The sequence below is a fragment of the Phaeoacremonium minimum genome, assembly GCF_000392275.1.
Source record: "Phaeoacremonium minimum UCRPA7 unplaced genomic scaffold PA7_03_scaffold_183, whole genome shotgun sequence".
NCBI classification, from domain to species: Eukaryota; Fungi; Ascomycota; class Sordariomycetes; order Togniniales; family Togniniaceae; genus Phaeoacremonium; species Phaeoacremonium minimum.
In genome coordinates, this window is record NW_006921090.1 from 178,756 (window position 1) to 233,865 (window position 55,110).

Below are 55,110 nucleotides of genomic sequence, written 5' to 3' on the forward strand. Positions count from 1 at the left end.
TGGACCTGGACCTGGACCTAGACCAGAACGGCTCGGAAGATTTCACCAGCCACTGCGCTACCTTTGCCCGGTCGGGGAAAGGGGTGGGGGCGGGTGGGGCAGCTCTCCAAATATCTTCCCTTCATTCGCTCTAGTTCCGCGCTTGTTTAGGCGGCAGCAGCAAGTACACGTGTACCTAGGTACGGTCTCGAGATGCCAACCCTGCAGCCTGATTGGATGGGTCCCCCCAGACCCCACCTAGCTCCGCCCCTAAAAATAAAATCACGGGCCCGATGTCGCCTACCCCAGACTTTCCCTGCACATCCTTGGCTGCAAGAGGTTTTTTGCCTGACAGCATGGGGTTTTTTGCCCGACAGCATAACGTTATGCTTAGTGGGCATATGCTTAGCATTAGCGCTCTACCCCTCGCCACTACACGTGTCAAATCTCGCTTCAGGGGAGAAGTCGGGTGGCTGATTGGCTGGCTTTTGTTGACGTGCGACAGGTGAAGGCCGCCCCTGTCACATGGACCCTGTCACGTGGAACTGTCACGTGGATCCTTCGGTTCGTTAGCATGTCTAACCATCCTCTTGAGGACATATTGAATGCTCACGATTTTGTGTGTCTGTCCGTGTCAACTGTGCTCTCTTTGTAGGCAGTGAGTCGCTCAGAAACACTGCGTCAGATTGTCGTTTCCTCAATAAGGGAAGCTCTACACCGTGAGTCAGCCTATGTCTCAACTCCCCACAAGCGCAGTACTCATACCCGGGATCAGATTTGCAACAGACTTCAACGGTCGGTCTCTCTGGAGGTACAGCCAACGCCTCGGACAAAGCCGGGAGTTGGGGGTGTTGTGCCGGCTAGGAAATGTGCCATGGGCAGCAATTGAAAGAGACAGATCCTCGGCATGTGTGTTTCTCTATTCTATGCCCGTTCCCTCGCCTCCTTTCCATATATGCCCATGAATGAGCTTCCTGCATGCCCTTCTGGTCGCAGCTTTTGTTATACTCCATTACTTCCTTTAAATACGATAAGATGTGACATCCTGAACTCGAATCGACGGATACTAATGTCTTATCCCTTTCTCTGCAGAGGATCTCATTGCCCTCTTACGGATACCGAACCCTGAGTTACATATAGCAACTGTCAACGCTGGAGAAGGAGGACAGGGTTCCGATTCAGGCTTAGGTGCAATACTGCTGTGCGCTGTTCGCATGGGTCTCCATATCGACGACGACGATGAATAGGTGGGCATACTTCTTCCTCTATGGATGGGGCCTGTGAACTGGCTGATGCAAAGTCAGGGACCGGTGGCTACACTCAATCCACATGCGCTTGGCTTCTCCCCGACCGACACACTCCTTGCTCCTCTTACCCCTGTCTGGAGGGTTCGGGTGCTGTACCCGGATGATTAATCGATCGTTGTGTTGGGTCACATGACCTCCACTACCTGCACCCACCTACCTTAGCCACCTACCACCTTCTGTACTACTACTACTACTTAGACAGATACATACACACTTTTGCTACACCCAGGACAGACAGGCTCTACAGCTTCACCCTTGGTTCAGGAGCCTTGTGTCTCTTGTGTTCTCCTTGCAGTGCCCTGATACGTTGTGTCAGTGCGCAGGCTCGAACAGATTTCCTCCAAGTTGCGGCATAAAAAGAATCGTCCTATTCCTCTTCGGCCTGCAGACTTTTTTGCGCCCAGCTTGGCTTGTCGTTACTGGGGCAGCTTTGGTGTCGCGATTCGCGCAGCGCACAAAACAGGTGGAGATCATCGAAATGAAGGCCGACACCTGCGACGTGGCTGACGGCGACGGTGACCGTGCGCCAGCGACGAAAGAACAAAGAACATGCCATAGGGGGTCAATCTGGGCTGCCACCTTTTCCCTTCTTCTGAGGTCGCTGAGAGCTCTTCTCATTCCTTCCTCACAACCACAACCATCCTAGAGGACTGCGGTGCAGCATGGCGACGTCCTCCTCACCTTCTGACCGTCATCATCGCCGTCGGGCGAAGCACGCTCAATGTCCATCGGACCCGGGTCCTTTGCAGGCGCTGACCGTCGCCGCCATGACTCCAGCACTACCGGTAGTTGCCGGATACCTCCGCGACATCGACATCGGCATCGGGCGGGCCGATGACGGTTGCGCCCCAGGCACAGGATGGCCACCACCTAGTGACGAGGCCGAGAAGAATGCCCTGTGGGACGAGGCATATGACGCGATGAGATCAAATAATAAAAGTCTCGTGAAGAAATTTGAGGCAGTCGTCATGGGAAAGTTCTCCAAGATGGCAAAGGACCAATCACCCCGAGGTGCGTACACGTATATCATCTGCGACCCTGACTGGTGGCCTACAGCCAATCCGACTGACGGACGGATTCGACTGATGGACTGATTCGGCTGACAAGTTACAAGACGCCTTGCTTCGTGGCTTGGTGGCCTTTCCTAAGGATACCGAGACGAGACGCCGACTGATGCGAGAGATAACTCGGATGCAATTGACCCTTGATGCCCCGGCCCAGACAGCCCACCATGCTGTCAAAGCTGCCACGAATCTTCTTGAAATGTTGCAAAAGCAGCTATTGCCCGTCCTCCAGTTGTACCCGCCGGCTGGCTTGGCATTTGGTGGTTTATGTCTGGTGCTTAGAGTAAGTTTTCTCCATGTTTTCTTCCGGCTGATGGAGAACGCCGCTGACAACAGTGGTATCTCAGATGGTTGAGTCTACCATGACTTTGAAGGAGGAAATGATGGAAGGCCTCAGCCACATTGCCTATGCCGTCGACTGGTATCTTCAACTGTGCGTTTCCTCCGTGCTTCACTGTAAAGCTAGCAAGAAGGGAGACGATCGCACCCCCCTCCACAGCTTGCTCGTAAACCTCTTCTCGATCATGTTAGAATATCAAGTGAGGTCAGTCATGTCGATTCAATCATTCTGGACGACAATCTGGGGCTTCCCCCTAAACGAGTTTTCCGATCTCTTGTCGCGGATTAAAGAGAAAGAGAGCTATTTCGATAGAAAGATAGGGTTGTCAGCACAAACGCAGGTATATCAGGAACAGGAGCAAGCTGTGATTACCTCTGTCATCCGACAATTCTCCAGCCCCGAGGAGAAGCGAGTGACCAGCGAAGAAGACAAAGGCATTGCCGAGGCTTTTTCTGAGTGGCTTCACGACCAGCCGGACTTCAAGAACTGGGAAAAGGGTAGCAGAGGCATTCTTGTCGTCAACTCTACCCGTCGGACCAATCCTGCTCTCGCCGGAGCCCTGGCCTTGACCTTGCGCCACGGTAGAGACGAGATTCTGACCGCGCATTTCGCGTCCACGGACACAAGGAGCAAGAGCCAGTTCTCGAAAATGGCGATGGCGCTCACTCACCAACTACTCCTCCAAAGACAGGACATTGCGCTTGGTCCTGTTGCTGAAGTCAGAAACCACAAAAGTGTTGAGGGCAAAGAAGAACTTCTCATCCAGTCGGTCGCGCACGTTCTAAAAGGCTTGGGACGTAATGCCCGTGTCATCTTTGTCCTTGACCTCTCCCGTACTCTACTAGCTAAGGACAGAGAGGGCTTCCAGCAGTTGATTAGTAAGATATTTTGCACAGATGAGACAAACCCGCAGCCGATCAAACTGCTCATTACTTCCCACATGGACGTATGCCTCAACAAGTTTCTGTCGACATTCGGCGATATGACGACTTACCTCCGTGTACCCCCAGACGACAGTGTCACGAAGGCAACTTCATCCACGGACGCAACTTCATCCGCGGGCGTAACTTCAAGCAAACCTGAACCGTTGTTCGGATGCTCCACAGAACGCAGTACAACGGACGCAAACGTTCTGCGGACAGCTCGTGGAATCGATTTTCAGTTAGTCCCGTCCGTCTTGCTCATGATGGCTGGCGCTTGTCGACCACTCACTCTGGCAGAGCTCGCATCCAGCGTAGCCGCATACTGCGCCGTCACTGAAGGCTCAAATGTCATGGAAGTCATAGGCGGTGAAGAGCTCCGATCGCTACTGGTTAGGGCAGACTGTCTAAAGTATGTTAAAGTGTCCCTACGGGTGGACTTTATAAGCAAGACGGCTGAGAACGAGGCGGCCAAGGTTTACGGGTTGGGAGGAGTCATGCCCAAACGCCATGCAAAGTTGGCTCTAGCGGAGGCATCAATCTTTTTCCTCTCACAGCAAGTAGCCGGCCTGTCGTTGGATGAGGTTGACGAGCTCGCCAAGGGTGTGGCATTCGATCTCGATAACGTAGCGAGAACATCAGGGTCTACAAAACACTGTGCTGCTGTTGAAAATTCTATCATCAATGCCTCGTTCACGTGCTACGCCGCAGAGCACTCAGCGCCGCAGCTTGTCGAATTTCCCATCCACGATGCCCAGAATGGCTCGTTGCGTTTACGGCCTTCTCTACAAAAGTCTCAACAACAGTTATGGCAGCCACACCATTTCTGCATGCGGTTTTGGTATCACCGGGTCAACGCGTTGGATGTCCCCATCCACGACTCTCATATAGCTTACCTATCCTACTCCCGAGCTTCTGGCCCAATATCGAGAGATTTTGGTAAGAACCTCTTTATTGCCGCTGTGGAGCTTGGTCATCTGGATTTCGTCACTGAGGGGCTTAGACGTGGCCAAAACGCCAATGAGACAAACCAGTTTGGCCACAACGCGTTGCATATTGCCGCTATGCATGAGGACGTTGCTATGTCACGAATCCTTCTGGACAAGGTCGGCGTGGATATGCTCGCTGAAGATACGATTGGCTTCACTCCGATCCACCTTGCGGCAGATCTCGGAAACCCCGAACTTCTCGAGGTTTTCTTTAAAGCGGCACAACGTCGACTCAATCCAAGCCAGATCCTGAAGTTCCGGTCCATGTTCGACAATGGGCCCGAGTCTCGGAGACACGCGTCGCAATGCAAATGTGGATATGATCAACTGATCGAACGGTTCGTGTTATCGAGGGGGCAGACATCCTTGAACAGTTGGGAAAGTCGTTCCTTGGCTACCTGCAGCCTGACCCCGTCTGGCCGCGAGATAGGAAAGGCCATGGTATATATTGCCTGCCGGAGGCATCCGGGGCTGATGCAGACTTTCCTTGAGCTCGGCATCAATGAAGCCAAGCTGCAAGAGCGGTGAGCTAGTCGCGATTTCCTTTATACGCCCTATTGAACATGCGTCTCGAGGTCCATTAGATGACTCCAGGGACAAAAGATGTCTCCTCCTTTTCATGGCACATTCGGTCCTATCTTCGTGTAAGGCATATTCTAACTCCGAGAGTTGCAGGTTCCCGGAGTGTCCTTTTTGAATTCGACGACAAGCTAGATCGCAGAGTACCGAGCCGCCGAAAGTAGAGCAGAATTGATGGAAGGTCAGTCATGTTTCGACTCGGTATCAGCGGACGCCTTTGAGTAGAGTAAGAGTGGCGGACCGATTCCGGTGGACGACAGTGCCTCGTCCCGCAGTACCCGGAACGCGATCCGAGATGAATGCGGAGGGGAAAACATAGGACACCAAGCCCACTTGGTCTGATGGTGCTCAGGAATTGCGTGCTTTTTGCAACAGATGTAGGCATCGAAGATGATAATCTCGTGGCCGTTATGTTTGAACAGTTTTTATCACTTTCACTGATTTTGAGGGGTCTTATTGCAATATAGATTTAAATATTACAAAACTAGCCAAAAAAACAAAAACAAAAAAAGCCTTCTTCGTGTCCTTCTGGCCCAGAATATTACTGTCGAATTACAACCCAGTGCCCCATCTACGTGCTCTACTGTCCCGTCCGCCCCATGACCTTTCCTCATTAGAGCGGGGTTCTTCGATAAAGGCATCGACACCTACCTCTTTTGTGGGATATGCGATACCCCACGCTGCTGCTCCCTCGGGGCTATACTGTAAACCTGGAACCTTAGGGAGCCGTGCCTGCAGTTCAAGTGTGGACGAGCAGCTGCAAAATCGGGTCAGAATGGCGATGGCATGCGTGAACTCGGTCAGCGGCCCAAGCAGTCTCTTAAGCATGAGTGAAGCCATCATATAGGCCGGCCCGCGATGGCCGAAGGCGCGATAAAAGGCAGGGCTTTCAATACAACCGGGCTCCATGGTTCCCATGACCTGACCCCTTTTCAGGGAGGTATAAGGGTGGTGAGCCCTGTCCGCGAACTCGAGCATGGCGTTGAAGCAGTATTGTATGCAAGACGTCTCCATGCAATGGCCCGGGCAGCATGAGTCTTCGTGGTCCTTGATCGTTTCGCTCTGGTTGATCCGAAGCCAGGGTGGCTGCAGCATGTAAGGCACCACGAACGCGTTGGCTGGATGAAGGGTGAAGCCAGGCGAGCCCTCTACTGCCGGCGGTAAATCCGCCATATTCAGAGCGATTTCCGTCAGACCCGTCGTAAACACGGTCCTTCTGGCATAGTATTGGCATCCGGAGACGAGCTGTTCCAACTCCTTGAGCTGGAACTCCAGCACCTTAGCAAACTCTCGCAGAGAATCGTCATAGGTATGTTTAATATGGCCATAGTGCAATCGAGTAAGAAAAGGAATTCCTGGGAGCTGATCCTTGTCCCAATAAATATCAGTACACTGTGAGTTAGAAGCGGCCTTGACAGTGTCCAGCATAATGGTCAACAAGTCCTCTTCTACGGTATGCTTTTGGTCTTCCTTCTCCGGAAGATTCCAAGTGTACATGTGGCAACCGGCTGTGTATGGAAGAGAGCATTCTCTTAGTGTCTATAGTTAGCTTCCATCCTCTTGGACAAACCAAACCACAAGGGGGTCGATGGATTAGAATGGGTCAATGACTTACTTCTCATGCCGTATTGGCTACGGTCATAAACATCATAACAATGGCGGAATGTCTCGCAGCTTGGGAGATTTCCATTATTTTCGACACCTGGGACTCGGGTCCAGTGGTTCGTCATGTTGAGTAATGGTGATGTGTAAGGTTGTGATGTGTATGTGTGTTTATATGTCTATGTGTGTGCGTGTGTGTGCTTGCGATGGAGAAATTTATTAGGAGGGCTACATGGTAGGAATTAGGCTATTTATGTACGATTTCGCTGAGATGATCTCCTTTCATTGACAAAGGCCATTGTAATTTTTCGCATCCGGAAACGGTATTTTCGGAACAAGTGACGAACACTCACCTCCCCTTTCTTTTTCTCCAAGCGGCAGTGGCTGGCAGATGTTCATAACAAAGGGATATATAATAGGAGAAACATTACACCACAAAGCTCTTTCACTTGAACACTCACCTCCCCCCTCAAAGAATTTTGATTACGTCAACACAACTGTCAATTTGTGTCGAGAAATAGGGGGAGTGTGCGAGCACGTGAGAAAGTAATAGAGTGATATTTTCAGTCTAATTATTAGGAAACATGGTTTGAGTCAGTATATAGCTCATTTATGGGGCAAATAGGCGCCCCTGAGAGCCATTAGGTAAGCTCAGCGAGTGGGGGAAAGGGGGAGGGGGTATCCTAGCGCGATATCTTCGTGATTGGTAACTTATATCGGTACGTTCTGTGGTACTGCGCCTACTAACGGGCGGGAAGCATCAGAGGCATTACTTGTAGTGGGACTTGTTCAGCATTGAGTAACAGCTTCCATCGCCGCGTATGCAGTACGCTTCACTAACTTCGCGACAACTGTCTTTGAATGAAAATACGGGCAGTAGATATTGGGTGAGAGGGGGGGGTATCCTGACTTGACTCTCCACCTCCTACCACGTACATGTACTACCGGAGCCTTCAGGAGCTAGGTTCCGGGCATAGCCTCTACAGTCTCATTGATTAACAGCTCTTGAGCCGCTCTATTTCCTTTCCCTACCTTCATGAGAGACTACATTGTCGAAGACCAGATGCGGGAGGCGAGGTAAGCTTCTTGAAGTCCATTGATATGGACAAAATCATCCAGCTCGCCTCCTTGCATCATAATGACGACAGCTGCAGAGTGTTCAAAATTGCACATGGCGCTTTTAATGTTTATTTCTGCATCGACTTTTCGCCTGAAACTCGAGATGCTCTGCAAGACCGATGGTTATACGCATTCCTATTCCATACAGAGTTCACTGGGTCGAGGGAAAGCTTGAGGTCGAAATTGCCACAATGAGGTTCGAGGTGCATCCTGGCCATCAGCTAAATACCTGACTCAGCCATGTCGCAGCTAGTACAACGATAACAATTCCAGGGGATTCATGCGTACTCACTGAAAAAGTGATACCCCCTCGGTATGCCCTTCTTACTTATGGATTATGTGTAGGAGAGCACCCTTCGAGAGCTCGGATTTCGACACGGCCGTGATGTGGTGTGGACTTACCCTACTGAATTGGCAGATGTTTTCATTCAGTTACGCCGTGAAGAGTTTTCTACGATCGGTACTCTCGGCTTTTCAGATGCTACTCGGTCAACTGTACAAGTCTGCAATCGCCCACTGTCCGTCGAAGTACTTCTCCAGACAAATAAAGGCTACGAGTCTACCACCTTGTTCCAAGCAGAAAGAACATTTCACCGGGCAAGCGAATACGTTGACGCTATGGTATGGCTTGCGGAAAATGAGCTGAATAAAGGAAAGAATTCTTGGATTGATCGTAGGCATGGCCCCTCAATTCTATACGCTATACAAGGCTTCAAAGTCTTTGTCCAAGAGATGCTTGACTAGGAATGGAGCTGTATGGTCCCCTTGCAACTCCTAGTTCCCCCGGTATAGCTGACAGGCTTTGACGCTGCATTTTTTGAGCCATAGGCAACGGCTTCACAATATGGAGGTCGGTCATTTTCGAAAGGCGATATAAAATCGAAAGAGATCACTTTACTCAGGCCCTCCACTTCTGTCAGCCGCCTGGGCCAAAATGGAAACTTGGTGTCACACCTTGATCGTGTCCGCGCTTTTCCGCCCGGAATATATCTACGACGTTTACTGGAGCTTCCTCAGTTACCAGATTCTCGGCATCAGGCCATCCTGTCAGGGTTACATTGATCGATATCACCGGATAGTCGATCAGAAGCTCGAGGTTTCCATGGACGGCCCTAAAAATGATGCTGCTTGAAAGAAAAGCACAGGAGCAGGAGGAATACGTGAAAGAAGAGAAAATATACTTCGAGCGGAAGAGCAAGATGGCTAACTAGCAGCCGCTGACATTCGCCCTGGCACGAGGATCTGGGACCAGCGACATCTCAAGTCTTTCCTAGCCATTGAATTGTTCACAAAGCCGATATCTATCTTCTGTTTTGTAATCGAACAATCGACTGGCTTATTAAGCCTCGCTACAGGTCTTTGTAGACATGGAGTGTCTGACTTGTAGATTTCTGTAAATACTGACAGTCTCTTGCTAAGGTCTGCGAATTAGTTTATGTCATGGCTAGAAACCTGACCGTCTCTCTGCAGGCCATAGTCACGTGAAGATAAGATGAGAACTTCAGCACCAAATAAGGCTAGCGGCTCACGAGCCAGCGAGCACGGTGAGCCACGGTGAGCCACGGTGAGCACCATACAGACCATAGTTTCTATATAAGACCACGTCCATAGCCATAGACCTAGAGATGAAAGATGGGCGCTGGACAGATTGCCCGCAACCTCCATCCGAGGATGCCTTTTTGGACTGGTTCTGGGAGTTTCAGTCCCAATACCTTGAAGTGGCCCGCTGCATCTTCTCGGCATCTTCCGGCTTTGTCGCTGGGGCCGCGGAGGTGGTCTTCAGTGTGGTCGGTCCGTTGGAGCGAAAGCACCCGAGGCATCGAAAACAAAGAGCGGGTAAATATGATTGATTGGCGACCGCGTCGCTGAGGCCTTCAACGTCAGTAGCGAGGGAATGACAACGAAGCCAATCCATCCGGTTTTGATTCTTGAGGTGAGTGAGGTGAGTGTGTGCAGTGTCGTTATGGTCATGGAGTAACGTGCCGTGCCGTGACGGACTTGAAAGACACCAAACAGTATTTTTTTTTCCCATTGATAGTGCGCCGCTGCATCGTTACGCGACATGTTGTTGCGCCTTTCTGGTCACATGGCTACTTGGAGCTTTTGCTTCTGTATGTTGGATTCACCCGACAAAAATCACAGTCACCTCAGTCACGTTGGCCACCGTCTCAGGTACGTCTCACGTCTCAGCTCAAGGCTTCTTTTCTCTCCGCCTCTGAAGGGCAGGGAACGGTGGACCTGCAAAACGTGGAGTCAACACTGTATCACAGTACAGTACAGTCCCGTCTCATCCATAACGTTATCGTAGTGTAAATTACGAAGCTTACCCACCTGTTTCCCTTGAAGTCGGGCCCCCTAGCTAGGGCGATTTGCGGCCCTAGCACGGGCTAGGATGACCAGTAGCCCGCCTACCATCTTTGTTATAGGCATGCTCACAGTCGTCTTAGTGCCGCCTTCGGCTCTCCACCTGCTGGCCATGCTAACGTTATGCCACGCCACGCCACGCCACGCCTTGCCTTGCCTTGGCCCCAGTCAGCCGGTTATTAATTAGTACGTACGCATGTTAGTTACTGCGTAGGTCCAGATGACTACTGGTATCTGTCCCAGGGCATGCGCGTGATCCGGCCAGCCCCTCGCTCTTTCCCACTCTCGATCTCTTGACATCGTCATCAACAGCCATCGCATTTTCTTTTTTCCTTGTCTCCCTTTCCTCCCGAAACAGCCTCGGGGTGAGGTGTGTTCGTCGGGCTGTCTGGAGCATATGCACCTGTTCTTGTCTTGTCTTGTACAGCTTTACATACTCCCCCCGCGTCCTTGACCTTGATTCCATAGCGTTCCGCGGATGACTTGGTCTTCCTGCTGCCATCAGCTCATTCAGTAGCTGCATCGTCGACCCCCGAATAGGCCGACGGGTCGTCTTCTCCTCCTCTCCTCGACGACTTCCTGCGCCCTCCTGCGCCCTGCGCACCGCGCACCGTCAAGATGCGCCCGCCGAGAATCGCCATCCTCGTCCTCTTCTTCGCCGCGACTCTCTTCCTCTTCTGCCGCTCCATCACCTCCATACGCCGCACGGCTCCCATCATAACACCGGCGACCCCTCAAAGGTCCACATTCAGGTCCTTCTTCTCCTTCACAGCGCCGTTCACCCTCTTCCCGCCGAACGCCGCCATCTCCCTCTTCGACGACAATAGCACCTTCTTCCCTGCCCGACCTGCTGCGTTTGGGCCGAACCTGCCCTCCAACGGACTGAGCGGTCAGTTATGGATAGGCTCCGGCTTTGCCGATGAGAACCTCGCGGATGGCGAGGGAGAGGGCGAGCTCGGATGCAGCGATTTGGCCGGTTTCGAGGAAGGCTTGGCCAACCTCGAGCTAAAGACTGCTACCAACAGTTTGAGCGTGAAGTCCAAGGCCGGCGGGGTGGCGACCAAGGGGAAGAATTCTAAGAGGGATGGTCTTCCCACAGTTCCTGCTGTGGACCGGACAGCTGCATTGGATCTGCAGCCACAACAGAACTCTCGGCCGGAAGACGACGGGACCGATGATTATCTACATCAAGGCCTGAGCCCAAAGGCACCCGGGCGTGAGATCCCGCCTTCGGGCACCAGCCATGCAGACATACAGTCAATCCAAGAGACTGCCGAGATCACCGGCAAGATAGTCCTGCTCAGCCGTGGCGGATGCGGATTCCTCGAGAAGGTGAAATGGGCACAGCGACGAGGGGCTATCGCTCTTATCGTCGGGGATAATCAGAAGGGCGGCCCTCTCATCCAGATGTTTGCACGTGGCGACACATCCAATGTCACGATACCTGCCATCTTTACTTCGCGGACGACTGCCCACTTGCTGTCTTCGCTGATGCAACCTGGAAGTTTTATCGAGGATATCCTCGATGAGAATGGCAACCCCGTGTTGAAAGTGCAACAGTCTGACAAGGTCCGCAAGAAGGGAAAGCAGCCAGCCACAGCTATCGCGGCTCCGGCGCCGAAGAAGACCACAGTCACAGGATCTAGCACTGGCCGCGTGGCTAAGAAGAACGCAGAGAAGCAGAGCCGCAAAGCTTTGAGGAGCAAATCGGAGCCCAGCTGGCTATCCAGACTCTTCACCTGGGGCAGACACTCGGGAGCTGCGGAGGAGCGAAGCAGACCTCCAAGCAGTGGGCAGCTAGACTGGGTTCTTGTAGAAGACTGGAGTGACGAAAAGGACAAAATCATCAAGAACAGCCTTGAAAAGGCATCTGGAAGAGGAGGAGAGAGCCAGCGGGGCGAAGAACAAGGTTCAGGAGATGGGTTCCAGATCGGCGTGCAAGACTGGCGGGATCCAGACCTCGTAGAATCCAGCGGGTCATCCCAGGGAAGTAATACTGGTGTCTTTGCCAAGACCGGCGGCAACAAGGACAACAATGGGCCAGAAGGGGGTAGTATAACACCAGGTAGTGGTGAATACTCGAGAAACAAACAAGCTGGCTCTGCACCTATCGAAACTGAAGACGACTCCAGCTCCTCAGGCGGGCTCATGTCAAAGATCTTCGGTGACGACGACGGCGCTGACTTTTCGAACACGAGGCCGCAACCGGATCCAATTCATACCCCCATTGTGCAACAAACCCCACCGGCCGATAAAATCCATGAGGGTCTTTGGATTACTATCACCCCGACCGGCAGCGCGACACCGTTCTTTGACACTCTGTTGGTACTCGTCATCAGCCCCCTCATAACCCTGTGCGTCGTCTACGCTCTTCTCCTGCTAAGAGCTCGCATCCGCCGTCGACGTTGGAGAGCACCAAAGTCTGTTGTGGAGAGGCTCCCGGTACGAACTTATCATACCGTTGCGTCTACCCCAAGTCTGTCTCCAAGGTTACCATCACCACACAGCTCATCCCCCACGACGCCTCTGTTGCAGGGCTCATCACGGCCAAGGCCGAGGTCTCGGACAACTACTGGTATTCCGGACGCGGATGATCTACTGCGCGTTGATTCCGCACTGCAGGTATCAAGATCACCATCTCGGGAGAAAACGCCTCATGCATCGAGCCAGTGGAAGAAATACATGGGACGGCAGGTGGAGTGCGTTGTGTGCTTGGAAGAATATATTGATGGAGTCAGTCAAGTTATGAGTCTTCCTTGTGGTCACGAGTTCCACGTGGAGTGCATGTGAGTGTCATTGTCTTTTACTTCGCTATACAAGACTAACTTTTCATAGAACGCCTTGGTTGACGACTCGGAGACGTACGTGTCCCATCTGCAAGGGCGATGTTGTTCGGTCCTTGGCGAGAGGCATACCGTCCAGCCCAAGATATGAACCATATCGGGACGACAGTGACGACGATAGTGATGTCAATATCGGGACGTCAGCCTCGAGCAGCCACTCATCTCCGGAAAGGGAATCAGATGTTGAGCAAGGCATTCTTTCTCCAACGCCGCCACGCGGGAGGCGACAGAACCGTGCTGAAGGCTGGTTAAGCATGATATCCAATAGCCTCCGGGGTAATGCATCATCATCGTCTAGATCCAGCCAGCGTCAGCGCCCTCCAGAGGACAGGAGGAATCGATGATATATATCTGTCCCCAGTGTTGCATTTTCAGTGCCACAAAAACGCATGGTCTGTAATTGGTTTCAACCCGCTCATCTCAAAGGGAGCTTTCAGCATTTTCGGTCAGGCTTTCTACTTTTGGCAATGGGCGAGGAGTACTCTGGCGCCGCGGAAAGACACAAACACACTCGTTGATACCACCACGTTTTCTTCACTCTTGTATTATGGGCATTTTCCCGACTAATCATGACTAACTGGGAGGGAAAGGGGGAAGACGGAATTGTTCTCTGCTTTCCGTAATTGCTCCATAGACCTAGACCATCTTGACGAAACTCAGGGGGAGGGTAGGAGAGCATTATACCCATCGCCTCCGGAGGCGAAGACGGCTTGGAAATACATCTCAATTGAATGCTTCAATGATACAACATCGCCATAATGGTCCCAGTCACTGCACGAAGAACCCCAGCGGCACTCTGGAAGCATGTCGAAGCATGTCTATAATGTTAGATCTCGCTTCTAAACCCAATGATACCCTGATGCTCAAAATCCAACCCACGATGCTATGCTATCTCCCAAAAGCCAGACTCTACCCGAAAGTGAGACGACCAATCCTACTCGCCCCATTCAGCGCCATGTCCAATCGTCCCATCATCACCAAGAACTTTGCCCCGGTCCCATTCTCGCTTTTCTCCCGCCCTGCTCCACTGGACGTCGTCCATGTTCTTTTCACCACCGCTCTTTTCCCACTTCGACACCTGCTCGTCGGTGAATCCCGCCGCACGCAACCTATCTGCGCCCTGCTGTCTCCACTTCGCTCGGTCGCGAAGAGCTTCGAGGGCGTCGTCCCAGTCGTCGCCAGCTGTTGTGTCGGGCTGCACGTCCGATTTCGGGTCGTAGTTGTCAGAAAACCGGCTGTCCATGGCTGACGAGCCGGGCGCACCTCGTCCGCGGATGCGAGTTGGAGGAGGCGGAGCCGGCCCGATGATGTCTGCTAAGGGGTCTGAGTCCTCGCCCTCATCTGGTTCGTCCTGTGGAGGAGAGTCCTGCTTCAGCCGGCCATCATCCTTCCCTGATCGTCGATGATAGCTTCTGCTTAGGTGTCCAGTCTCCGAGCCATCACGCGCAGGCGAGCGCTCACTGTGTCGTTTGTGCCGACTCCTCGGAGACCTTGATCGATCTCTATGCCTCGTCTCCTCTCGACGCCCGTCTTCTTCGTCTGGCGAGCGGTGCCGACGGTGTCTGTGTCTCCTAGACTCTTCCTCGTCGACCGTGCGGTGATGGCGCTTTTCCCTTCCTGGCGACCTGCTCCGCTCTCGATCTCGATCGCGGTCTCGGTCTCGGTCTCGTGCATGTCTTGACCGATGCGAGTCGCTCGTGCGTTCTCTTCTCGAAGACCCACCGGACACGCTCGCCCTCGCTGGGCCCAACTGCTCCTTCCCTTCCTCTTCCGCAGCTCGCCTGCGCTTCTTGCCCCCCAGTATGGCAGCGATGTCGCCGAGCTGGCGGTTCCTAATCGCCCCCGACTCAGGCTTGTACCGCTTCCTCTTCTTGTCCTCCGCCTCGGCCAGGTCCTGCAGCCGCGCCTGCGACTCGGCGGCTTCCCTTGCCAGCAGCGCCTCGTTGTGGTTCTTTGTCTCCTTGATGATGTGGCGCAGGAAGCGCGTGTTGGGCTTCAGCTTGTTCGAGGGCCTTCCTCAGCCGTTAGCGCCGCCCGCCGCCGCCGCACGCGAGAGATTGGAGAGGAACAGAAAGACGTACCGGGAAGAGTTGTAGGCTTCGAGCCCCATGGCAGAGTATTTCGCTGAGGCGTCCTTGGCCTCCTTCGCCAGGAGCCCGGCGACGTACTCGTCGGTGAGCAGCTCGTCGTTCGCCATGGTGGCGGTGCTAAGATATACTTTTGACAGCAAAGAAGGGCACGAAGCCAAAGAAGAGGATCTACATACGATGTTTCATGCTAAGAGGTGCAGTTATTGAAACAATACAGGCCAAGGAGTTGTGGTCCGTTCGGAAAGGTCAGGTATGACGAGGAAAGGAAGCGTTATCGTGCTTATCGGATCTGCCGAAGTCTGGCCGGGCGACGCACCCCGCGACAGGCGCAGGGCAAAATGCGCGCTAGTCTATTTGCAGGTGTTATGTAAACACTCAATGTAGATTCGCGATTGATCAGAAGATTGAAGTTGAACCTGTCTCAAACCTATAATTGACCGCGTAAACAATAACACGCAAGCAGTTTGATTGATCTGTTGTTTAAAGGCAAACGGGCGGGACAATCGCAGAGAGCAAATCGCACTGCACGTCAATATGGACACAAAGAAGATCGAGAAAGTCCTCCGCAACCTGACCGAGCTGCAAAGCAACCATGAAATCAGCATAATCAAGATCAGCGAGCCCATCCTGAGCGCAATACCGCAAGATGGCAATGGCGTCAGGACCTCAGATGTTTCCAACTCGTCCATGGACGCGCCGACACCCGCAAGCCTCGAGGCGGACCTGGCGCACTACAAGGAGCTGTTCGCAAAGCTCCGCTTCTCGTACGTGGAGCAGGTCACAAAGGAGAAGTTCATCCGCGCGATCGTGGGCGACCCGCCACTGATCGTGTCTCCGCAGGAGAACATCGAGCTGGAGAAGGAGAATGTTGCGGCCAAGGGGCAGCTCAAGGCGCTGAAGATGGAGGTGGCAGACATGGTGGAGGAGTTAGAGAAGAAGGGCCGCGACCTGAGCAAGCGGTACGAGAACGTCAAGCTGGAGACGACTACATTGAAGGAGCTGCCGGCAAAGATTGCGCATTTGGAAGATCGCATTGCCGAGCTCAAGGAGGCGCAGGAGCCGGGCGAGAATCCTAGCCTGAGTCTCCCGTTATCAAAGACACTGGAATTGGTTGAAGAGAAGAAGCGCCAGAAGCACGAGCTCGATAGGCAACTTGAACAGCTCCAGTCACAAGTGCCGCGCAAGAGGAAGGAGATGGAGAGGCTCCAAGCCGAACTCCAGCCTTTGGAGGTGAAGCGGCAGAACAGCACAGCAGCAGCAAAGGAGGCAAAGAGGAGGAAGGAGGCTGCACTCGGAGGCGTGGAGGATGATCTGGAAGAGAGAGGTCGTTGGTGGAGGGCTTCAGAGACCTTACTCAAGCAGATGCTCGACATTCGATCCTGAGAAGTGCTCAGCCCTGTCAAACTGTAGTCTCTTGCGATGTTTCAAATCTTGGGTGTTTCGGTGTTTCGGTGTTAAGGCTGGGTTGCGGTCTCGACATGGCTTTGGGCGGACTGTCATACAATGAATGCATATGTTTGTGGTCCATGCTGGGAGGTCTGACTCTCCAGACAAGATACATTTTGAATCTGAAAATACCCTTTTTAAGGTATTACTGAAATGGATCTATCACCTTTTATAAAGGTAGTAACCTCTTATTAAGGAGGCAGTGATATCCTTGCTGAACTAACATTTATTACCCTGGTGGGAGAGTAGTTATTGAATGAAGAAGTTTATTTACCCTCAGGGAGAAGCACAGCACCGAGATTCATAGACAAAAGATCACCTTTTTGCGGAAACAGCTCCACTAATCCTTTCCCGAGTAGCGATGAGAAGAACCTTCATCAACAATTGGATCAACATCGTTTCTCAGATTTCGGCCAATCAGTGGAGTCACAGCACTTTAGTGCCATTAACCAAGGTGAGATTTAAGACTGAATCATGCAGTACTCTCACTCACGAGACTTATGTAATAACTAAGAGCAAGTCCAGTCAGGTGCGCTAGCACGTGACGTAATGAAAGTCGAAACCGCTAAGCAGAAGTCGGGCCCACTGCGGCAACTCGCTCTTGCCCTTCGCACTTTTTCAAAAATTTGTATCACGTGCAGCAAAAATTGTATCTTTCCGAGCCAATCTTTGCGGCTAGGTCCACCATCCCAAATTATTGAAGTTAAGCACCCTTTCGCCAACATTGTCAAGAAGGTACGTTGCGACTCTCTCGCTGTGGCAGTAGCACTTTAAGCCACCTGTTTCTCGTACTCTACGAGCTCAGAACTAATTGGCATCATCTAGACTCCTCGACAAACCCAGGCAAAATGAGTACGTTCGAACATGTCCTAAAGTCACGGTCTTCAAGCGATTAACAACAACAATAGCAAAGGGTACCAGCTCCTTCGGAAAGCGCCACAACAAGACGCACACTCTGTGCCGTCGCTGCGGTTAGTATACCCCCCGAAAAGAATCCTGGACGAGTTGAGACAGGCGCGTCTGGCGACTGAAAGTCCACGTAACGAGGATAAGGAGCGCTGACATCGTGTTCGACATACAGGTCGCCGATCCCTGCACGTTCAGAAGCACACCTGCTCATCTTGCGGCTACCCTGCTGCTAAGACCCGAAAGTGTACGCTCTTCCCGATGCCTCGATGCTGCGAAAAGTTCTGCCGGTCGAGATAATGAAGATGTTGGGTACTAACGATTGACAAACAGACAACTGGAGCGAGAAGGCCAAGCGGAGAAAGACCGTCGGCACCGGCCGCATGAGATACCTGAGCACCGTTGCCCGCAAATTCAAGAACGGCTTCCAGACCGGCGCGCCGAAGGATTCCCGTGGCCCGACAAAGGCATAAGCGATAAAAGAGGGAAGCGAACAATCGGGGGACTGCTGCTGCATTTTCGAGGGCGTGTAGTGGGAATGGACGGATCGGAACCCATCTTCTTTGCTTTATGATTCTCAAGGATCACGGTTACGGTCTTATCAGCAAGGTCACCATAAAACGGCATTCTATCGTCTTTGGAGGTACCGCGAGGGTCGTACGTAGCTCAATGGAACGCTGAGTGCGACTCAACCAACAAGCATTGTCACAAAATCGCATTTGGTGAATGCAATCTGGCATATTGATATGCTTGCGTGACTTTTTCAGTTGGAAATGGTATGGTCGGCAATTGGTGACGAGCCATGTCTGAAGCAAGTGCTGGACTGGGAGACCCTCAATGGTCATGAGCGACTCCGAATACCACTGCTCGTACCTCTACCCGTTTCGTGCACCCAAGCATGCAGAAAAGAGCCATTCTCGACCTGTGAGACTTTCGCGATGGCCATCTTGGGATCTCTCCTACAGGAACTACTATAACATCATTGACCTCGTTCAAACACTCGGACACCCCCGTCTCCCCCAACATGATATAGATACTCATGCTCATCTATCGCCCTGCCCATATCACCTCCGCCCCGTGTGATTCTCACAACGCCACTTACATCCTTCGCCGCCCCTGTGTCCAACACTCTCAGACTCAGCACTGCTTCCGCTTCGTGTGCTAATGACAAAGCAAAGGCCGCGTGCTCCTTCTCCAGCGTCGTAGTCTGCGCGGATATCAGAGGCTCGTCTGCTGAGAGCGTCATGACACATGCATGTACTTTCTGTAGCCGGTGTTAGCTTTCCCAGCCTTTGTAAGCGTACACTGTCGACCGTACCTCCCGTAGGTCCAGAACCGTGCCTCGCAGAGCATTGCCCGTTAACTCATCTTCTCCAGTGGCCGCGAGCAAGAAGTCTAACTGATCAATGACTAACACGACTTTGCCCTGACTCCGAGCCTGTAGTCCGTCAATGGCCGCATTCAGCACCCGACTCAGGTCCTGGAGCCGAGGGCTCGTGAGGACGTCTCGTCCAGGCGTCTTTACAGCAGCAGGAGGAGCACCATCAGATACCGGCGAGAACAGCCCGCTCAAGCCATCCACAAACGAGAACCTGCCCTTTCTCGCCAATGCCTCCAAGTCGATGCCCTACCGCGCACTGTGTGAGTAAAAGACCATGCTAGAACCCTACATGAGAAGAGCACATACCAATCGTCCAGCGCCCTCCTTCCAAAACGTGAAGTCCCGGAGGAAGCTCACAAGCAAAACGCTCACTTCATCTGAGCTCTCTGCATCATGCGCCCTCGAGTCCAGAGGCTCGGCGGCTGTGCGTGCCCGGTTCCTGAGATAGCTGTAGAGGTAGCGGAGGGCGAGCCAGTTTGTGCTGGCGCCGAGAATACCCGTGAGGACGATAAGCGATGTTTCCGGCGGGAGAGACAGGTATGAGTCTAGCAGCGGCGGTATCCTGGACGTCATTGTGACTCATATGGAACATACCCGACCATAATGGTTGTAAAAGAAGGCTGAATTTCAGAGACTTTGACAGTGGTGGGGGAAAGAGTACGGTGCGGCATTATGTGACTACGCACTGTGGAGCAAAATAGGGGGACACAGCTTGGGTAAATATCATATCGTGACACAACTTGAAGCACTAGAGTTCAATCAGAGACAATTCTTTCATATTGCTACTCGGATCTAACCTCTATATCTACTGTCCTATAAATGATAGTCGCCAGGGATCAGACATGCTACTAGAGACAGAAGGACAACTCCAGGGAATGCGGAATGCGGTGCTAACGAACACCAGGCAACTCAACGCTCCCTCCTTACCTTATCAAACTAGAATTTCTCCTCCTGGCTTTTGCAGTAGATGTTTTCCCATTTTGGCTGGATCCCGGAGTAATTTATCTCTTACATATGAACCAATTGGCAACAAGGTGAGCAAGGAAAAGTGTCATGTGACTAGTCAGGTGATATATGCCTGGCCTGTGTGCTAAAAGGGAGTTTAAGCCGCCCTCCGGCTCCGGGGCAAGATTTGTCATCATTGATACTATTTGCTGCTCTTGTCTTGATAGTGTGTCGCCAGAGGTACTCAATTGTCCTAACAATTTAAGGTCATCTATATGGATGCTGGCAGCTCCAGATTCGGCAAGCGCCTTGGTCGATTTAAGAGTTAGCGTCAAAGACCCAAATCCCAAACAAAATCTCGCAACTATCTCGCAACTAACAGCATCTAGAATTAAAATAAAAAGCAATGCTTGACCTTCGACTACGGCAACCGGTCAAATTTAACAGTCTTCTTAACACGAGTTCGAGCTCTTTCCCTTGGCCCACCGACAGCATCCCCAGCACCCCTATCTTTAACACCCTTCGGAGCGTGAGTTGCCTTGCGTTTCTTCCCACGCACCGCCTCGCCAGCAGAGGGGTTGTTTGATGTGGCGTCTGCGGGAGCAGCACCAAGAGGGTGATAACTAGACTGAAGCTTCTTGAGCATCGCGGTCTTTTCCTGCGATATATTCAATTCTTGGTCCACTGCCATTTCGCAATTCTTCCGCCTATCTTCAGAGTATCCGAAAACAGCCTCAAAACTCTCGGGGCAAGGCGGGGGCTTGGCGGCTATTTCGGCCTTGATACGGTCTAAGTCAAAGCTAGATTCCCATCCCTTCTCATCCGCATATCGTCCCGTAGCAAGGAGACGCCGATTGCGATCGATTTTACTGCTTGGAGACCGGATCCATCTGATGTAAGGACGGCCCAAGGACTGGACCTCCAGCCACGTGAACGGATAGTCAAAGTCTGCAAACTCCGCAGGCGGCAGAAGGACAGATTCCATGGGACGAGGAGGAACCGTCTGGAGTGCCTCAATGGGGTGTGTAGCTTATGTATAATGGGTGAGCTGTGTGGCTGAGCGTCACTTCGTAACCCACTTGCTCAATTCAGTTATCAAATGGCCAGTATCATGGTTCAGTCGTACATTAGGGTGTTTCACCCACTGTGCTGGGTCACCAATGTCTGGTTCTTCCACTGTCTCAAGACGGCAATTAATACATGTCGGATTGGCCGTGATGATAGAGTTGAGAAAGACGACTACACCCTTCACATCATTGAGTTCAGGCAAGTTTCTCTGCCCAGGGTATTGTCTCTTCGATCCAATTCGAAAAGCCTTGCCAAAGTCGATGAGCTGTATGGTATCGGTATCGTTGTCGATGAGAAGGTTGCGGTCAACAATATCCTGTTGCATAAGACCATATTGTAGGTTCAAGTCGTCAACAACAGCCATTGGTTGACGCAGCCACTTCAACTTGAAGACCCGAGACCTATTCTTGTACAATGTGTCATCAGATACAAACTTCATAGTAAATCCAACAACACCTTCTTTTGTAATCTCTTTTAGGACAAGACGATCAATGGCCGGGATGCTAGGGTGAGGTGGAAGTGCCATCATGATGTGAGCGAGATTCCACAACCCTCTGTCCGTGTTCCAACCCTCCATCTGATACTTGAACGCAACGGGTCTCTCGTGGCCATCTTCATCGTAAGACATTAAGTCTACACCGGGAGAGAGGCGACGAAGCCCAGTCAACTCAGATCGTAGGATAGTAGAAATGTTTCTGCTGACAGTGCTGTAGGCTGAGAAAGGGGGGTAGTAGTTATATTTGTTCACGTCGTCCTCTGGTTTTCGTCGACAGCAAGAGCACTTGTGCATCGCTGGAAAAGTCAACCGCCGTTACCTGTGTCGAAAGAAGGGGCAGAAGCGGCAACAAGATCTTTTGGATTACCCCCGGCCGATTGTTGACTCGATCTTCATAGTTCATCCCTTCGAAGGAATCATTCGGGTGGCCTCGTAGGGCAAGATACGGTATCGCGACTTGAAGCCTTCTTCTGCAGTCAAAGTCGGTAATTTCCATCTCAGAAGAGGTCTCGTCGCCGTATACCACCCACTCGTTCACTATAAAGTGTGAGTTTGAAGTTGACATGATGTCCGACAATTGCCCAATACCTTGGTGCTTAAACGTAAGTGAGAGGTGGCTGCGTTGAAAGACCAGGCAGGGCAAAATAATGTAGATAAAGTAGGAGAATAACCACAAAGAAAATCAATCGTATCCAGACTCTCCTCCCGAGAGAATTGATGCGTTCAGAAGGCTGATAAAGCGCTGCCTCTAACCCAGCCACATCATGACCGTCTAGGACATTGCCATGATGGATTGGCTTGGTCGCATTCGCTGAGTCTTTGTCAGTCACAGTTTCTTGATTGGCTGTTTTCGAATACAGTTTGCCCTACTTTTCACAGTGACATTACAAGAGCCGTCCCAGATGCGTGATGATATTGCCGGAGTTTCACTCGTTGGTCTCCCGCTCCGCAATTTTGGTGGCCGAACGAACCTATGAGATGCCATGCATTTGTGATCCAGCTGTAAATTTAAAAGGCACCAGAATATCTTTTAGATTTCTAGTAGAAGTAGTCTTTGCTCGTCACTAAACCTCAAGACCCTTTCCTACTGCGATCAGGAGAGATCAGGAGACCTTCCTCGAACCCTCCCATTTACCCCTATTCACCCTTATTATTCACCCTTATCCAGCCCTATTCACCTTTATCCACCTTCACCGACACCCCCACCATGTCAGCCAGCACCATACCCACCACCTTCGTGACCGGCGCGATAGGCACATAAGGCTCCGCCGTCGTATAGCACCTCCTCGCTGCCGGCTGGGCTATACATACGATAGTGTGTAACCCCTCTATGCCCATGTTTGACCTCCAGCTCCTTGACATATAGATCACGCCGGAGAACTGGGTAGACGAGAGGGTACTGGCGGCGGCCATCGTGGGCTACAGGTTTTGTCGTACGTAGGATATTAGGAGACGTACTTAGTCGTTGGGATCTTTTGTCTTTGCATTTATTCACCCATAATATTGTCGTCGTCGTTGTCGTCATCGAAAGAGCTAGGCCTAGGGTAGATCCCAGGACGAATCGTGCTTGAGGGGCTTTAAGACTGGCGACTTTGTACCCTCAAACTTTCCTGGATATATGACATCGCTCAAGCCGTCCTCTTCACCCTGTCTAGGGCTGGGAGCCGATGCGCCGTCAATTCCACCTCGGCTGCCACTGGACTGTTCGGGTTGTCTTGTCCAAGCCAGCAAGCCAGACTCGTCCACCAAGCAGCTTTTCTTGTATATAATGCGATCGTTGTTTGTTGCCGCGATACAGTTCGGCGGTTGAATACTGTACTGTGTGCTTGCTTCTCATATTGCCCTACTGTCTTTCTTGATCTTGGTCTTGCCGGATTCACCCTCCCAGATCTGATCCGCCTCCCTCCATCATGAAGACCGCGACTTTGCGACCTCTATATTGGCATCGGTGAGTCTGTTCTTGTTCGACAAGTCTGTCTCATGGACATCCATAGACGCGGGATCGTGACGCGACTAGGCAGGCCATGGCAATGAGATGAGTGATGCTGCTCTCTCAACGTCCTCCCCCGTTGAAATTTTTTCCACCCCTTTTCTTTCCTCCTCCAACCTCCACTTATCATCTCCTTCTTTATCTTTGGGGTCATAGATAGCTTTTCACTGCCCAATCTAAAGTCAGGCCATGGGCTTAACAAGCTTTATAGGTTCTCGAACCTTGCGCGTAGATCTAATATTTTAGCTAGAATTATCTTTAGGAGTGGGCAGATTAATACAAATTACCAATTTTGTTCACAATTTGATAGAGCTTAAAATAGTGATCAAAATGATCTACTTTTTTGGGGGGGAAGAAGGTAAAACTTGGGTAAGCGAAAGAAGAGGAGGAAGGAGGACCATGGATTGAAGGTGGAAAGGGAGAAGTATTGGTGAAAGTTATCTCCAGTATTATTCGGCAGCCCCTAGACGACGGCTGTTGTGGTTCGTTATCACTTAGTATAATGGACGGTATGACTGCTTCAAGAGTCGATAGATGGCATTCGGATGCGATTCGAAAAAACAGATAGATGTGCTATTTGTATTTGTTTGTGTGCAATGCAGTGTGCAGCGAGCCCGCAAATGCAGATGCAGACGGAGAGGCCGCCTTATCCGTATACCAGTTTTATGCTGGAGAAAGCTCTCATATCTTAACCTGTATCCAGATTAAAAACCAATGAAGTATGCTTGGGGACGTCAGTGGTAATGACGGCTTCAATGGTTTGAGGCAGAATAAATGTACCATAGTTCTTACAATCTTACAAAGTCCATGAAGGAAATGGTGGGTGGGTTGTAGTAGCGACGGACTATGCTATGCCAAATGTCATCTCAAACATGTGAGAGAGCAGATTCATTAGCAACAAGAAGTTCTAGTGGTTATATCACCAGGCCGGATGTGGTCTTAGGAGCTCCATCATACTTCCCCGCCAAAGACCGCGCGGGTCACTCTCCATTCCAAGTTCGTCTCATGTATGACGCGTGCGGAGCTGCATACACTGTTGTCGTCCCTCTCCATCGCCCGCCTCCGGCCGTCTTCCGCGATACGGCACATCTCCACAAGCAAGAGCGCCATCGTCCGGATCTTCATCTTCGCTGCTACTGCTGCTGCCGCCATCCATACCGTTGCCACCGCCAATATCAGCTACATTCTACGAGGCGGGACGTTGAAGGTTGGGCTTGATTCGCAAGCCGGGATATTTTTCGGGGCCGAGATTCGTGTCTATGGGCGAGTCGTCGGCGAAGATATGCTCGATCTCGCGGACCAGCGCTTGCAGCTTCACAAACGGCAGCCGGACCACCTTGCCGAGGCGTGCGACGCGGGTGCGGTCGTTGCGGTGCGCAAAGTCTGCGAGAGCAAAGATGAGGTCGAGGTCTTCTGTCGATGTATTGTGGCACATCTGACCGTCTTTTTGAATGAACTGGGGGAGGGAAATTGTTAGCTCGATTATACATGCTCGATCTGAGCACAGCACAGGTGGCAAGTGATATGGAAAAGCGTGACACAACTGATCCTTTGGGAAGACAAGAGAAACTGGGACAGAGACAAAAGCAATAGACCGCCCCGGTTTACTCACCCTGTCGAGCACAACGCGTCCTCGGAGCGTTGGACCACCGCCCTCGTCATCATCCTCGGCTACCACACACTCCACAGCAGCGATTCGGACGTCACCTCCGCGGACAACACGGTCCGGCGCCTTATGGCACATCTTGAGCACGACAACGCGGACCAAGGCCGGATAGAGATTTGTGAGGTAGATCTCCGCCTCCTCAAGCACCGAGTCCCAGGACTGCGACATGGCCACGAGGAAAATAATGGACGGGCAGGGCGCCGGGGTCGGCCAGAAAGAGCCGTCGGGGGACTTGACAGATTCTTCTGGTAGCTTGATTCTCCTACTGCCCATGTAATTCAGGGCTGCGAGAAAAGCGTCGAGCTCTCCAGCCTCTGTGGCTTGCTGGGAGGCGATGGTAGTAGCCGCGGTATGGGTAGCGGTGCACGCGACATTGAGGGCATCTTGGATCCAGAGATAAAGCAGGTGGCTTGCGCGCGCGTGGGGACCGCCTTCGACCATTATAGTCAGGAGCTCCGTGTACGTGTTGTAGTCGAATCTGTTTTGAAAGAAATCAGCCAAGGGACTGCCAGCTAACAGTGAAGCAAGCGCACGTGCGTAGCGACCAAAGACGGCTGGGAATATGGGGTTCAAGCAGGGTAGAATGAGGCAGAGTTTCCCGAGAATTTGGAGGCTCAAAAGGAGGGAGGCAGGGGGAAGGGAAGGAGTGGGCTTGGGGGGCCAAAAGAACAGTCTGGCCATGAGAATTCTTTTTTCTCACTTTAATCTCAGTTCATCCAACTCGGTAAACAATGCATCCTCGTCGAAAGAAGAGCGACGTATCTTGAAGGACAGCGACTCAGCGTCGTAAGCAACAGGCACCCGGCAACGGAGCTGCTCGGGGAGGGCCACCAGCAGCAGTCTGTGATCAATCTGCGAGGATTGAGTGAGTTTGGATTTGGATCTGGATTCGGATTCGGACTCGGCTTCTTTTTCGATGTGATTTTGATTGTGATTGTGACTCGTGTCGCGATATTCACCAACTGCTTTGGCGCAACTGCCAGCTCGGGCCTCAATTTCACCTCTCGTCGACTCAGTATAAACAGCCTCCTTGAGCGCCCCGGGAAAAGGCTGGAGGAACGCCATCATGAGACTCGATGCGGGCTTAAGACAGAACAGGCGCCACGCTGATCTAGCTGTTGACAAAGCTATCGATGCGAGTGGTGTGTCCGGGAGAGATTGCAGCCGGGTCCAGATTGTGAATGTAGGAGTGTGATGGAGGGGGTATGTTTGCACAAATTAGGACTTTTTGTCACAGCTGTGGCCGGTGTTCAGGTTCAACCTTGTGTGACATGGCCCGTGCCAAGGCTTTCAGCCAAACTCAGCCTGACCCCAGTGCAGGATCCACAAAGCCCCCAAGTAACCAATCATATGTTCCGTCATGTCCGAAAAGGGCAAGAGAAATAATTCACATCGGATCGCATACACATCTGGGTGATGTGGAGTCGTTATGATAACGGCTTGACTTGGCAATTGAGTTCATTCATTCACCAATGCAGCATAGAGTTTCACCGCAGAAGCTCTGGGTCTTCCACTTTCGTTCGATGCAACACCTAATCGAAGATATTCCCAGCCACATTTGTCATGCAAGTTTAATATACCTGAGTAGTACCTAAGTACTCACTAGTCATTTGTCGAATATGATGTGCCAAGCTGCCAAAGGAAGGTACCCTACAGTACCGAGGTATAGTAACCCTTACCTAGCCGATACTGTACCTATACCTGTACCTGTGCCTGTACCCATACCTATATATACCTAGCACTTTGTCGCGCCTTCCTTCCTTTTGTCCCACAACGCGACACCACCCTTCATCTTCACCTTCACCTCTTGCCCCTCACCTATCACCTCTTACATCTCACATCTTACAGTTCGCATCTCTCATCAGAGAGAGAGACAGTCTTTACATTGTTGCTGCACTGTGATTTTATTCAAGAAAGAAGTGAAGAAGGCAAAGACAAAGACACTGGGTACAGGTAGAAGGTACAGTAGCCCTTTCAGGCTGCCAGCCAGCGGATGGATGTTGGTTGAGCTGAAGCTAATTTATCAAGCAACAATCGTCTTTCCTTCCTGCCTCCCTCCCTCCTTGCCGATGTGATCACAATGCCATCCCGACCACAATATCAACTGCGACTGTGAAAAACAGCGACAAACTGCCAGCACTGCCATGATGGAGTTGACCGGCAGAGATAACCTTAAGGCCTGGGTGTCTGGGCCCCTGCCACCAGGCCTCCCCACTTGTCTTGAGCCCTTTCTGCACTGCCAGGTCACTGACGAGTGCATCCGCCTCCTTGTCCCGCCAGCTGTCTTTGGCAGTGATGAGGAAGAGGAGGAGAGTGAAAAGGAGGACAAGGAGAAGACGAAAGAGGAGGTGGCAGTGGTGGAGCATGGTCATGGTGGCCGCCGCGATGTCCTTCATGGCGGTGATGACTCTTTGCAGTGGCAGCTCAAGCTCCAGCATCTCAGGTATGCTGATCAACTTTCCTTTCTTTCTCTCACTGTTCTTTGTCTACTCTCATTTCTTCTGTTTTGCTTTGGTCCGTTTTCCCTCCTGGAAATACGCTGGCTGACCGAGCACTTGCTTTTGCCGTTTGTCACAGATACGAGTACGATCGAACCAACCACGTCCTGTCCGTCCTGGTGGCTAGCGGACCTCATGAATACGCCACTGCTCTCCTGGGCAACGCAGTCTAGCAGACTCTGCTTGACCGGGCAGACGGCGTCACACAGGCCACAGTCTCCCTCAAGGCGCAACTCGCCGCTTCCCAGAATGACGACGAGGACGACGACAGGAACCAGCGAAACGGCCCCACCGATAATTACGATAACAATGAGCTATCATCATCATCACCGCCGCCGCATCAGCAGCGCCACGCATCATTGCTCTCAGATCTCGACAAGACACACTTCCTCCTAGACACCCTTTCCTCTATCGAACGGCTCGGAAACCATCCCATCTCCGTCTGCGCCGGCGGCTATACCTCTAAGTCTCCCGACGAAAGCTTCGGCACGCCCCACGACCCGAGCGTCGTCATTCTCATATCCATGTGCCGGAGCTTCAACAATGCCGTCCAGGAGGCTGCCAAGGACTATCTCTATGCATCTGCGGGGGCAGTGGCCCGCGTCATCGTGCTGGACTTCCAGTACAAGGGCCGGGACACCGTCTGCTCCGATCACCCTGCTCGCCTCGCGGGAGTCGCGCTCCGGAAAGCGAATGGCAGAGCGCAACCCTATCTGGAGTTTGATGCGGTATGTCCGGACCCGACCGAGAAGAAAATGATGGCACAACCCATCCATCCATTAATCGATCCTCATCCGACGTCTTTTCGCCCGAGTTCACTTTGAGCCTTTCTTCTTCTTCTATTTCTTCTTGTTCTGTACTGACTGCTTGTTTCTCAACGCAGCTCCTGGACCACGAGGTGTCCCCCGACGCAAGCCCCCAGATGGCAATCCCCCTCGACGCTTTCGTCTCCAAGGCACACCGTCCCGCCGTCGCCACACTGGGAGAGTCAATCGCCATCCCGAGGCCCGCGCTGGCCGCCATTGCCGGCAAGGTCAAGGCCTACTACTCGGAGCCCCGCCGCGGTGGTGATGCGTGCAGGAAGCAGTTGCGGCGGGAGTACGCCTCGCAGCCCCCTCTGACGGACTTTACGTGGGAGAGAGAGAAGGAGGAGGTGGAGGTGCACAAGCACAAGCACAAGCGGAGATTGGACTGAAACCAGCCCGTGGCAGGGTCAGGGTCAAGGTCAGGTTCTGGGTGGGTATCAGGCCTATTTGTCGAAGTACGAAGCTTGGGAGGCCAGAAGAATGCGCACGTCGATGTCGGTGTCGATGTCGATGCTTGTTCCCTTTTGAGGTAGGCTATCGATTATTGCCTGAAGTAGGCTGGACTATAGCCAGCTCTACCCTGTTTGGTTCCATTTTGTTCTATATTGTATATACCGTACTACTGCTACACGCCAGGCACAGCCCCACACACTTGCCTTTCAAGGTGTCTTGGTCTTGGGGCTTGCTTGCTTGGCAATCAACATGAAACGACGTCGCATTCTACTGCCACCTGCCGGGTGTAGGGGCTTCTGTTCACTTCTTCTGATACCCATTGGCGAATGGCATGATCTGGCCGAGACGAGAGAGGGATGGCCAGGAAAACTGGCTACTGTTGGTGCTGGCTCTGGTGCCGTGCCGCGCCGCGCCGTGAAATTTGTTTGGCTCGCTTGGCTAGCTGGCCTTTGCTCGAGAGCTGGAGCGAGCCGCCATGTCCATCCAGCAGCAAGATCAATCCTTGCCACGTAGCATATATACCACTTCAGATGACTAGTCAGCTGGAGAAGGTCTTCCTTTTGCTAGATAGCTCATTCCATAGATGTCTATAAATCTGGTCGTTTGTATGAAGCTTAAAATGTCCAAAAGACACCCTTATCGTGTGCTAGTCGTTCCCTGACCCAACCGACATCCTATCTTTCGAATCTGATCCGTCGTGAAAGCTGCTCACATCATGTCTCCAGCCGAAAGGGTTCAGGTACATAGCCGCAAGTATCCCACCAGACCCAGCTGCCTTTTCCTCCTGAGGTGGGAGAAAGAGGAGGCAGTGTCCATGCGGGCGGACAACGGACAGCTCAGGCGATCTCGCCGACCGTGATCGGGACGAATCGAAGACTACTGATCATCGTATTGATCGTCTCGAGCAACATTGTCCAGGTTTGTCTCCCTTCTTAGCAAAGTTGTTGACCAGGCTCTCACAGAGACAAAGATGATCTCTAACATGGTCGGCATCGGGAAGTTGGCTTACACCACCAGAGGTAACAGTTCACGAGGGGTAGAGATGCTTATACTATGCATATACTCAATATGTCAACTATAAATATAGTGGCTTATAGTGGCTAAGTCCCCTATGAGTTTACCATATATTTGGCATATGTTTAGCATATGCTAAGTATATGCTCGAGCTATAATAGAATTAGCCACTATAAGCCCACTGTATTTATAGTGTGTATTGTGAGCAAATGCTCAGCATAAGCAGTCTTACCCCCCGCCATTAAAATCTTGCTCCAGGGGGGTGTCCCACTTAGCTACCCCCCGCGAGCTGCAGCCCATAAATGTAGATGAAGACCACAACTTCCACGCCGCCCGCACTCGCGTCGCCCTTTCCTCGCCACCCTCCTCGGCCTCGCAGCCATGACATCCTCCGCATGGATGTTCTTACTGGCTTACTGGGCATTTTCAGCCCCAGTCTCCCGATTTCATGATCACTTCAAACCCGGGGGTAACAGGTGGCCAGGGGTAGAAGTGACTTGGCAAGGGGTAGCTAAGTGGGGCCTACCCCTGAAGCGATAATTAGTTGGCTCGGGGTAGACTCCCTTGTTTGAGTATATACTGAGTATATGCTTAGGATTATAGTGAGTCATAGTGTTTTACTTATTATAATTATAGTAAGTATTTTAGTATATACTAAGTATATGCTTGTTCGCTCTGTAGCATCTTCGACAGAGTATTTAGCAATTTCATCCGATCCATATGCGCAGCCAGGTCGAAAAGTTCCCCCACACAGGGGTACGAGTCACCTCTGGGACAAATTCAACGACAGCGGCAGCATCACCGTCATTGTCTTGATCGGCGCTTTGTTCTACAGGTTTGTGTCGTATGGCCGCAGAACTCTTGTTCTCGTCGGATCCGAGCACTACATCCACCTCTCCGTCCACATGGACGATGGCGCTTGAGCGCTTCTTACCGCTGATATAGGGCGCAGGGTCAGCTGGACACTTGGTCCACCAGTCTGTATAGGATTGTTCGGCGAGGGCTTTGTCGATGGCGTCTCCAAGAGTCTGATACGGGATGTCTACAGCAGAGCTTGAAAGCTCGTGGTGAAAGTCGGACAGGTGGAGCCGAAGCTGTCGGCCGGCAAGAGCCTCGGCCCGGACATCGATACCGTCAATGGCGTGATGGACCCCCCATTCGGTGTCGTTGACGATAAGCCGGAAAGGTGCAGAGTGACGGCATGCACGCGATGGGGCTCGAGGAGACGTTGCTGCAGGTTGCGGTACTCGATGTCAATGAGCAAGACAGCACGGACCTGTCCAGGGTTGGATGTAATATATTCTACAGACAGAAGCGCGTTAGCTCGTTGTTGGAGGATCATGCAGGTGAACACTGGCGGGCAAATCGCAGCCTGGCAGTTGACGGAGGAGGGAAGCCGTCTGTGAGCTAGTCTGCCTGTTTGTTGTCTTACTTACTCTGAGCTGTCTTCAAGTCCAGCGGATTCGAGAAGCCAATCTCGATGATGACAGGAGGCAGAAAATTAAACCCATCCACCGACTAAGTGATGAGTTGATCCGGCGTCTTTGATGGGGTTTTTCCACCTAGCAAGGGCAGCGAGATGTGCTCCTTGCAGACGAGCTTGTCAGGGCGCAGGGTGGGAGAAGCAAGCGGGTCGAATTCGAGGCGTCTTCGCACATGTGATAGGATTACGGCCACCACCTCGAGGCCGGCTCTGGCATGGGTTACTGTTTGGGACATGCGGAGCGTGAAGCGAGACGACTCGGGATCATAGTGGTGAGGCGGAGCAAGTTCGAGGATGGTGGTGGAGCCGTGAATGCGGCTATAAAGATGCAGGATCTCGCCTATAATTACGACAAGAAAATACATCTTTGGTCAGCAAGTCTATGTCTGTGGTGTGGTGCGCGGTGTGCCGGAGGGCGTCAAGGCGGCAGCAAGGGGGGCTTACCTCCAAAACCCCAATTCCGAAGATCTTGCAGTGTCAAAGCTTGGAGATGGCCATAGTCCTGTTCACTCAATAATGAACTGACGGTCTCCCGCTCTACTGCAATAGAGGAAGCAACAGAGCAGAAATCGCAGTCGTTGTTGTTGTTGTTGTTGTTGCCTAACGATGCGTCGTTTCCGCCGCCGCCGTTGATGTTGCTGGCATCCCCCACCATCCTGATCTCCTTCAACCCACCGCCGCCGTCGTCGCCGTCATCGTCATCAGCCGCGCCAGCACCAACAGCAGCATCACGGCAACCCTGACCACATGAGCGGGCACAGGCAAGCAGAACGAGAGTAAGCGCATATCGCAGGTTGGGTGAGACTTGATCAACGGAGATAATGGGCGTGAAGCTAGTAGAGGCGGTCCCGGCTGAAGTAGGCTCGTGGCCAATTTCAGAGCCCAAGCTAAGGACATCGGGTTGAGTTTTCTCAGGAGCAAGCAGCAATGCTGCTGCCGTGAGAGGTTTTGGAGCCTTGTCCGCTGCTGCCTCTTGTGGCCCGGCCTCTGCCCTTGCCTCTACCTGGGACGGGGCCGGAATCATATCCTGTGTCTGTGTCTGTGTCAATGAGATTGCCATGGTCACTTTGTCATGATGTGATCGAGAGGCTGCTATGCCGTGATGCTCGAGTGTCGAGTCACAAGTCGTGAGTCGCTGGGGATTATACCTTCTTGTGCAGTGCCAGATTTTCGTGATTTCTCTTTTTTGTGGTCTTTGTTGTGAAATGTTTTGTTGTGTCAGTGATGAGACGAGAGGAGAGGAGAGGAGAGGAAACGAGACAAAATGTGAACAGAGAGGTGCCACGTGCAAGGCACCTGCACATAGGCAGAGTGTACGAGTACGGAGGCCTATAGGCACGACTGTGCTTTGTCAATTCTTTTATGAATCGGCTCACTTTCCGTCTTCCCTGGAGCTAACACTACTTAGCGACAGTACTTCAAAAATCAGTATCTCAAAAGTATCTCCATTTTTAGCCACTATAACTATAGGACATTCACTACTATAGTTATAAGATATCTATTATAATACCTACAGTATCTATAGCACCTGCAGCACCTACAGTATCTACCTACCTATAGTACTTAGGGTATCTATAGTTATAAAGCTTATAAAGCTTCTACTATTGTAAAGACCGAAATCAGTATCCAAATTTTGAGAAAGTTTGGCAACTTACAGCATAGACCAACCTTGTGGCGTAGGTAAGTATGGGGCATATGAACTTGTCCCTTATATAATACTCCTTAATATATGAATATGAATTTTGGTGCCTCAGGCAGAGATGGTAGCTGGTGCGGTCATTGCGCTGATGGCGTCGTTTTCTGACAATCCATGTTGAAAGCCCAGACCAAAAGGCTCGTCCGCGAAGCTATACCACCCACATATAACTATTTGTACCCTCCGCGCCCAGAAGGGCTGAAGATTCACGATGTCAACTCCAAGCCTCAGGCTGGCAAGGTTCTTTGTGCCCCCGCGGCGATCGTTAAGGCCATTGCCATGGTGCCGGGCAATGTCGTTTTACTTTGCGCAATGTGGCCGTCATGGCGACTTTCACTTAACTACTTGGCATAAAGCATATGCGACTATGTTTAGTATAGACTTTCATGCCTCGGTGAAGACTCATACGAATGTCGTTTACTCTTAATGAACCACTTAGGTAAAGGCTATAGCAATATCTCACTCCTTTCAACACTGCTGTCTGAATAACCATTCCTCAAACTGTAAATGATCTAAACTCTGCGGTATCATTTTCTTTGACGTCTTCCACCTTGTAGAGTACACTTGGAAGCTCCGATGATCCGCCGGCTTAGACGCGAATGCTTTCATTCTCTGCGTTTCAGGGCTGTCCTCACCTTCACAGATGACTCGTGCTCTGTACGCTCTTCCTGCAAAGGCACTTGCCCGGGCCTGGTCGCCATGAGCTATGCTAATTTGCAAAGCATCATAGTAGAGGCGGGCTTCAAGCGCCGCAGCATGGCCGTTGAATTCTTCCTTCAGAATTTGAAGCAGCGCGTAGCAATTTCCCAAGCTCTTCCTAGGATTGTTCATCATGCAGCCCGGGTCGCCGATAGCATTGTCGAGATGTTGCATTTCTGCCCGACGAGCATCGCTGGCTTGGAGATCGATGGTAGATAGACAGCAAGCGCTACAAGTGCAATCAAATCCGAAGGACTTTTTCAGATATGCCTGCCGAACAGCAGAAGCACCACCTTTATCATATGAAATCGTTATCTCTTCACCGCGTTTAATCGGTTGAATGGCATGAATGGTCTCGTGTTGGACTTCGCTATTCCAGCTGTTGTGAGAGTTTGGCAGACAGCTATGATTGATGAGGCAGGCTGTAGGATAGATGCCTCCCGTGGGCGAGCCGGGCCCACATGGCAGGGCATTTGTTTTAACAATTCCGCCAAACACATACTTGCCAGGAAAGTTGTTATGGAGAGATAAAAACTGCCGCTGCTCTGGTTTGGACAGGATCCTAAGCCTCGCCGCAATAACCTTTTCCAACTCTTCAGGTAATGAGGACTCAACCTTGAGGAGAGGTTTCTCGCAGACAATCCGAGTGCCCTCGGGGATATCAACAGAGGCGACCAGCCCTCTGCCCTTTCCCGGGATGTCTTTTATCTCAAAAATGGGGACTTTAGTTGTACCACTGGTATCAGCGTTGGTTTGTAGATGCGCGGTGCTGCGGATCTCGGACTTGTCTGTCTATAGGTCAAGAAGTGTTAGCCATAGGGAAGAATGAGGAAAGAATTCGAGGGGAAGCAGGAAGGCAGATCGTACCTTTTCATATGATCTGATAGATTGATGTACATCTTGCCAGTCGTAATAACCATGCTGCTCAACACTCTCGTCCCAATATTGTATGCGGTGGCCGAATTGTTCTTTCGCGATCCGGGTAACATTGCTGATATAGGCAGATACTCCCGTTGTCTCAGCGGTGCGGCCCGATATCTTAGAGCTGAATCGGAGAAACTTGTGGCCCTCAACAGGCAGCATCGGGTGCTCTCCTGCTTTGAAGATAATATAGCTCGATGTAGCCTCAACCTTCCCGTCGTCTTTGTACTCTTTCTTGATAATACTCATAAAGCGGTCCCAATCACCAGAGTCCTTTGTATTTTCGGATAGCCTAGGCACCATATCAAAGCCGGCGTCAATTCCCATAGTTGCACCGGGGACTTAGGTCTAGCTATGCTGTTGAGGGACTTTTGTTATACGCAAGTCTCCGTCGCCTGTGGAATAGATCTCGGTTGCGGGGTTCAAAGCCTCTTCGGTTCGATTTCGGGCCAGGAAGCCTTATCAATCAGACATCCAATGATTCGTCGAATTATGAGACAAAATTGTACCATGCCACGTGGTTCCATCCAGCAAGCATTTGTCCACCTACCTTATTGCCTGTCCTCTAATTGCTGATTGATGACGACTGGATATCTTCTCCACGACATCGATGAAGATAAGTTAACGGAAGGGGTTTGGCGTCTAGAAGTTTTCGAGGCGTCATATCATGATTTCCTGTAGCAATATAGGTAAAAACACATCTTCGACTCTCGCGGTTGTGATGGAGATGGGCGTCGAAGCGTTTGTGGTCGTTGTAGGGAGATTAGTACCGACCTCGTTGGATTGTATCCCCCTTGTTTTGGTCCATGAAATGTCTTCTGACGCATTTTAGTATAGAAAACTTCCAGTTCTTTGTGGAAAGTTTTCAGTGTAAACATCTTTATGGTTATGTGTGGCTATGACAAGGATTATGCTCCGTTTCTTGGTCGCTTCGTTGGGGATAAGTAGGTCGTATAAGTATAATATTATTTGAGGGTAGCCCATTCCTGACGGTCATCAGTGCGTTGGGTTTGAGAAAGATTAGATTCAAATCCGTTTTCAATAAGATCTCTTTGCTGGCGGTGTCGGCAACTGTGATGAGACATTTGTGGGGAGGGATAATACCATCGAAATTTGTAAGTGTGGTGTAGTCGACAAGGCTGGGCCTAATGCTAACAAATAAGGATGAGCGTTGGGTCGATAAGCCGTTGTAGGTGGATAAGGTTGTTTTCGAGTGAATTAAGAAAGGGTCTTTGTGTTATCATCATTTTCTTTGTGGAGAGTGTATTTTGCGATCATGTTTGTGTAACTATGTGTATAGGCCTCTCTCGGATGGAGAGTATAATGTACTTTGGTCGTTAGTATGGGAGGGACGTTGTTTCTAAAGCCGGAAAGCTGACCAAGATGTCAGCAATGATTGTTATGACGCATTGTATATTTATGGCCGTATTGAGGAAGCTGGATAGGATTTCTAACACCTTGGCTTTTCATTGTATTGAGTGTTAGCTTTGAAATTGAGGCCTCTGTTAAGTATATAACTTTAATACTTGAGCAACTATGTATCTGATCCACTGTTGGCATAAAAGTGATCTAGAACTTTGTACCGTCTTATGGGTCCATCCATTAAGCCATAAATTATTAAAACCGACTTCTTTATCGAGACTGGTTGGACACTGATTTCGGTCTTTACAATATTAAATTAAAGATTAAGGTTAAGATTAAAGCTACATTAAAGCTAGGGTTATATCCTATAGCAGCTACTATATACTCTAATACTTTACTAAGTTAATAGAAAGGTAAATAGCTTTAAAAGCTATTGCTAAACTATGGGTTATGTCAAGTATAGGTTATTCTAAATAAGTCGTTAAGAGAATGCCCTACCTTCTAGACACTTAGCGTTTTAGACAGGATGTAGTAGCAATTCTTATAGTAAAGTTCTATTTTCTACGCTGTGTTTGGGAGCAAAGCTTCTGAAATGCTGGATGAAAGAATACACAAGTGCGGATGATGTTTTGGATGACCTTGATAACTTTAGAGAACACGATACTAACAAACGCCAGACGACTTAATGCTCCCTCCTCAACTAATCAACCTAGAATTTCTCCACTATAACATCTGGAGTCAGTAATTACCTTATAAGGACAGTGAAAGAGTAGGGAAGGGCTCGCAAAGAGAAGTCGCGGGAGCAGTCATCCATATTAGGACAGTGTCTTTGTCTCCATGACTCCAAATATGGCTGAAAGAGGTGAAAAACGGATTCCGAAAGTTGCTTACTGAAGTTCTTCCGCACCGTCCACATGCGCGCTCTCTTCCCGTATATAAACATCGGGATGCTAAACAGCAGGAAGATGAGCTGGATGACGCCGATCCAGATAAACACAGTCTTGGCCCCGTCGCTCGTGATCCAGCCCGTCACGAACAGGCTGAAGACCAGGCCGTGGAAGATGTTCTTGCTGAAGTTGAGCGTGACGAGCGCCTCGCCCGCGTACTGGCGGTAGCTGTCGACGCAGAACGTGATGGAGGTCGTGCTGCCGAGCGAGCACCCGAACGAGACGATGCCGAAGAAGACGGTCGGCACGATCCACGCGTCGCGCTCCTCCGCGCTCCAGCCGAAGCCCATCAGCCCGATGACCGTCGTGATGGTGATGGGCACCGCCATGACGAGGCGGAACTCGGGCTCGTACAGCCCGCCGTTGCGCCGCGCCATCGCTTTGACGATGACGTCGGAGACTTTGCCGGCCACGGCGGTCCCGAGGACGCCGCCGATGAAGGGGCTGATGTAGACGAGACCGGTCTGCAGAGCATCGAAGTTGTAGCTCTCGCTGTCTCTGTAGATGACGGCCACACTTTCAGATATGACAATCAACCAGCCAATGGAGCAAGAGTAGACAGCTGCAGACCAGAGGACAGATGGGTAGCTGTACAGGATAAATGGCCGCGTGGCAGCCTTCAGCCAGCTGTCCTTGTTGATACGGCCATGAAAGGGTTTGAGATGTTGCACGAAAGACCGCGCGGGCATGTCTCGCAAGTTGTGGGTATAAGCGTTTCTCGCCGTGCCTCTGATAGACTGCCTCTCACTGTCGGTATCGTGATGATCTTCAGCCTGGTAGTGTGGTTTGGACGCCGCCGGATAGCTGGAGCTGGATTTGCGGTCATCCATTGTCTGCTGAGGAAGATGTCGGGCGGAGAAGTTGACTGAGGATTGCCGTGGCGTCACTGAGCCAGATCCATGGTCGATAGCCGCACCGGCTTCAGCGAGACCATCGAGGCCGGTGTGTTTCTCAGATACGCCGTCATGAGCTAGGGGGCTCTCCAAATCTCCTGTCGCTCCAAACGGTAGTTCAGACTGCCGAGCGCTATGTGTCTGCGATACAGGACCTGAAGCATGAGGTGTTATTTCGTCGGTGTCCGAAGCCGATGCAAAGCCGACGTGATGCTGTTCACCGGCAAGGCCAGCCGGTTCTGGCGCCTTCTCGGCTCCCTGATCACCTGCAAAGCCTACGTGAGTAGTTCTTTGCCGATCATGTGTCGGCGAAGCTGGTGGCAAGCCGCCTGTCTCAGGAGCAGGGGGTGGCACCGGCGCTCGCGGGACAACATTCTTGGAGGACAGTCTGCGGAAGAAACTTGGTCTGCTGCCGCCGTGATGCTTTCGCGACCTCGGAATTGGCGATCTGTCCCAGAATGACTCAGGCACGAAGAAGAATAGTAGAGTTCCGGAAAATACAGTCACAAACAGGACAATCCTGACATATTAATATTAGAGATGATAGGGGAATATGAACAGCAATGGTTGCTTACCAGAATGTCCAGCGCCAACCTAGGCTCTGTACGACAGCAGCACTGACAAGTGGGACCAGATTCTTTCCGCCGAGTAGGAGCAGCGTGTAGATGCCGATACGATAAGCTCGCTCATGCAGGAAGAAGATCTCTGCAATCGTAGCAGAAGGCAAGCATTCGACTGGGCTGACGGAGATGCCCTGGAAGATTCTGGCTAGGATGAGAGACGGGAAATTTGGGGACAAAGCACACCATGCTGATGTGATCATCAACAAGACGGCACTGACGAGATAGACTGGTCTCTTGCCGTAGAGAATGGCTGTTGGGGAGGCGACGACTGAGCCGATGCCAAGTCCCATCATGTATAGACCCGTCGTCAGAGAGACTCTCTCGACTTCAACATCGTAGTCCTCTGCAACATTGGTGAAGCCGGCAGCAAGTATGGGCGTCAAGCCGCCTCCAATCATGCAATACAGGCCAAGGGAAAGCAGTGCAGAGTCTCGCCGCCAGGTTGGCCAGTTCAAGGGATCATTGGCAGAGTCCTCGGGTTGAGGATCCAGAATGATCTTGCCGTCAGATGTTTTCTTTCTGACAGGCTCGACTGGTTGCGGCGGCTCAGGCAAGAAGCCCGTGGGAATAGATGAGTGAGAGGTCCTGGCAGGGGCATTGCGCAAGCCAAGGGGCTCATTGTGATCACTCGCCAACAGTAGAACGGAACCTGATCTGTGTTAGCAAGTGCATAGAAGAGAGGGAGAGGAAATGGGCGAACCCGGGACAGCAATTGTCGCCCTGTCGTTCAAGACGCCGAAACTCCATTTTGCAGGACCGTCGCTCTTCTTCTCGTTTGGCGGAGACTCAGAGTCTGAAGAAACGTTCTTCTGTCGGCCAGCGAATGGTGACCAGCCCTTCCGGGATGGTTCTGGAGACTTATCCGCCATGATTAGGAGAAATTGGATATGTTATCAATCTGCAGCACTGGTATATTCCTGCGCGAAACGCGACCCGGAGGTGCACTTTCTCAGCACGTACCGCAGCTGGCTAGTCAATCAATGGTCAATACCAGACCATTGAGACCAAATCCGAAAAGCCCAAACTGACTCTATCAATAGAGAAAAGTATATGCCGTATGCAATACTCATGCAGACTGAGAATGAGATAGAAGCGTCGAATCTGTATGCAGGCTGTGTGAGATTGTGTTGAATATGCAACCTGTAAGCCCAGCGCCGTGCTAACCCGAATCCTCTATGAATGCCGACACCTTGATAAACAGACGCGCTCATTCCATGCCGAAGAAAAAAGGGAAAGGGATGATGGAGAGCAACTATGGACTGCTCAAATGGGAGGGAGAATAGTAAGACAATTAAGTAAGAATGATAGCCCGTAGTCTGCTCTCCAGCAAGTCAAGTCTAGGTAGGACTGAAAATCGGATTGGCGTTGTCTTGTTATGGTGGCGATGGCCTACAGTAGGTTAACTAATCACTCATTGGCGAGCAGAGCAGCGATGTCATACGAGCCCCAAGCAAGATTCCGTATCCAGCTCAGCGGCCCTCTGCCAGACGCTTCCCAGTTGGACGCTCTGCGCAGACAGGCCGGAGTATGGCAATAAAATGAAGAGAAATAGAAGAGTAGAGAAGAGTAGACCAAGTTCAAGGGGGGCAGGAAGCAGGAAGCAGGAAGGAAGCAGGATAGAAAGATAGATAACTGATAATCAATTCATACAGAACAGAATGATAACCGCCTGGACGCCCCACACTTCCAAGGTTAGTTAGGTGTTCGGAGTGGACTCCCTTGGACTCCCTTGGACCCCTTAAATCCATTCCGCCCAAGCCGCCGTCGCCGTCCGTATTGGCGATGAGACTACTGTAAGATATCTTCCCATCCATCCCTTGACTTGATATCACTTTACATGTATGGATGGACTATGCATTAGCCAAACTCCCTAAACTCCCTCGAGACCCTGCTTCTTGACTCGATACGCCTGCTAAGCTTACGGTAGTTGGTCAATGGGCCCAGGCATGTGACGAGGCTCCCATACCGCCTACCGCCTACCTGCAGATCAGCTGCATCTCTGGGGTCAGACGACAGCCTCCACCAGGTCAGATCTCTTAGCTTGGAGAGCCCCGAAAGGCCGGTGAAGGGTGCAAGCAAATGACGGTGCACATCTCTTGATGATAAGTCTTTTTGTGACAGTTCATTATCCTGACTACTTCTCACGGATAGTCTTGAGATAAACAAACACACCTGAGTGAGGCGTTGTCTATCACTAATGTTGTCGCCATGACTTCGCTGAATGCCCTGCAATAGCTAACGTTAGCTATCGTTGTGGCAGTTGGAGGCACTGCCCGGGGGCCGATGTACAATGACGACACAGACGCAAGTCGCCGTTTCCAGCGCTCGGCGCCCCACAATGAACCACCGCTACAGCCGCTGAATACTATGGTACAGAGGGCAATTGTTGGAAGCTCGGCTCAACTACCGGTTACAAAGATCCTGCATTTTCAACGACAACACCGCGACAACATCGGCAGGATTGTCAGAAGCTTGCTGGACCCACGAAGATGCATCCAGCCATGCACGCCAGACCGCTTGTCACTGGGCGCATTGTGTCGAGGACCATTGGCACATGCAAGTCGACATCGACAGTGTCCTCTCGCGCCACATTCTCCTCCTCTGCAAAGCTCAAGGCCAGAAACCAGATCTACGCATCGTAAGCCCCATTCCACCTCCTACATCCGTTCAAAGGCCGCTTGAACGTGTCGCTGACCCTTCTCAATGTCCTAGAGTTCGAAACCCAGATCAGTTCAACACCTACCTCCTCCTCTCCTCCTCCGCGCGCACGCCGCTGCTCACGCTCTGGACCACCAACTGGTGTCCGACCTGCAAGGTCGTGGGCCCGCTTCTCCAGTCCCTCGTCGAGTCCGGCGTGGGTGAGGCGGAGGGCGGCGTCGGCTACTGCACGGTCGAGTTCGACGCGCCGGACGTCATGGCCGGCGCGCTGGGGCTGACGTACATGATCAACAGCGTGCCGACGCTGCTGAGCTTCGACGCCGGCGAGGCCCAGGTCGCCACCAAGCTCGCCGACGGCAACAAGCTCAAGGACAGGCGCTTCCTCGAGGAGTGGATCCGCACGGAGGCGCGGCGGCACGGCGGTCGTGGAGGCGGAGGGCCTGGCGGCGGAGCTGCCTTTGGAGGGCTGTTCAGTGGCTGGAAGCGATAGGGTGTTTGGGATGCAAATCATATGTCAAGCACATGGGGAGCGATCATGGTGGAACGGGGCGTGCTAGGATCGTGTGATTCATTTCGCATGACAATAGCTCTTAAACCGCCTGTCTCCCCAACCCGACCTGAACCCCTACCCTTGACGTTAGAAAACATGAATGCGTCTGGCCGCTCAATTGGTCCCTAGCGATCGCCGTCAGGAAGGTCAACACTGCAGACCAGAAGACTCCTGTGGCACATACAGCGCTCAATCTCGCGAGCAGCGAAGATTGGCCTCTGCCTTCGCTTGGCCTGTTTGGGACCGAGTCTTCTAGGGGGTATAGAAGACCTCAGGGAGCGGCTTCCACCAGGACGGGCCGTCCGACTCGCTGCTCGTGGCGCCCGGCACAACCGACTCTTGCCAGCCGTCGGTCATCTTCCACCACTCGCGGACCCTGGGGTTCTCCTTCATGCGCTCCATATCTCCACTGTAATCATATCCGACGTACTTGAAGGTGGCGAAGAGGATGCCCGACTCCTCGTCGTGGAATATACTGTCTGTTTCTCGCAACGGATATTAGCATACATCTGAGCTTGAGCGAGGACAAGGTGGAAGATGCCCCAAGCATTGCTGAGATGATAGCAGGTGTCTTGTGCCACAGGTGACGTGATGTGAGTAAGTCCGATGTAGGACATGGAAGCTGATTAATAAGAAACACACAAAAAAAGACATAACATGACATGACATACAATCCACAATGTTGCAACTCTTGATCTGCTTCAGCACCTCGGGCCAGACGGCGGCGTGGACCTCCTTGTACTTGTCGACGAACTCGGGCTTGAGCTTGACGATCTGCGCGAACCGCTTGCCCGGGTTGCGCTGCTTGACGGTCGTGGGCGACAGGGGCTCGGCGTTGGGCGGGCTGGCGCTCAGCGGAGCTGTCGGCTTGGACCACATTGTCCGGTCGGGTGTGTGGTGCGAGGCTGCTGCTTTGCTGAGAGGCTTTTGTGATGCGCTTACTTTACGATATGGCGATATCGTCCGTCTGTCTCGTCAATGGCGGCTTCGGCGTAATCTATGCGTCCTCTCCTACCAAGAGAAAAAGGTCTCGTGGTCGGTTTTGCCGTGCCTTTTCTTTGCTTTGCCAGATGGAAGCTGTTGGTGGGTGGGTGTCGGGGGGGAGGGGCAGCGCTGCGGGGAGCTCGGGGTAGCTTGGGACCGGATTTATAAGTAGGCTCCTGCTCTAGCTGGGGTAGTCTAGCAAAGTGGGAATGGAGACAAGCAAAGTTGTTTCCTCAGGAAAAGCCGTGCCGCAGATTGAACTATGATTCACCAGTGGGAGGTGATAAGAAGGGAAGCGAAAGCAGAGGAAAAAGAAAAGAAGGAACTCTTATCGTCACATCAGGGCTGTCGTGGCGGGCGGGCAAGCAGAAACATAAAAGGTACATGTACAGGCATAGCAAGGCCCCCCGAAAGACGGGCGGACGGCGTATCGAACGGAGATCGATCGAGGCGGGCGGGACAGGGCTGCTTGCTACTTACGACTTGAGACACACTTGCTGCATGGTGCTGACTTATTTCCCACTGGCATAGGTACTTTCCAACGTACAATGCCGTCCCAAGTTCAGCGTCTGCTTGTGGTAATATGGAGATTTATCAACCCCGAAACGGCTAGTAACAGTTTCCGACATTACAGAACTGTGTATCTATTCACAGTCGATGTTGATAAGCCAGAGCTGGAGGTACACCTCCAGGCCCCGAGCCATTGACTTAAAATAGCTTCGGCAACTACAATTCCATTCAGGCTAAGCTGAAGCTCTCCGATGTTTCGCTAATTAGATCCTGCTCGAAACTCCCTGGCATGGCTCGGGCTATCAAATTTCCGTAGAAGCTAGTGCTATCTACTGTTCCCACCATTCAAATCAAGTCCCCTCGACATTGATTATTATGGCCCGTCGTCTGCATGTCGCTTGCCTTGGAGGCCAAGAAATATACCTTGCTCGCTGTCCGTCTGTCTATCTCTGTGCATCTGCCGCTTTTTATTCTTCTTGCCGCATTTTGGCTAGGTGGTTACGGCGAAGAGGAGCGAGGAGCAGAGGCGGGGGTAGATCACGTGGCCACGCGCAGAATTCGTGGCACCATCAGTCGGTACACAAAACACGCAAATTCATTCCCCCCGGCAGATTTTGACCGAAAAGGCAATTTTTACCAATCTACAGCTCGCGAGTAACATGAAAATCGGAGAAAGTTGACTTTGTACAACACAATCTAGCATAGATGTCGGATTTTAGTAGAGCGACGCTAGAGAAATGGGAAGACCTGGCTGAAACCTGCCACAGATTAAGCTTTCCCATAGCCATTAGGTGTACATCATAGCAAGGTATTAGTCATTTTAGTAATCCGTGTGTCGCTGTCGGGGATTCTATTTTTGATTTGTCTATCTGACTGTCACCTGGCCTATTTGTTCCTTGTGATTAACAGTGATCTAGATATATATATATTGGTCTCTGCAAGAACGACCTTATAATAACATAAGACTCTAACCCTACTCTCTATTTGATTTGTCTATATCTTTCCTAGTTTCTTCTTTCGTTATCTGGTGAGATTATCTAAGCACTCAATATCTGATTACAATGATCATGAATATATCCTGGTATATATGATGGACTATGTAGACAGGAGTCTCGGGCACATTGTCCTTTGCTTCTTTCCCTTTACCTCTTTCTCCTTCACATGCTATCTTGCTGAGCCCGGACGCAAACAGCAGCAATGCCGGCCCATGCGTCGTCGCAGCCCAGTAGTGCGCCTCATTGAGCCATGCCACCAGGTCTTTAAGACCACAGTTGCTGTCAGCATCGACCCTGCCGCAAGCAACTCGCGCTGCCGTGTACTGTCGGGTACTGCCACTGCCACCTCCCCCACAGCGACCGGGCCGCCGCCTCGTGGAGTGTGAGCGATGAGAGGCAGTCGTCTTCTCCTGCTTCTTTTGCTTTCGTTCCTGTTTCTCCACATCCTTCTCCTCTTCCTTATCGAGGAAAAGCGCAGCAGCAAGTGAGGTCGCAACCTTTGTCGTCATGGCGCTGGGCGAACGCGACGAAGGCGAAGGAACAGAGTTGGGTCCGTCCACTCCAATAACAGCCTCTCCCCGCCGGGCGTCCAGGTCGGCAACGGTCGCGTCGGTAAGCCTGTAGGACCACACCTCGAACGTCCGGGCTGCGAGGAGCACGGCCAGGATGACAAGGTCGGCCACAGACCCACCAGCGAAGCGCCGCAAGGAGACACGGTGGTCCAAAGCGCGCATTGCGCCAGGCGGCTGACGATGTGGACGTGGACGTGGACGTGGTTGGTGCTCGCTGTTGAGAGGGAGCGTCTCCTTCTGAGCTATCTTCGAGCATGCGAGCACCCTCGCGTTGTCTGCGCTTGTCATCGTCGTCAGCTTTAGCGGCTGGTGGCATGACGAAGCCATGGCCGCGCAGCAGATGCTGGAGGATGTTCATTTCGATCTGGCAGCTGTCGGTATCAGCATGTTGAGCCTACGATTCTCTGCGCCAAACTCCTCCACCACAGCGTCCGATATGTACACACGGCCCAGTGCATGGGCAAGACGATCTGGGCGTGGCTTTTGAAAGTCTGTGTCTGTCGTGCCTGTCGCCTCCGTGGTAGCATCCCGTCCCGCCCGGGCCATGCCCCCCTTCCAGCTGGCCGCCGACGTGGCAACTGCTCTGTAGACTACCAGCATTCCGCTTTGCCAGCATGACGAAGAACTCCTCGGCTTTCTAAGCTCGAGGTCTGCTATCGTAGCGAATCCGGTTGGTGATGGCCGACTTGTCGCCCATACTGACGAACGCGGCAAGGGCGTCGTTATTCTGGCCTTGTAGATAGGGTGATTGCAAGCCTGCTGCTGTGGGCGCTGGCAAGCCCGTCGAGTAGCTGTAGTACAAGGATGAAAGGAGGGAGGGCGCGAAAGAAGTGAGTGTGCCCAGGCGACGTTTATGGGCGGCGACGGCAGCCCAAAGATCATGCAGAAACGAGGGGTCGGTTTCTAGGGGCTCGAGCTCATGATCGAGTCTGGTGGTAATTAAGTAGGCGGTGTCTGGCACTCTTTACTTCTCATTTTGCTATTGTCCATCAAGTCCAGAGCTGGCGGTGGTAGTGTTGATGTTGATGTTGATGCAGTAGTGGGTTTGTTGGCTTACTTGGAGGTAGTGGGCTTGTGTCAGGCCTGAGGCTGAGGCTGAGGCTGCGGCTAAGCCTGACAAAGACTGGAAGCTCTCGATGTAGCTACGCAGTAGCGAGCTTAGGCAGTAGACTAACCTATTGTAGGTAAGCTGCAGCCCTACAGCCCCTCCATGCACTGTACTTGTGGAGACTTCGATGTCTGTCCCCTGCAGATGTCTCCCGGTCTCTGTATCCAGGCACATAGGTACACATGGCGGGGAATCTAGGTACTTAGGTACCATATCTAGCTGAGTTAAACACCAAAGAAAAAAAGACACGATGAAGTTCGTTCTCCAGCAGCACCTTCGTTGTCCTCCGTTGTCCTTCGTTTCCTCGTACTCTCTCCCTCTCTCTCTCACACAAACATTCATTCTCTATGTACGTCTGTGTCCCCCTGTCTCTTTGTGTGTTTGCATGTGTATGTGGACAAGAAAGAAGGAGGGAAGAGAAAGAAGAAAATACAGACAGTTCGGGGACACGCCTCGCCGCCACTGCAATTAGTGAAAGAGCGACAATCACAGCACAGCAGCAGCAATGGCCAGCCAAAGGAAGACCTTAAACGATATCACCAACTCCTATAGCTTGCCATCCGAGTCGCGCCAGCAGAAGCAGAAGCAGCAGCAGAAGCAGCAGACCACCACCACCAAGGGCGGCAATGTCGCCTCTTCTACACAGAAGTCAGCCACAGCAGTCAGCAAATCTCGGGCACCTGCAGCGGCAGCACCAGGTATGTTCTATGTTCTTTGTTTGTTGTTCTCTACGTTACTTGCCGTCAATCTTCTGTCGGGCGAGGAGACCCAAGGCATACGCTCCACTGGCCGGCCCAACCACTCAAGAAAGAATGAGGCAGATATATGTTCATGTTCGGGGAAGGAGACAGAATGTACTAACCAAGAAACTGTCTGAATCAAAAGGCCCCCAACCTGTTGTGCCTCCTAGACAACCGTCTCGAGACTGCCCTTTGAACACTGCCGAAAAGCCTGTGGGTGTCATCATCAACCACCTCAAGAACGATGACAGCATCATCAAGAATGTAGATAAGGGACAAGAGGAAAGCGACGGTCAAAACGAGAAAGTGCCGTCAGTCCCCTGCACCTCCTCCTCCAGCAACGGGACCGAGCACATATCCCCAACCCATCCCATCCGCAAGCTCGAGGTTGATGGCATCCCAGAATCCGATCCCACCGAAATCTCCCAGCTCTGGGCGTCTGTTTCCCACTTCGTCCGAAACCAGCGCCGTAACACCATGGTGGTCAGATCATCTTACGCCTCAACAACCGAGGACGAGCGACCTCGCCTCGTTATCAATCCACACTCAAGAGCGCCAGTCCCTACCACGATCACGATTCATACCTCCCTCGATGCGACAGCCGGCGCCACACCGCCGCCCTTCCAGCACCACCACATCCACGATCGCGATGTTGTCGGCTTCGCAACCGCCGCCAGTCGAGCCCATCTGCCGGGACTTGCGACTCTTCCCGAGCTCACCGATTCCGCTCAGTATCACCTCTTCCGCAACGCCCCAGAGCCCGCTGACCAAAAACCCGATGCCGAAGGCGGCTTGCTGGCGGCTCAGCGCATCCTCCACGCCAAGCCTAACGACCAAGACGAGGTCGACAGCCTCTGGCATCGCGCGCCAGCATATTTTCTCTGCCACAACGACGGCAGCAAGACCCTCACGGATACGACGGCGGAAGCAGCGGCAGCCCACATCTCGTTCTGGCTCCTTGTCGCAAACTCCAGCCTGTCGGCAAGCGCGGAATTTGATATCGTCAACAGGACCGGCACCTACTACCAGCGCTCTGTGGCGCCCTACCTCTCGGTGCAGTACTGTGACCGCGCCCGCTGCTTCCACAGGGACCCGAAGCGTTGCAACGCTCTGCATGCCCTGTCGGACATCGCCAACACCAGCCTCTACAACCGGTATCTGCTCCGCGAGGAGGCGGCATACCGGGACGCGGCCTTCCGCATCGAGACGGGCGACATCGCGCACTACGCGGCGGTGATGAACTAGGAGTTCTTCACGCTGTGGGCGCTTCGGCCGATCGAGCCCGGCCATTTCGTCGTCAACAAACGCATAATCACCAAAGCTCTATCCCAGTTATTGAAGAGCCGGGCGTCAAGAGAGCGTGCTGTTGCTGGCTTAGCCCAGCGGGCCGGGCCGGGCAGGGTCGAAAGCGATGTCACGCCAGCAAGCCGCATTCGAAGTGGAGAGGATAGCGACAACACCGAGTCCTACAGTGCTGATGCTGCTAGCCAGCTGTTGGCTCGGGGATTGGAGATACTGTCGACGACGGATGACCTGCCCGCCACTTCGCGAGTATTGCCTCGGTCTTCATCCAGCCGGCGCAACGACGACGACGCCGGCAGCCATGATCGCCGGCCAGGACCACCACCGCCGCCACGCCGTGACAGCCCGGTTTCCTTGGGGCCCGAGCGGCACAAGTACGACCAGGAGCGGGGCACGACCTGGAAGGGCTGCAACATGTCCTTGGTGTTTGGAGGCCACACCACGGCTAAAGAGGTGGCCGAGCTCGCCAGAGTGGTCAACGCCATCCACGCATGGGGCGAGGGCGCGCACGCCGCCGGTGTCTTGAAGGACATACGCACCCTTCACTCGTCAGGCGGATAGGGCACGGGCGGTCGTTCACTCCTGAGGGCGCGCTTGGAGGACTGTTTCATGGATGGATGGATGCTGCCGCTGGCGATGGACAACGGACATCAACTATCCGCATTGCTGCTCTGTTTGGACATGATGGAACGGCAACGACGCTACCCTGTCTGCTGCTAGGACCCTTGCGTCTAGCTTCCATCTTTGCTATCGTATAAAACACCTTTACCCTTATCTGCTCTTGTACACATCACGTAATGAAGCTAGCCCTTTAACTGTCCAATAACTGTCTACTTGCCTCTTGACCGTGTTAGATGCCATCGAAAACTGGAACGGCAGCTTTCCCAGCCGATCGGAGACATTAGACCTAACCCATACAGACTGTCGCGGTAGATTGGAATGGGACTATCACGCCTCTCTGCCGAGATTGCTCCTTCCTTAGGATAATAAAGGAGAGATAATCATGAATGCAAAAGTAGTATAATACCAGACCACAATTATTAAAGGCTTCTATATATAGTAGCTGGAAGCTATTAGCTTGAAAATAAACGTTTTCTGGCCGTAGTTTACGACCAAGCTGTACAGATAGAGTTTCTCTCAGGTCAGTCCACTGTCTGACACAAACCCAATATAATAAGTTCAGATCCACCTATGTCCAGACAGGGACGTTTGTGAAATCGGTTCCAAAGTCGAGTAGATAACCAATTACCTCTGGCTGCAAGAGCTTATGGCTTATAAAGATCCTATTTATAACTCATAACAGGAACAATCTCGTCTCCTCTCCCACAGTCTTTAAGGTATCTAGGCTGTCTAGATATCGTACTTACTGTCAGCTAAGATCTAACAGCTTGACTACATAAGCAAGCCTCTTCCACATCAAAGCCTTTAGCTTCGTGGCATAGTTATATATATAGTACAAAAGTGCCAGCCCCTTTTTACGTGTGAGTATCAGTGATAAATTATGGTTGTGCCATAGTCCTATCGCCATGCTTTGAACATAGCGGATGACCATCTGATGATTTCTCTTCACTTCAGGCAGGCCATCGGACGCGTCATTGCAGCCCGCGAAATCGCCAAGCTGGCGAATGTGGGATGATGGTGCTCACGCACATGCGACAAGCATCTTCTACAATATGCTTCATCCCAAGTAGGACCATACCGAGCTATGAATTAGAGACTGGCGAGCTTGTACTGGATCGGGCTTGCACGAGGAATAAGTTTATAGAAAGATGAAACTTCGAGGAAAGACTGCAACGGGTAAATTCAAATCAAGGGAGCGCAAGCTTATGAAGGTATTCAATGATAGAAGCAAGACGAAGAAGGAAAGCAATGAACATACATGAGCTATAAGGAAGATTTTGGTCACCTATGGTCTGATTAATAGAATTAGACAGTATAGTGCAATGATTATATTTGAATAGACACTTAGAAGTATCTAAAATGAGTACCTGGGTACCCAGTAGCAAACCAGGCTCCATTCAGGGTCGTGATCAGTTGCACCGCCGTTGTTGCCGGGCCCTGGAGGCGTAGGTCGAGAGAATGTCACAGCGCCCCCGCCGCCCGCTGCATTGCTTTCAGCAGGGCGTTTTCTTCCAAACACATGATGCCTTGTTTGTTACCCCGCGCGCATTTGACGAAACAATGCCCTCTAATCACTGCCTCGAAGCGTTGGATTGAATCCTGAATCTGTACTGAACGGTCCCTAATTCAGTGTTTAACCAAGATCAAATCATCGCGATTCGACTTCATCATCAACCGAAAACCTTTGTCACAAACCTAGTCGCATATCAACGCCAAAGGCTGCCCTTAATATAACTTGGCGTGAAGAGTCTGATCTCCTACGGATCTACGGCCCGTTCAAGTATTTGCTAGCAGCCTGAAGGAAGGCCATCATGTGGCTGATTGATGCATCAACGGCCAAACTGGCTCTCAAGCCATTTTACGGGGAAGATATTCCCCCATATGCCATTTTATCTCATACCTGGGGTGACGATGAAGTCAGTTTTGAGGATTTCAAAAACCAACAAGCAGCGCAACTCAAGGCCGGCTGGTCCAAAATACACAAAACTTGTGAGAAGGCTCTCAGCGAAGGCCTCAAATACGCGTGGGTCGATACATGCTGCATCGACAAGTCCAGCAGTGCTGAGCTTAGCGAGGCAATCAATTCAATGTTCTTCTGGTACCAACAAGCGACTAAATGTTACGTCTATCTGTCTGACTATGAAGATGGACGCATTCTTGAAGACTGGCTATCTGGATGTAGATGGTTCACACGAGGATGGACTCTTCAGGAGCTTCTTGCACCACGAGTTGTCATCTTTCTCAATCGCGACTGGGTAGAAATCGGTACCAAGATTCAGATCTGCTCTCTTTTGTCCAGCATAACCTCGATCCCGATAGCAGCCATACTGGGAGAAACTCCTCTCGGCCGCTATTCAATCGCACAGAGGATGTCATGGGCGGCTTCGCGCGTTACAAGTCGGATCGAAGATACCGCGTACTGTCTCCTTGGAATATTTGAGGTTTATATGCCCCTGCTGTACGGGGAGAGACACAGAGCATTCTTGAGGTTACAGGAGGAGATTTCCAAAACTGCACTTGATATGACAATGCTTGCCTGGGAACCGACATCACACGATATCGTGGACAATTTCTGCAGCTTTCTTGCTCGCTCTCCGGCATCTTTCAAGTGTAGTGGAAAGATCAGAAAGTTTCGCCGTGAGACCCGCGCCTGCTTGATGAGTGCGCTTGGTATCCAATTTAGCGACAAACATCCGATACGGCTCATCTCAACACAATACGATTACTTCATTGACCTCGGTAAGATAGGCAAGAAACCAAATCACCAAATCGTTTCAGTTGCTGTCTCCATGATAGGACCAAACCTATATACTCGAAACGCACAATCCCCGTTGCGCTTCCATCCCTACGACGACTTGGGCGAGAGAGGGTCCTACTCACACCAGTGGCTATATCCAATTCAACTTGCCACAAAGGCACTACAAGATTCTGTGAGAGTCAAAGACAGCGTGCACTTTGATGCGCATCCGCTGCTGCGGATTGTCGATGGGCTTCCGCGTAAACTATGGAATGAGTCCAAGAATCTGTTCTACCATTCACGCGATATCGCTTTGCGGGTTCTCAAGATACGAGGGACTGTCGCCGGGGTGGCATTACAGCTGGTACTGCTAGTGAAATTTCTGGATGGCTCACCGTCTTGTCTTCTGCTTGATCAAGAGGAGTATCCTGAACAGGCCGCTAATTTCCTGAACAATGCATGGTTCGAGCACAATGAAGGTTTGCTTCATGAATCTTTAGAGACTCTGCACCTGAATGATAGTTTAACCGTCGGCCACGATGGCTCCCATGTTGTCATCACAGCATCTATCAAAAGTGGTGTATGTAGTCATATATCCGAGAAGAGAATTTGGATAGGTAGTTTAGAAGTAACCCAAACATAATAGAAGTCTACACTGAGACTGGAATTTCGTGTCGTCAATTAATCGTGGGATTCAATGAATCGAGTACCTCTTGATAGATCTCGATGTTGATGGGACATGATCTGATTTGATGCTCCAGGTTGGCTCAAGTTGGTGTGAAGGGCTTGTCAAAATCTGTACACTAATGCTTACACGTCAGCATACAGCCAATCAAGAAACTAGGTGACGGTGGCCGAATGTTGTTGGGGACAGAGCTGAAATCCTCGGGTGGTATTCGCTTACGATTGGCAATGCAGAAGGCAACACCCAAATTAAATCTCGCTCAAGGCTCTGAGGAGCAGAGTCTTCCTTGACATGAAAACTTCCAGTAGTGCTCAACTTCGGTGGCTCGCTAAGAAAACATTCGCCCTTTTACTTGATTTCCAGCTAAGAGGCCTAACTTCACTAAGTTACAATGGGTGACAACAAAGGGACGAGTGTCGATGGGGAAAACCCTCAGCTCCTCGAGGATGCAATTGGTGATTTCTTCAAAAGCTATCCGACGAGACGCTTGCACTATAGGGACCTAGCCGCAATTGGCCACAAGGATTGCAAAAAGATGCTACGGGACACGGGGATCAAAGGCATTGTGACCTACAGGGCAAAGAGCCTCAAGTCTATCAAGGCTAATTTGAAAGACTCTAAAACGAAGGATTCATGGATCCGGGGGATCAAGGACGAGGCCGGCATCTATAACAAAATCCGTGATCTTGCCGGAGTTCGTATCGCGCTGTATTTTCCTGGTGATATTTCCAAAGATCGCGAAAGAAATTCTGCATCGCTTCCAAATCGTCGGCAAAGTCAAAGTTAAGACATCTGATGCAAGAGATGCGAGATTCGTCTCTCCTCCGGATAAGAGTGGACCTAAACGCCAAGAATTAATATGCTGCCTAGGCCAAGAGAGCTTTCTATTGACGATTTTACGGAAGAAGGTTAGTTTCTTATAAATGAGAACGATCGTACTTACTGGAAACACCTTAGTTATAAAGCTATACATATTATTGCTTAGCTAAAGGGAGATTCAACTACAATCCCTATAGACAATAAGACTACTCCAATTATACTTAAGGAGACTGCCACCTTAATAAATGAGAATTCTGATATCCCTGCGAAGGAAGAAATGATTGCTATTATAGAGGAGCCTTACGATAATACTCTAGAGAATAGGACTATTACTACGTTAGACTGACTCGAAGATTCCTTCTCTATCGACCGACAGAGATTATACTCTATAGCTTGAGCTCCCTCCCCCTAACACTCACAGTGACGAGAGAGATACAGAGGTTTAAGGAGCTTAGGGGAATCTTAACGATCATCTTGATGAGCTCAAGACTCTAAAGGTTAAAATCTAGATAGCGACCATGATTATATACGCCTGATCGGAAGTTGCATATGATATCATATATAAGAAAAAGGATGGACTGTCGGAAAGTCATGAAATGAATCATATGCTCGACACTATCAACAGCCTTTCAAGTGAGTAGTCCTGCACAGTTTGCTCTCCTTATTGATTATTCTTCAAAAAAAGGTGTCACAAACCCATCAGTATGGGTAGCCGTGTTAGGGAAATGTCAACTCATATGTTGCTCAGGGAGAGCGTTTATAGTTTGACTCGTCTGTCGTAGGCAAGTCTGAAGCACTGTCGAACTGTGGACTGATTAATTCATTACTAATCCTGGCCTATGCCCCATCATCTTTATCCAGGACATGCAGAGAGGCCTTTGGTTTACTACAACAAGTAATAATCGATAACGCCATCATCGCCATCAAAGCACTAGAACCCGCTGTCGAGCCGGATTCAACCCCGGGCATTCTTAATAGTGCTATGGCGAGCCGGAAACATTAATGGGTAGGAGTCTGATATGCCGGGAGACGAAGCAACAAAGGTAGCGAAGACAAGCGAAGCGTTTGACCGACCTAGGCACTCCCTAGATGGCACAAGTCGACGCGAGATTGATTGTCGCTCAGTGGTTGATTAATCCGCGAGTTGGTGCACAGACAGTCTCAACTCATGCTCAGACCCAGTCTCAACCTCGACCTCAAGCGCCCGCCCAGCCTTGCCTTTGCTAGCCCAGTAGAGAGCACCGTTCTTCTGCAGGTCAGTTAGTGGCAGGAGACAGGGTTGGCGCGGGTGGAAAAGGGCTGTTCCTCGACATCTATCTAGCAAAGCGTGTCCTAACATGTTATGCTTGTAATGGTCCCCGAATCTTACCCTCCCAGAGCCACAGACGCCTCGCCGCCTTAACAGGCGCTGAACCGACGCTAAGCAGGACGAGTATAGGCTGACACTGGGTGCTTCACGGACATAGTTCAGCCAATTTAGTGATACTCTATACCTAAGAGAGGTCTAATAATATAACTGTAAACAGAATGTAAAATTTTCTGTCGATAATATTGATACCGTTGTACTAAAAACAACTAGATTCATATTAAAAGTATTGAGGCCCTTCATGTCAGCTAACAGTCCCTAGATAACTCAACGTGCCTATTCCTGTATAGACATGTCATATTACTTGTCGACTTGCCCATTCGAGGGCGTTAATTAGGACCAAGGGCAGATTCCGTCTCTCATTGTGGCCCAGTCCGAAAAACTGGTGTCTTATGTCTGGCATAAGTATCCTTCACATCAGCAGCAACAGGATCTTAACCTGAGTATCGGCCTCGTAGAAGAGAAAGCTTCAACGTGGCAAGGACAGAAATTATTCATTGCCCTGCAAAGAATTCCCTCAGTAGCAAAACTCCCACCCGCTCTGTTGGGGACCACCACCAAGCTGGCCAGCCCGACCTACTCAAGCTCATTTGAATCTTGACTTTTACGCGAGCGAGCCCCCAAAATCAAGGCTCATGATGAGATTCAAGAAAGACGCTCATGGCATGAGATATCCAAGGGTGCCAAAACTGGGGCTGTTATTGGAAGCATCCTTGGTCTTTTACTCATGTTAGCTGTCGCTCTCTTTGTATGTAACGCTTATGCATGGAGTACAAAATGATCATTACTGGGGAATTGCATGGCTCTCTGCCAATATTCAAATCAAAGGTGTATTCAATGTATTAATCAGAAGTAGGCTTGAGAAGATGAGGAAGAGTTACGCTGTCCAATGTTCGGGATGATCTGTCGAGGTACTCGGAGGCGGAAAGGAAACCCGAAGGCATAACTATTCTTGAAACAGGGCAGCAGTGCCT

At 51.4% G+C, this 55,110-nt stretch overlaps 11 protein-coding genes across 11 annotated transcripts; 7 read left to right on the forward strand and 4 right to left on the reverse strand.

The window, feature by feature from the left end:
* Positions 1 to 2,549: 2,549 nt before the first annotated feature.
* On the forward strand, positions 2,550 to 5,127 carry UCRPA7_2665 (putative ankyrin repeat protein; the record flags this gene model as incomplete). Its single annotated transcript, XM_007915216.1, has 3 exons — positions 2,550 to 2,633; positions 2,698 to 4,937; positions 5,004 to 5,127. The coding sequence occupies 3 exons, from the start codon at positions 2,550 to 2,552 to the stop codon at positions 5,125 to 5,127; spliced, it is 2,448 nt and encodes an 815-aa protein (XP_007913407.1).
* A 5,754-nt stretch (positions 5,128 to 10,881) lies between these two features.
* On the forward strand, positions 10,882 to 12,857 carry UCRPA7_2666 (putative ring-9 protein; the record flags this gene model as incomplete). Its single annotated transcript, XM_007915219.1, has 3 exons — positions 10,882 to 12,328; positions 12,404 to 12,705; positions 12,753 to 12,857. 3 exons carry the CDS (start codon positions 10,882 to 10,884, stop codon positions 12,855 to 12,857), a joined length of 1,854 nt encoding a protein of 617 aa, XP_007913410.1.
* Positions 12,858 to 14,040: 1,183 nt separating this feature from the next.
* UCRPA7_2667 (putative pre-mrna-splicing factor 38b protein) lies at positions 14,041 to 15,303 on the reverse strand (the record flags this gene model as incomplete). The annotated part of the gene is made up of 3 exons (XM_007915211.1): positions 14,041 to 14,498; positions 14,829 to 15,118; positions 15,188 to 15,303. 3 exons carry the CDS (start codon positions 15,301 to 15,303, stop codon positions 14,041 to 14,043), a joined length of 864 nt encoding a protein of 287 aa, XP_007913402.1.
* Positions 15,304 to 15,730: 427 nt separating this feature from the next.
* UCRPA7_2668 (putative 60s ribosomal protein l37 protein) lies at positions 15,731 to 16,579 on the forward strand (the record flags this gene model as incomplete). Its single annotated transcript, XM_007915218.1, has 1 exon — positions 15,731 to 16,579. The coding sequence occupies one exon, from the start codon at positions 15,731 to 15,733 to the stop codon at positions 16,577 to 16,579; it is 849 nt and encodes a 282-aa protein (XP_007913409.1).
* A 911-nt stretch (positions 16,580 to 17,490) lies between these two features.
* UCRPA7_2669 (putative 60s ribosomal protein l37 protein) lies at positions 17,491 to 18,021 on the forward strand (the record flags this gene model as incomplete). The annotated part of the gene is made up of 4 exons (XM_007915229.1): positions 17,491 to 17,494; positions 17,551 to 17,613; positions 17,724 to 17,795; positions 17,882 to 18,021. 4 exons carry the CDS (start codon positions 17,491 to 17,493, stop codon positions 18,019 to 18,021), a joined length of 279 nt encoding a protein of 92 aa, XP_007913420.1.
* A 6,593-nt stretch (positions 18,022 to 24,614) lies between these two features.
* Positions 24,615 to 25,535, reverse strand: UCRPA7_2670 (hypothetical protein; the record flags this gene model as incomplete). The annotated part of the gene is made up of 2 exons (XM_007915225.1): positions 24,615 to 24,884; positions 25,041 to 25,535. The coding sequence occupies 2 exons, from the start codon at positions 25,533 to 25,535 to the stop codon at positions 24,615 to 24,617; spliced, it is 765 nt and encodes a 254-aa protein (XP_007913416.1).
* A 1,706-nt stretch (positions 25,536 to 27,241) lies between these two features.
* On the forward strand, positions 27,242 to 28,787 carry UCRPA7_2671 (hypothetical protein; the record flags this gene model as incomplete). Its single annotated transcript, XM_007915221.1, has 4 exons — positions 27,242 to 27,537; positions 27,672 to 27,711; positions 27,769 to 28,320; positions 28,476 to 28,787. 4 exons carry the CDS (start codon positions 27,242 to 27,244, stop codon positions 28,785 to 28,787), a joined length of 1,200 nt encoding a protein of 399 aa, XP_007913412.1.
* Positions 28,788 to 36,771: 7,984 nt separating this feature from the next.
* Positions 36,772 to 38,887, reverse strand: UCRPA7_2672 (putative mfs1 family protein; the record flags this gene model as incomplete). Its single annotated transcript, XM_007915224.1, has 2 exons — positions 36,772 to 38,386; positions 38,442 to 38,887. 2 exons carry the CDS (start codon positions 38,885 to 38,887, stop codon positions 36,772 to 36,774), a joined length of 2,061 nt encoding a protein of 686 aa, XP_007913415.1.
* Positions 38,888 to 40,990: 2,103 nt separating this feature from the next.
* UCRPA7_2673 (hypothetical protein) lies at positions 40,991 to 41,637 on the forward strand (the record flags this gene model as incomplete). Its single annotated transcript, XM_007915204.1, has 2 exons — positions 40,991 to 41,127; positions 41,202 to 41,637. 2 exons carry the CDS (start codon positions 40,991 to 40,993, stop codon positions 41,635 to 41,637), a joined length of 573 nt encoding a protein of 190 aa, XP_007913395.1.
* Positions 41,638 to 41,949: 312 nt separating this feature from the next.
* On the reverse strand, positions 41,950 to 42,576 carry UCRPA7_2674 (putative duf718 domain-containing protein; the record flags this gene model as incomplete). The annotated part of the gene is made up of 2 exons (XM_007915235.1): positions 41,950 to 42,176; positions 42,369 to 42,576. 2 exons carry the CDS (start codon positions 42,574 to 42,576, stop codon positions 41,950 to 41,952), a joined length of 435 nt encoding a protein of 144 aa, XP_007913426.1.
* A 3,795-nt stretch (positions 42,577 to 46,371) lies between these two features.
* Positions 46,372 to 47,851, forward strand: UCRPA7_2675 (hypothetical protein; the record flags this gene model as incomplete). The annotated part of the gene is made up of 2 exons (XM_007915238.1): positions 46,372 to 46,564; positions 46,791 to 47,851. The coding sequence occupies 2 exons, from the start codon at positions 46,372 to 46,374 to the stop codon at positions 47,849 to 47,851; spliced, it is 1,254 nt and encodes a 417-aa protein (XP_007913429.1).
* Positions 47,852 to 55,110: the final 7,259 nt, after the last annotated feature.